Source organism: Somniosus microcephalus, chromosome 3 (genome assembly GCF_052327205.1).
Source record: "Somniosus microcephalus isolate GS21.2 chromosome 3, FLI_Smic_1.0, whole genome shotgun sequence".
Taxonomy (NCBI): domain Eukaryota; kingdom Metazoa; phylum Chordata; class Chondrichthyes; order Squaliformes; family Somniosidae; genus Somniosus; species Somniosus microcephalus.
Genome location: NC_140989.1, coordinates 121584521 through 121655081, shown reverse-complemented (window position 1 = coordinate 121655081; position 70561 = coordinate 121584521). Strand labels below are relative to the sequence as shown.

Below are 70561 nucleotides of genomic sequence, written 5' to 3'. Positions count from 1 at the left end.
GTTCCGCAAAGCGGTCACCCAATCTGCGTTTGGCCTCCCCAATGTAGAGGAGACCGCATCGTGAGCAGCGAATACAGTATACTAGATTGCGAGAAGTACAAGTAAATCGCTGTTTCACCTGGAAGGGGTGTTTGGGGCCCTGGACAGTGGGAAGGGGGGAGGTATAGGGGCAGGTGTTACATCTCCTCCGCTTGCACGGGAAGGTGCCAGATGAAGGGGAAGGGCTGTTTGGGGTGATAGAGGAGTGGACTAGGGTGTCTTGGAGGGAGCGGTCCCTACGGAATGCTGAAAGGGGAGGGGAGGGGAAGATACATTTGGTGGTGGGATCACTTTGGAGGTGGCGGAAATGCCGGAGGATGATCCATTGAATGTAGCTTCAGGGTAAGGGGTAGGCCATTTAAGACCGAGATGAGGAGTAATTTCTTCACTCAAAGGGTTGTGAATCTTAGGAATTCACATGGCTGTGAATGCTAAGTCTTTGAGTATATTCAAGGCTGAGGTAGATAGATTTTTGGACTCTCGGGGAATCAAGGGATATGGAGATCAGGCAGGAAAGTGGAGTTGATGCCAATGATCAGCCATGATCTTATTGAATGGCAGAGCAGGCTCGAGGGGCCATGTTGCCTACTCCTGCTCCTACTTCTTATGTTCTTAAGTTAGAAAGAAGTTTCTGAGCCGCACTCCCACTTCTGATTTCTAATTGAGTGCCGGTTCTGAGCTGTTGAGGCCGTCAGACTGAGGATTGCTGTGCAACAAAACGCTCACAGGCCAGGTACGGGACTGTAGTGGTTCTTGGACTGGACTGGAACCCAGGGTACAAATATGGCAATTTTAATGATAGACTTAAATATATATTTAAACAAGAACGGGCAAGAACAGCAGAGGGAAAAGCTTCAAAATATCATTGAATATCAATGCACCCGGGTAATGCACTCAAGATACACTGTACAAATCAGGTTAAAAACGAATTATCAATAGAAAGGGACAAAAATCACACATCAAGGTAATCACATGTGTGGGAATCACCAGAGGACTCGGGCCCTTCTCACCGACGAACAGGTGACATTTCCCGGGGGATCTTAACACAGTGAGCGGCAATGTCAATATAAACTGGGGCTGGAGAGTCTTTTGAAAATGTATTCCCTGATTGCAGTGAGGGAGCTTGTGACTGGTGGCAGGTACTAAATCTAATTGGATATCCAAGGAAACCAATGAAAATGTTTCTGGGAAGAAGTATTGTAACATCAATACAAACTAACCAATCACAATCATTGCCTTCACCCATCCTTTATTGGCATAGCGCTCTGGGGCTGCCTATTTAATACACTCCCGGAATTAATTTGCGCTATTGGTGTAACTGAAGTTTAGTTTGAAGATGCCTGAGGAGGTGAAGAAACTAGCTCCAAAGAAGGGGGCCAAGAAAACCTTGAATAAAGCGCCAAGTAAGAGCGGTAAGAAGAGGAGAAAGTCAAGGAAGGAGAGTTATTCCATCTACATCTACAAAGTGATGAAGCAGGTTCACCCCGACACCGGCATCTCCTCCAAGGCCATGAGCATCATGAACACCTTTGTGAACGATATTTTTGAGCACATCACGGGTGAGGCTTCCCGCCTGGCCCATTACAACAAGCGGCACACCATCAGTTCCCGGGAGATCCAGACCGCCGTGCGCTTGCTGTTGCCCCGGGGAGCTGGCCAAGCACGCCGTGTCTGAAGGGACAAAGGCGGTGACCAAATACACCAGCTCCAAGTAAAACAACACAACGGACCAACAAGACAAACACAACGGCTCTTTTAAGAGCCCCCCACAGTTTCTCTGAAAAAGCTGCACCAACATCCCTCTGGAATTGTTTTATTGTAGTGACTTTTTAATACTAAATGTCTGATTTTTGTTTTAATCTGGTAGGGAGATTCTCCGACCCTTTGTAAGCTGTTCTCAACCCCTTTCATATTTCCCACAATATGGTCAATTAGAGCTGATTTAAGGGGAATAGGTCAGTTTTCAATCACTACTTTCACTCTTACTCAACTTATTTATTATCGGTGCTGGGTCCTTTGCTGTTTGTAGTGCACATTAATGATTTAGATATGAATGTAGGCGGTATGAACAGTAAGTTCGCAGATGACACGAAAATTGGTGGAGTGGTAAAGAGCGAGGAGGGAAGCCTTAGGCTACAGGACGATATAGACGTGTTGGTCAGATGGGCGGAACCGTGGCAAATGGAATTTAACCCTGAAAAGTGTGCGGTGATGCATTTTGGGAGGACTAAAAAGGCAAGGGAATACACAATGAATGGTAGGACCCTAGGAAGGACAGAGGATCAGAGGGACCTTGGTGTGCATGTATATAGATCCCTGAAGGCAGCAGGACAGGTAGATAAGGTGGTTAAAAAGGCATATGGGATACTTGCCTTCATTGGCCAAGGCATAGAATATAAGAGCAGGGAGGTTATGATGGAGCTGTACAAAACGCTAGTTAGGCCACAGCTGGAATACTGTGTGCAGTTCTGGTCGCCACACTATAGGAGGGATGTGATTGCATTGGAGAGGGTGCAGAGGAGATTCACCAGGATGTTATCTGGGCTGGAGCGCTTCAGCTATGAAGAGTGACTGGACAGGCTGGGGTTGTTTTCCTTGGAGCAGAGAAGGCTGAGGGGGGACCTGATTGTGGTGTACAAAATTATGAGGGGCATAGATAGGGTAGATAGAAAGGAACTTTTCCCCTTAGTAGAGGGGTCAATAACCAGGGGGCATAGTTTCAAGGTAAGGGGCAGAAGGTTTAGAGGGGATTTGAGGAGAAACTTTTTCACCCAGAGGGTGGTTGGAATCTGGAACTCACTGCCTGAAAGGGTGGTAGAGACAAGAACCCTCATAACATTCAAGAAGCATTTGGATGAGCACTTGAAACACCATAGCATACAAGGCTATGAACCAAGTGCTGGAAAATGGGATTAGAATAGACAGGGCTTGGCTGGCGCGGACACGATGGGCCGAAGGACCTCTTTCTGTGCTGTATAACTCTATGACTCTATTATCAGGGAATATCAGTTCATTCAGCATAAATCCTGGTAGCAACCCTTCATGTCACCGTTAGACGACTTTCACCAGGCGTCTCGGCTCTGGTTTAGCTGCCGCTGTAGCTTCTGTGTATCGAAATCAATCCACACTCTGATGATTGTTTTAGAAAGATTGAGCTGGAATACTTTCAAAGTGAACAGAATAAACCCCGAAATTTAGACCGGAGTGTAAAATTCTGTCTGAAAGTTGTGACGGGAAATGTGGAATTGAGATATTGTAATTTTGTCTCAAGATCGTATTATTTACGAAAGCCGCATTGTTGGTCTTACAAATACATTGGCGGGCTTTTCAAATTTGAAAAATCGTTTCGTATTTCACAATTTGGCGCCGTTACCATCGCCCTTTTCTCATTGCCGTCTGCTGATTGGTGAATGAAGCTGCTCTCTGATTGGGCTATTGATGTGACCACTGAGAGTCAGTACAGAGTGACCAATCACAAGTGCCTCCACTGCATTCCTCCTAAAGGTATAAGGGCGAGTGCGGGAGAAATTTCTCATTTTTTGTGGAAATATTTCTGAGTCTGTGGAAATGTCTGGAAGAGGAAAAAGTGCCGGTAAAGCTCGGGCCAAGACCAAGTCTCGCTCATCCCGGGCCGGACTGCAGTTTCCGGTGGCCATGTTCACAGACTCCTGCGAAAGGGGAACTATGCTGAGTGTGTGGGAGCTGGAGCCTCAGTCTATCTGGCTGCTGTGCTCGAGTACCTGACCGCTGAAATCCTGGAATTGGCCGGCAACGCGGCCCGCGACAACAAGAAGACCCGCATTATTCCCAGACACCTACAGCTGGCCATCCGCAACGACGAGGAGCTCAACAAGCTGCTGGGTGGAGTGACCATCGCTCAGGGTGGGGTGTTGCCTAATAGCCAGGCTGTGCTGCTGCCCAAGGGTGACTGCTATCAAAACTGGGGTGTTTATTATTAATCTCAGGTAATGCATCGTGGAGGGCAGAATGAGTGCTGAGCGGCAATGACTGGCACTGGTTTATGAATTTTAGATCAGGTATCAGTGCTGCACCCTTTGAGTAAACTTGTGGCATGACATAAAACATGTATTCTCACCACCAAGTTACTGGGCTAATGACTTATCACCCAGGCTGTGACTTTCCGTCTTCGGACCCTGCAGAGAGATACCTGTACGTCGAGGCTCTGCCTAGATAGTGTACGCTGCTGAGTTATTTCTTCCGCCCGCTGCACGGCCTCAATTACGACACGCAGCTCCTGTTTGTAAAACTGGGGGGTACCCGTGCCTCCTTGCGGGAGCTGCCTGTCTTCCACCAGGAACTGCTCAGGATCTGGAACAAGGATGCCTGCAGATGGAATTCTCCCCTGTCAGGAGTGGCGGCTGTCCTACGGGAGCCGCTGCTCAGGAAGCCGCACCTCCATGAATGTGGATTCATGTGGCTGGTGGAGGGCAGAGTTGTGTCTGGCATGGTGACCAGAGTCGGGGACCTACTTGCTGGCAGAAGAGCGGGTTGTATGGCACCAGAGGTGTTGGCGCAGCGCCTGTCCTGGGCCAATGCCCAGCTCGCGCCAAAGCCATCAAGTCGCTGAAAGTGGCACTGGGCCCTGACTCCACTAGGTGTATCGAGGAGGCTCAGGCATGTGGGGCGATCCCATCCGAACTGATCCCCGTCCAGACGGAATTCCTCATCGGTGCCCGGCCCCGAAATCCTTCTCAGGAGCCGGTGCCTCAACTTGAGCCATCTCCGGGAAATCCCTTCCGTGCCTTTCCATTCTGCACGGGGGGGATTCCTGTACGGGCTGCTCTTGAAGACCCTCCTTTTTGCCATCCTCGGCTGCCGTTCGGAGACACCTTGGCACACCATCTTGCTGTCCAGAGGAGGCGGGTGTCCCCAATGGAGGGCTCTCTACGCGGGAGCCCTCCCTTTATCTATTGGGGACTTGGCCTGGAGGGTGTTGCATGGGGCAGTCTGGTGCAATAAGGTTTTAAGTAGGTTCACGGACCCAGGCCGCCTGCCTTTTCTGCGGTCTGGAGGAGTCCGTGTTCCACATTTATGTAGAGTGTAAGAGGTTGCAGCCCCTCTTCCATTATTTGAAGGGGCTGCTCCTCGATCTTTGGCTGCACTTCAGTCCCACACTCCTGATCTTTGTTCACCCGGTGCGGAGGGGAGCGGGCAGGTCGGGGGTCTTCTTGTAGGACTGCTCCTGGGTCTGGCCAAAGTGGCCATCAACTGCTCAAGGTAGCGGGCGGTCAACAGGGTCGATCGGTCGTACTGCCTGCTTCTCTTCTGCGGCCACGTTCGTGCCCGGGTGGCCCTGGAGGTGGAACAGGTGGTATCCGTCGGCATGCTCGAGGCCTTCCGTGACCAGTGGACGCCGCAGGGACTGAAGTGCATCATCACCCCTGGAAAACAAATTTTAATTTACTTTGTTACATTTCATTTGATGTATTTTTGTTAAGTTACATTTTTTTATTGATTGATCGAAGCACAATAGCGACACATTGAGCAGCTATTTCAATAAAAACTGGGGTTGGAGAGGCTCTTTTGGAAATGTGCTTCCTGATTGCAGTGAGAAAGCTTTTGATTGGTGACAGGTACTAAATCTAATTGGATATCCAAGGAAACCAATCAGAGAGTTCCTCGAAAAAGTTTGTGACATCATTACAAACGGACCAATCAAAATCATTGCCTTCACCCATCCTATATTAGCATAGCGCTGTGGGGCTGCCTATTTAATCCGCTCCCAGAACGCATTCGAGTTATTTCTTTGTCTGAAATTGAGTTTGAAGATGCCTGAAGAGAAGAAGAAACCAGCTCCTAAAAAAGGGGCCAAGAAAACCTTGAATAAAGCACCAACAAAGAGCGGTAAGAAGAGGAGAAAGTCAAGGAAGGAGAGTTATTCCATCTACGTCTACAAAGTGATGAAGCAGGTTCACCCCGACACCGGCATCTCCTCCAAGGCCATGAGCATCATGAACTCCTTTGTGAATGATATTTTTGAGCACATCGCGGGTGAGGCTTCCCGCCTGGCCCATTACAACAAGCGGCACACCATCAGTTCCCGGGAGATCCAGACCGCCGTGCGCTTGCTGTTGCCCGGGGAGCTGGCCAAGCACGCCGTGTCTGAAGGGACAAAGGCGGTGACCAAATACACCAGCTCCAAGTAAAACTCAACGGACCAACAAGACAAACACAACGGCTCTTTTAAGAGCCACCCACAGTTTCTCTGAAAAAGCTGCACCAACGTCTCTCTGGAATTGTTTTATTGTAGTGTTTTTTCGATATATTAAATGTCTTTCTGGAGTTTGGTAAATGTTTGTTTTTTGTTTTAATCAAGTGAGTTTCTTCGAAATGCAGTTTTCGGTAGGATTTAACACTGATCCTTTTTACTCTGTTCTCAGCCCCATTCATATTTCCCAGGATATTATCGGTTAGAGCGATTTAAGGGGATTGGGTCAGTTTTCAGTCGTTCGTTTCACTCTTCCTGAAGTTGGTTCATTTATTATCAGGAATATCAGTTCATTAACCAAATATCCTTGGTCGAATCGCAACTCTTAATATCACTGTTCGATTAATTGCACCAGGAGTCTCGGCTCGGGGTTAATTCCCGCTGCAACTCCTGTGAATGGAAATGTTACATTGTTATAGTATCACATCGTTAAATGGAACTACTTTGGTATGGAACTACTTTGGTATGGTACTACTTTGGTATGGTGTAGTTATATTGCTATGTGGCACACTGTGCATGGGCAGTGCACAGTGCAGCGTCGGACATCTTGTATCACTCCGCACCTTGCGGCAGCACTGAAACAAAGCAAATACAGCAAATAAAAAGCACTAACTAAAAATGAACTAAAAGTGTCTGTAATATATATAGTAAATAAGAACACAAGGAGACACAACATGGTGGCAGCGGTATAAGTGAGTACAAAATTGTGCTATACGAACTACGAATAAGATGAAAAGTGATTTTATGAGCTGATTGAGAGTGAATCGTACGGGAAACTAAAATGACTGTGCAAATGCAACCCCTCATGAACTGGGAAGCCGACGATATAGTAGAAGCATTCCGCAAGTTCAAACAGAAATGTGAGCTTACATTCAAAAGCTTCCTGATGGATACTACCAACGAGGAAAAGGTTAGTTACAGTCTGTTGTGGACAGGAGAAAAAGGTCTAGATTTGTATAATAGCTGGAGTTTGACTGAAGAGGAAAAGGGAAACCCTGCGACAACTTTTGATAAATTCAGCAACCATCTAGAGCCTAAATCCAATCACCGTATACACAGATACAAATTCCAGAGTCTAAGACAGGAACCCGGTGAAACAGCTGACAATTTCCTGACAAGGCTGAGAAATGAAGCCAGCAAGTGTAAATTTAAGGAAATGGAGGAACGGCTTGTGGACCAGCTAATATGGGGGTCAGCACATGTAGAGGTACAAAAAGCCCTGTTAGGAAAAGAAAAGCTCAGAATAACAGAGGCTATAGATACTGCGAGAGCTCATGAAGCCATGAAGCAGCAAATGAAAACGCTGATTTCTCAAACGGCTGACATGCTGACGGCTTCTGAGACGGACAACAGAGTGGATGCAGTGAGAGAAAAGTACAACACACAAAGACATGCACATGACAATGGGGGAAACGTGCAGAAATTGTGGAAGACCGCATGATTATACAGACAAGAGGAAATGTCCAGCATATGGAACAAGCTGCAATGCATGTGGCAAACTAAACCACTGGGAAAAGAGGTGTAGAATGAAGAAAGACGGAACATACATCCAAAACAAAGGCGGACAGCAGAACCAGAGAAAGAAACACAATATCTATGCCATGGATGAGCAGGATGATGATGATGATCACAACAATGCACTAAACATCGAAACCATAAAGATACAGCTTCACGAGATGGCCAGAGTGGAAAATACTCCGAGGAGAGAATTGCACACCATCATCCAAATCAAAAAAAAGGTCACAGGTCGGCCCACAACCATCAACTTAAAGTTGAAGCTGGACACAGGGGCTCAGAGCAACATTCTCCCATTGAGACTGTACCAGCAGATCTTTCCCGAAAACCGGAGAGAAGATGGCTACCCGAAAAATGGTTGTTTAAAGGCAAGTAATGTCACGCTGACAGCATACGGGGGGGGGGGGCGGGGGGGGGAGTGAGATTAAACAACTCGGAATAACCGTTATCAAAGGGACACATAAAAGAAAGAACATCAACTGCATGTTCTATGTCACCGACACTGAGGGGCCAGCGATCCTGCGATTAAACAGCTGCGAGAAGTTGAGATTGATCTCAGTGCATCACAAGCTGACGGAAACGCCACTGAAGATAGACAGCAACACCCCACTGGAGAACCGCCCACAAATCAAGAGTAAAAAAGACTTGATAGACATGTATCCGGAATGTTTCGATGATACAGTGGGATGTTTCGGAGATTTCCAATACCACATCACCATCGATCCAGAGGTAAAGCCCATTATCCACGCTCCACAAAAAGTACCCATCGAGCTGAAGACAAAGCTTGAAAGAGAGCTAAAGGAGATGGAAGAAAAGGGAGTGATCGTAAAGGCCACTGAACCCACAGACTGGGTAAACTCAATTGTGGTATGAGAAAAGCCAAACGGGCGTCTCAGAATATGTTTGGACCCCAAAGATCTAAACCAGGTGATAAAGAAGGACCACTATCCCACCCAAACGCTAGAGGAGATTACGCCATCACTGGCAGGAGCCAAGGTTTTCTCTAAACTAGATGCCAGAAATGGATATTGGAATGTGAAGTTGAATGAAGAATCAACAACACTGACAACATTCAACACACCATTTGGGCATTACAAATTCCTGCGGCTACCATTCGGGTTAAAGGTCAATCAAGATATCTTTCAACAGAAAATAGACGAGACATACAGAGGCTGTGAAGGAGCTATAGGAATAGCTGATGATATTCAGATCTATGGAGCAGATGAAAGAGACCATGACATGCACCTACATGAGGCCATGGAGAGTACCAGGAAGGCTAGCATCAAGTTAAATGCAGATAAGTGCATAGTTAAAGTCAAGGAATGCCAATTCTTTGGTATGATTTATACACCAGAGGGAGTCAAGCCAAATCCAGAGAAGATTGCGGCGATTGCTGAAATGAAACCACCCAAAGACAAGAAAGAACTGAGGAGTTACCTCGGCTTGGCCCAATACATGAGTTCTTTCAGCCCACACATGTCGGAACATACAACAAATCTCAGAGAGCTATTGAAAGAAGACGCCGAATACCAGTGGTCTGAATCACACGAAAGGAATTTCAAACAACTTAAAGAACTGTTGTGCAAAGAAACAAGTCTGTCATATTATGACAGAAGAAAACCAGTCACTCTGCAAGTAGACGCTTCTACCAGAGGACTAGGGGCAGCTCTGGTGCAGGAAGGAAAGCCGATAGCTTTCGCATCAAAGGCCTTGACGTCAGCCGAGACGAGATATGCCAACATAGAAAGAGAACTATTAGCAGTAGTGTATGGATGCGAGAAATTCCATACATACCTATATGGCAGGTGATTTACAATAGAGAGTGACCATCGTCCACTAGAACAGATCTATAAGAAGAATCTGTGCAAAGCGCCTGCAAGACTGCAAAGACTACTTCTAAGGATCCAAAGCTATGACTTCACACTTAAATATAAGCCAGGAAAGGAAATGGTGCTAGCAGATGCGTTGTCTCGATTGTCACCATATGAGAAACACGAGGTGGAGGGCCTAACAGTAAAAATCCACCACCTAGTGAATGTTACCCCTACAAAGCTCAGTCAAATCAGAGATGAGACTAGCAAAGATGAGGAGTTGCAACTACTCACACAACAAGTAATACAGGGGTGGCCGGAAAGAATCCAGCAGGTACAGGCGACAATTCGTCAATACTGGATGATTAAAGACGATATTGCAGTAGAAGACGGTATTCTCCTTGCTGGATCGAGGATCATCGTGCCAAAGACGATGCAGACACAACTTCTCCATCTCATACATGAAGGCCACATGGGAATGGAGAAATGCAAGCTGAGAGCCAGATCAGCTGTATACTGGATAGGCATGTACAAAAATATCGAACAGATGGTCTCTGCATGTGGTATATGCCAGAAATGCACAACAGAAAGAGGAGATGATACCTAGTGAAATACCGTCAAGACCATGGCACACTGTTGGGGCAGATCTCTTCATGTGCAATCAAGAATGGTATCTCATAGTGGCAGATTACTATTCCAAGTTTCCTTTTGTGAGAAGGATGAAAGACTTGAGAGCCACAACTACCACCAGGATTGCAAAAAGCTTGTTTGCTGAACAAGGAATCCCAGAAAAGGTAATCTGTGACAATGGAACCCAGTTCACATCGAGTGAATTCAGAGCACTGGCAGAAAAGTATGGGTTCAAAATAGTAACCTCATCCCCCACATTTCTCAAGGGGACACAGGTTCATCGAAAGACAGATCCAGACTGTCAAGAGAACTCCCATCAAAAGTAGTGAGATGGGGGAAGACCAAGACCTTGCCCTCCTATCACTCAGATCAACACCACTGAAAGCAGGCATGAAATCACCTGCGGAATTGCTGAATGGGAGGAAGTTTAAGACTACACTACCAGCAAAAATACATCCTCCCCAGGACCAGGAGGACTTCAGACAAAAGCTGGCAGAAGCACAAATCGTAGGAAGCAAACATTACGATAAACATGCAAAGACGCTACCAGAATTGCTGAATGGACAATCAGTGCATGTGCAAGACCCGGTGTTGAAAACTTGGAATCCAGCCAAGGTCATTGGAAAAGCTGATACTCCAAGATCCTTCTTCGTAGAGACTGAACCTGGTAACCAATACAGACGGAACAGACTCCACATCAGACCTTCACCTGAACTGGATAAGCAGCAGACAACACCAGCAACATTGACAACACCAGCTACCACAAGCAGTACAACACCAGAAACAAGCGCTACAAATCAAACAACCACGAGCATGCACACTCCAACTCCAAAGGCGACAGCAACAACAACGACGAGAGCGGAACACACCAAAACACCACAGAGAGGAATGGTCACCACCAAACCCACAAGATGGAGGGACAACATCCAACCACCTGAGCAATATCGCGAATAAAAAACTCACGATTCTTTGTAGTTGATGATAGTTTAGATATATTTGTTAATTTAATGTTAAATTTCATATTTTAGTTTTTTGAAAGAGGGATGTTACATTGTTATAGTATCACATCGTTAAATGGAACTACAGTGCAGCGTAGGACATCTTGTATCACTCCGCACCATGAGGCAGCACTGAAACAAAGCAAATACAGCTGAGTAAAAGCACTAACTAAAAATGAACTAAAAGTGTCTGTAATATATATAGTATAAGAACACAAGGAGACACAACAGAAATCAATCCATAATCTGTGATGTTTGTTTAGAAAGATTCCGCTGGAACGTGTCTAGTTAAATAATGCTGTGCTCGGGTCTTTCGTCCCGCCCGTTACAGACAATTTGAAAGCGAGCAGAATAAACACTATTTCTCTCCACGGATGTTGCCTGACCTGCTGAGTTTTTCCAGCTTTTTCTGTTGTTATTTCAGGATAAACACTAATTTAGACCAAACTGAAAGTGTCTGAAATTTGTGAAGGGAAACGTGGAACTGAGACTAATTTTTTGACAAGGTAGTTTTATTTACTAAAGCCGTTCCTGGTCTTCGGAACATATTGGCGGACTTTTCAAATTTGAAATTTTCTGCTGCTTTCTCATTGCCGCCTGCTGATTGGTGAATCAAGCGGCTCTGATTGGTGACATGAACAACCCAATGAGAATCAGCACAGAGTGACCAATCACAACTGCCTTCACTGCATTCCTCCTGAAGGTATAAGGGCGAGAGCGGGAGGAATTCCTTGTTGTGTGAAAGTATGAGTTTGTGGAAATGTCTAGAAGAGGAAAAAGCGCCGGTAAACTCGAGCCAAGGTCAAGTGTCGCTCACCTGTCTCAGCGCTGTGAGCTCCAAGAGCAAATGAAGCGGCCAGAATTGAATCTAATAATCGGCACCGACTCGATGGGCCGAATGGCCTCCTACTGTGCCGTGAAAGGATCAGAGTTTTCTGAACAGCTTCGGAGCTGATGAATTCATTTAATAGCAGGGCTGGATTCGATTCTGCTCTTTTACGATTAGATAATTTGAATGCTTGTTCCTTTCTGCCTCCCCTTGCCCCACCTGCATTCTCTGGTCACTAAGCTGCCTGTTACCCCGCCCGATTCTCGCCCCGCGAGTTAAAGGCGACTGTTCCAGGGAACGCGGTTAAGTCAGCGATGGAGATGTGTTGCGTGTTCTCTGCACCGATTTCAGTTTATTAAAGTAAGATCACATCTGATATTTATGAACAACAATCATGAGAATGGAGATGGTTCCATAGCTACTTCCAACCAAAACGGATTTTTATCATTAGGCCCTAATAATGCATCATACAGGGGAGTTTACGAGCTCTCCATCCTAAATGCATGCTCACCCGCAAGTTACTGGGCTAATGACCAACAGATATCACTGGTTCAGGAGATCACAGCTCTTTCCTTTGCCGATTTGGTGGCTCTGAAAAGAGCCGTTGTTGTACTTGGTGCTGAAGCCGGGTTTAGGCGCGCTCTCCGCGGATGCGGCGGGCCAGCTGGATGTCTTTGGGCATGATGGTGACTCGCTTGGCGTGAATGGCGCAGAGGTTGGTGTCCTCAAAGAGCCCCACCAGGTAAGCCTCGGTGGCCTCCTGCAGGGCCATGACAGCCGAGCTCTGGAAGCGCAGGTCTGTCTTGAAGTCCTGAGCAATCTCTCGCACCAGGCGCTGGAAGGGCAGTTTGCGGATGAGCAGCTCGGTGGATTTCTGGTAGCGGCGGATCTCCCTCAGAGCCACAGTGCCGGGTCTGTACCGATGAGGCTTCTTCACTCCGCCTGTAGCTGGAGCGCTCTTCCGGGCCGCTTTGGTCGCCAGCTGTTTGCGAGGAGCTTTCCCTCCAGTCGATTTGCGCGCTGTCTGCTTGGTCCTGGCCATTTTCTCACAGATCTCAGCACAATCTGGAACACAGAGCCTGTTAAGGCAGAGCCGGCTCTGCGGCCGCCTTTTAAAGGGTGTGTGAGGGCCCGCCCCGCCCCGGGGCTGTGACTGGCTCCAGCCCGACCCCCAGTCCGGGGCCGAGCTCTGACAGGCAGAAGGAAACGCCGGCAATTACCGGGCCCCGATTGGCTGAGTTGAAATTATTCATCATTTTCAAAACACCCGCCACTTTCAATGTGACGGACTTTGAGAGAAAGCTTGTTTGTGACAAGAAGTAATAATCTCTCTTTTATAGTGGCAGACTTGCGGTCAGAGATTCTCGGCGCTGTTTTACAATCGGGCTTTAAATCGACTCCTTCCTCGGCTCTGTCCGATGGGGAATGGTCTTCACTTTGTGCGCTAGTGTAAAACGGGTGAGAGGGAATCGGCAGCCCGTTTTAGTCTCTCCCGATGAATATTCCCATTGACTTCAATGGTGCCGACGGGCTATCACCCGATTTACACTATTGCAGATACCGGTATTTAAACAATAAATGTGAGGAGACTCGTGTTCATGTGAGGGTGACCTCGCTGTCTTTACACCCAGGGCGGAAATACTTTCCCACTACAACATATCCCCGCCCCCGTTAGTGAGTCTTAGCGAAATCTCCCCCTATTCATCAACTCTCTTAAACCAATTACCATCACAATATATCCCCACTCTCGTTTCCAGGTGACTGCTCTCTCGGTGAGTTGTTGGGTGGCTCTTAAAAGAGCCTTTGTTTTATGCGGAGTAGAAAGGGTCGAGTGGTTTAGCCACCGAATCCATAGAGAGTGCGGCCCTGCCGTTTCAGAGCGTACACCACATCCATGGCAGTGACCGTCTTACGCTTGGCGTGCTCAGTGTAGGTGACCGCATCCCTGATCACATTCTCCAGGAAAACCTTCAGCACCCCGCGAGTCTCCTCATAGATCAGGCCCGAGATCCGCTTGACACCGCCACGGCGAGCCAGGCGGCGGATGGCTGGTTTGGTGATGCCCTGGATGTTATCACGAAGCACTTTACGATGTCGCTTGGCTCCGCCTTTACCCAATCCTTTTCCTCCTTTACCTCTGCCAGACATGGTCGTTGTTCATTCAAATCGCTGCTGAGTGAGACACGAACTGCTGCTGGTTTCTTTTTATAGAGCTGGCTCCGACCCGACTGATAAAGCGTCAGAGTAAAGGAGACGGCAGGGGAGGAGACAGACTGAGTCACAGAGAGAGAGAGACCGGGAGGGGAGGAGACAGAGTGAGAGTCACAGACAGAGACAGAGAGAGAGCTGGAGGGGAGGAGACAGACTGAGAGTCACAGACAGAGAGAGAGACCGGGAGGGGAGGAGACAGAGTGAGAGTCACAGACAGAGCAGAGAGCGACCTCTGATCTTCCAGCTCCACCTCCAATTTTCTGCAACCTCCAATTTCAAAACATTTATCGCCAACAGAACCGGAACAGCTGTTTAAATAAGGTCCTGTTACAATTAAGAATCAGTAATATTCCCGCCTATGTACAGTCCCTCTGTAACAAGTCGACCCGCCTCCTTCCATTTCAGTGCCAGCCCCTATTCCATCTCCCCACACCTGCCTTCCCAGCCCGGTTCAGCAGTTTACAAACACCTTATTCCAGTTTTGAAGAAGGGTCAAACCCGAAACGTCAACTCAAATTTCTCTCCACGGATGTTGCCTGACCTGCTGAGTTTTTCCAGCATTTTCTGTTGTTATTTCGGATTTCCAACATCTGCAGTATTTTGCTACCGCACAAATCCTTACAGACTCGGGCTTTATATTCAAGGATTTCCAGAAACTCGGACTGTTTAAATAAGGTCCTGTTACAATTAAGAATCAGTAATATACCCGCCTATGTACAGTCCCTGTAACAAGTCGACCCGCCTCCTTCCATTTCAGTGCCAGCCCCTATTCCATCTCCCCACACCTGCCTTCCCAGCCCGGTTCAGCAGTTTACAAACACCTTATTCCAGCTGATTTGGACAATCTCATGTGTTGCGATTTGAGTTGTGACGCGGGGTTTCTCCGCCAGTGTTACCGACTCACTGAGACTCTCAACCTGAATCTGAAATGAAAATGACCATGCACTGAGACTGGACCCGAACACATCCCCAGTTAGTGAGGCCCGGCCCGGACATCCCATTCTGTTTTATTGCAGACAGCGGGGGGAGGGAGCGAATGTCAGCCAGTCACCAGGGATCCTGGGTTTACTTGAAATGATTTCTATCTGAAATCTGAGCCCGGCGCAGGGACAGGAATCATTTGATTCCGGGATCAGCTCTTTTCTGAGAGATGTGGGTGGCTCTGAGAAGAGCCGTTGGGTTCAGATGTTTACAAGTTACACTTGATATTTTACTTCTTTTTGGGCGCTGCTCTCTTAGCCTTTGCTGATTTCGACTTGGGCTTGGCCTTCGATTTTTCCACCCTCTTGGCCGCCTTCACCTTTGCCACTATGGCCCTCTTGGGGGTTTGGGGCTTCTTCGCAGGAGCCTTTTTCTTAAGAGTCGCCGTCTTATTTGGCGTTGGCGCCTTCTTGGTGCCCGTTTTCTTGGCTGCTGGTTTCTTGGCTGCTGATTTCTTAGCTGCCGGTTTCTTTGTTGCGACTTTCTTGGCTGCTGCTTTCTTCGCTGGAGATTTCTTGGCTGCTGGTTTCGTCACCTTTACCTCTTTTCCCTGGCTTTGCTGCTTTGCCATTTTGACAGAGCCGGAGGCGCCCTTGCCCGTGGTGTGCACCAAGCTTTACCTTAAATTCCCACTTCGGGGCTGAGCAGGGGAGCAGGGCGATTCTATGACTGGCAAATATTTTTATTTTACACAAGAGGGACTCGGCAATCCGGCGATGAGTCCGGACACACAAACACAGTGACATTAGACTTGGCCGCCCGCCCCTTTAACACACTTTCTCTGACACAATGTTCACATCTGCACAGTCACAGGACAAACTGTTCCCCAGATTTACAGTTCCCAGGACAGGCTTTCCTCTCTGCTCGGCCTGTGCTGCGGATTCACGGGGGGTTAGTTGTCGTTTCCCAGCTCAGTAACTGTTAAACACTCTGAGGCCGGCGCTCCTCGCAGAGTCTGTTCCCCAGATTCAGGGGCAAGAGCCAATCACAGCTGTGGCTGTGTTAACCCATATCTGCTTTTAAATTACTATATTGTGCGCACGCAGAAACATGGTTGCTTTATATGAAAATAGAAATTATACGTTCGCCGCCCTCAGGTCTGTCTGCGTTTCCCTCTTCTAAACTGAGGGCCATATAACAGTAACTGGTGTCCTATCGGTCCCATCCTCAATACCCAGAGACGGCGACCAGAGAGACAGACAGAGAGACACTGTATCAGTCTTCAACTTCGGATCAGTCTCCATATTTCGCTCAATAACAGTATCCAACATTCATATGCAGTACAAAGAGAGAGCCGATAGCGACAGAGAGAGGGCGGAGGGAGAGTCAGAGACAGAGTGAGGAGGGCGGCGAGAGACAGAGATAGTATCAGTTCCAGACTGACCTGTAAATTCCCGTTTTATCCAGAAAGAACCCAATGGAGAGACAGAAGATGCAGTCTCATTGCACACTGATCTTTTACCAGACAGGCATATTATTAATCCCGCACTCCGGGAAAGTGCCAGAGAGTGAGAAAAACAATGTCCAATATTTAACCATCTCTTGCCTGTTGTACTCGCTGCAGTCCTGCAGCTCAGGGCCGTTCGGTATTACTCTCATTGACCGAGTCTTTCACGCTTATTCAATTAATCTGGAACGGAGGCTGTCAGATATTATGGAAGGGAGGCAGAATGTGAAGAACCTGCTACTTACAACCATTGCAGTTTCCTCTCCCCGAACCCGCAGTGAATGTTCCTGGTTTAGTTCCAGTCTCACCCTCTTTGCTGTTATTGGACAGTGAGCAGTGGAAACCGATCCGGACAGTAATGGTGTGAGGAGTTATACAAAAAGCATCTATTGCAGGCGGTAGCTGAGTAGTGTGAAGGATACATTTTAAACAGCGGCTGTTGGTTTCGGTTGAACGGTTAGTCCCATGGGAGTGGGCAATATAAATCAGACCGGTGCAAAAGTCCCTACTCCATGTGGTAGTCCCATTCATGGAGCAGTGCAGAGGTTGTTTTGTGTCTGGAAATCATTAAATTGCTGCAAGTCTGCCCAACACACCTGGTATGCAGAGGCTCAGTGCTGCAGTGGAATCAGACTCGGACACTGGCTTTCCTTTACATTTGTCCATAATGAGGGTGAGAGAGAGAGAGGACAGGGAGAGCGAGATAGAGCCAGACAGAGAACGGGTGAAGAACCAGGCTTCACCAATAACCAGGGAAACAATTATGTATTCGGGAATAACCACTTTGACATCCCTTCCCTTCCATACAGGCATAACTGCGACAAGCAGTCAAATACCAACGGAAAACAGCTACTACAGCTCTGTCGAAACCTGGGTCTGTACATTGTCAATGGTAGGTTCATAGGAGACCTCCTAGGAAGATCGACCTATTGCTCACCTCTTGGCTGCAGCACAGTAGACTATATGATTACAGATTTAGACCCATCCTCTTTCAGAGCATTCACAGTCAAACCACAAACAACACTGTCAGATCACAGTCAAATTACTATGTATCTCAAAAAGACAGAAGCAAACAACATAGAAACACAACCCAGTAAACTGTACAACACCAAAAAATCGTACAGATGGGCCAAAAACGACACGGAAAAATACCAGAAAACAATTAGCAATGCATCAACTCAAGCTCTCTTAGACACCTTTCTGGATAACATATACACTCACAATAAAGAAGGCGTAAACCGGGCAGTTATTAACCTAAACAATATTTTTGATAATTTGGCAACAAGTGCAAACTTGAAAGCTCGCAAGAACAAACCCAAAACAAAAAACTATGAAAAATGGTTTGACCCAGATTGCCATAACATGAGGAAAAAACTTAGAAAAATATCAAACCAAAAACACAGACATCCAGAAAACGAGGAATTATGCCTTACTTATTGTCAGACACTAACACAATACAGAAACACACTCAGAACCAAAAAAGAGCAATATATTAAGAATACACTCAGCTCCATGGAGGAATCCATTGATTCCAATTGTTTCTGGGACAACTTGAATACACTACACAAAAAACACGACGATTTGGCCATTCAAAATGGGGACACATGCGTAAACCACTTTGAAAAATTATACCAGAAAAACACACTAAGACCAGAGCAACACCAAATATGCAAAAAACTGGAAAAGCTAGAAATGGCCATAAAAGATAACCAAAACCCGCTAGACGCCATAATAGCAGAAAAAGAACTTCTTGAAAAACTCAAGGACCTGCGACCAGGAAAAGCTTGCGGGACAGACGGCATACTAAACGAGATGATTAAACACACAGATGACAAAATGAAACTGGCTATCCTAAAACTCTTCAACTTGGTTCTGAGTGTCGGTTATTTCCCTGATATCTGGAACAAAGGACTCATAACGCCCATATACAAAAGTGGGGACAAAATCGACCCAAACAACTATCGAGGCATCTGTGTAAACAGTAACCTGGGGAAGGTATTCTGTAGCATCATAAACAAAAGACTTATAAACTTCCTTGAGGAGCACAATGTCTTGAGTAAAAGCCAAATTGGATTCCTGCCAAACTATAGAACATCCGATCATATCTTCACCCTACAGACCCTAATTGACAAGCACGTTCACCATAACAAAAGCAAAATCTACGCATGCTTTGTAGATTTCCAGAAGGCTTTCGACTCCATCTGGCATGACGGTTTATTCCTGAAACTTATCGAAAGCGGGGTAGGAGGGAAAACATATGATGTAATTAAATCAATGTATACAAACAACAAATGTGCAGTTAAAATTGGAGACAAACAAACAAAATACTTCCCACAGGGGCGGGGGGTGACGCAGGGCTTGCCAATCTCACCGACACTCTTTAATATTTACATAAATGGATTGGCAAAACTACTTGAACAATCTACAGCACCCGGCCTCACCCTATATGAATCCAAGGTTAAATTCCTCCTCCATGCAGACGACCTGGTTCTGCTGTCACCAACTAAGGAGGGTCTACAGCAGAACCTGGACCTGCTGGAGTCGTACTGCCAGACTTGGGCCCTGACAATAAATCCCCAAAAAACCAAAGTCCTTGTGTTCCAGCAAAGATCCAAACATCAGGGACCCAAAATAAATTTCACAGTAGGAACAACCAAAATTGAACAAACCGCTAACTACACATACTTGGGCTTAAAAATCAGTTCTACGGGAAACTTCAAACTGGCTGAATGAACTGAAAGAGAAAGCAAGAAGGGCTTTCTATGCCATCAAAAAATCAATCCAAATAGAAATCCCAATTAGCATTTGGCTCAAAATTTTCAAATCAGTAATTGAACCAATTGCACTCTATGGGGACCGCTAACACAACAAGAATTTGCAAAATGGGACAAACACCCAATTGAGATCCTACATGCAGAATTCTGTAAAAGTATCCTCCGGACTCAAAGGAAAACAGTAAACAATGCATGCAGGGCGGAACTAGGCCAATATCCATTAATAATCACTATCCAAAAAAGAGCCACCAAATTTTGGAATCACCTACAAATGAGCAACCCCCAATGCTATCACTATGACGCCCTGAAATGCCAAGAGCTGACCTTAAAGAAGAATACCCTCAGTCAACTAGTCCTGGGACTCAGTGAAGTAACTACTAACAATACTAACAATAACCAGCCCCAGGACAGTGACAGGGTAACACAAAGAATTCGACCCAACACAATCGTCGCTAAGCAAAAGGAAAAATATCTGACATATTGGGCAGAAACAACAAAAACCCAAAGCAAACTCAATTGCTACTTGGCCCTAAACAGACAATACAACATAGCTGATTACCTGACCATGGTAAAGGATAACAAACTGAGAAGAACCTTGACAAGGTACAGACTTAGCGAACATAGCCTAGTGATCGAAAAAGGCAGACACAGGCAGACCAGGCTGCCAAGAGAAGACAGGATATGCTCTCACTGCAGTCAGGGAGTAGTGGAGACAGAGATGCACTTCCTCACAGCCTGTGGAAAATATCAGGGCATCAGGGAGAATTTCTACCAAAAATTCTCACAAATATGCCCTGAATTCAGAAATCTGAATGACAACCAAAAACTCCCATTCCTACTGGGGGAGGAGAGAAGCTGTGTAACACTGGCGGCACACTATGTTACAGCTTGCCATGAACAGAGGGACAACCAGTAAACTAAGAAAAGAGTATATATAAACAAGGCAAATGTATATTTATACACTCAGGGATATACCTGTTTATACACTGTATGAATAGAACTGCGTTTATGTGTTCAACCATAAATGTATTTTGATGCTTTGGCAACATAAGATGTACCTTATCATGCCAATAAAGCGATTTGAATTGAATTGAATTGAATTGAGAGCAAGAGAGACAGACAGAGAGATAAAGAGAGAGAGGGGAGTCAGAGAGAGAGAGGACAGAGAGGGAGATGGAGCTGGACAGAGAGAGTGAGGGTGCGGGACAATGAGAGAAAGGGACAGAGAGAGATAGGCGACTGAGTGAGAGAAAGACAGATAAAGGGAGAAAGACAGAGACAGAGAGAGGGAGGGAAAGAGGAGGGCAGAGAAGGACAGGGAGAGAGGGACTTTGGTTGATAGTGCGAAAGAAAGAGAAAGTCAGAGAGAGGAATAGAGAGGGCAGAGAGAGTGAGATAGATACAGAAAGAAATAGAGATACAGAGAGAGTGTCAGAGAAGGAGGGAGACGGAGAGAGAGAGGTAAAGAAACAAAGACCGAGCGAAGGACAGAGAGAGTGAGGTACAGCTGGAAAAAGGGAGAGAGGACGTGGGACAATGAGAGAGAGAGGGACCGAGAGAGAGAGAGCGGCCAGAGAGCGAGGGGAATGAGAGAGATAGGTGACAGAGAGAGAGAATGACCGAGAGAGGGAGAATGACCAAGAGAGAGGTGGAGAGAGAAGGTGACAGAGATGGACAGAGAGGGGCAGAGACAGAGATTAAGAAATGGACAGTGAGTGATAGTGTGAAAGAGAGTGATAGAAGGAAAGAGAAAGACAAAGAGAGAGAGGGAGATAGAGACAGATAGAAAGAGAGATACAGAGAGGGCCAGAGAAGGAGAGAGAGACGAGAGAGAGGACAGAGAGATGGAGATAAAGACAGATAGAGAGAGAGACCAGGAGAGACAGAGAGTGAAAAAGAGAGAGAGAGAGAGAGACACACACACAGAAAGGGAGGGTCACTGAGAGAGACAAAGAGATACGGGGGTGATGCCAGAGGATTGGAGAATTGCAAATGTTACACCCTTGTTCAAAAAAGGGTGTAGGATAAACCCAGCAACTACAGGCCAACCAGTTCAACCTCGGTAGTGGGGAAGCTTTTAGAAATGATAATCAGGGACAAAATTAACAGTCAGTGGGACAATTGTGGATTAATTAAGGAAAACCAGCACGGATTTGATAAAGGCGAATCGTGTTTAACTAACTTGATTGAGTTTTTTGATGAGGTAACAGAGTGGGTTGATGAGGGCAATGCGATTGGTGTGGGATACATGGACTTCCATAAGGCGTTTGATAAAGTGCCACATAATAGGCTTGCCAGCAAAGTTGAAACCCATGGAATAAAAGGGACAGTGGCAGCATGGATACAAAATTGGCTACGGATTTTAAAAATTCATTTATGGGATATGGGCATCGCTGGCAAGGCCAGCATTTAGTACCCATCCCTAATTGCCCTTGAGAAGGGGGTAGTGAGCCACCTTCTTGAACCGCTGCAGTCTGCGTGGTGAAGGTACTCCCACAGCGCCGTTAGGTAGGGAGTTCCAGGATTTTGACCCAGCGACGATGGAGGATCGACGATATACTTCTAAGTCAGGATGGTGTGTGACTTGGAGGGGAACTTGGAGGTGGTGGTGTTCCCATGCGCCTGCTGCCTTTGTCCTTCCAGTTGGAAGACGTCACAGGTTTGGGAGGTGCTGCCGAAGAAGTCTTGGCGAGTTGCTGCAGTGCATCTTGTAGAGGGTACACACTGCAGCCACGGTACACCGGTGGTGGAGGGAGTGAATGTGTAAGGTGGTGGATGGGGTGCCAATGAAGCGGGCTGCTTTGTCCTGGATGGTGTCGAGCTAATTGAGTGTTGATGGAGTTGCACTCATCCAGGCAAGTGGAGAGTATTCCATCACACTCCTTACTTGTGCCTTGTAGATGGTGGAGAGGCTTTGGGGAGTCAGGAGGTGAGACACTTGCCGCAGATTACCTAGCCTCTGACCTGCTCTTGTTACCACAGTATTTATGTGCCTGGTCCAGTTAAGTTTCTGGTCAATGGTGATCCCCAGGATGTTGATAGTGGGGGATTCGGTGATGGTAATGCCGTTGAATGTCAAGGGGAGGTGGTTAGACTCTCGCTTGTTGGAGATAGTCATTGCCTGGCACTTCTCTGGTGCAAATGTTACTTGCCACTTATCAGCCCAAGCCTGAACGTCGTCCAGGTCTTGTTGCATGCGGGCATGGACTGCTTCATTATCTGAGAAGTTGTGAATGGCGCTGAACACTGTGTAGTCATCAGCGAACATCCCCATTTCTGATCGTATTTTGGAGGGAAGGTCACTGATGAAGCAGCTGAAGATGGTTGGGCCTAGGACACTGCCCTGAGGAACTCCTGCAGCGATGTCCTGGGGCTGTGATGATTGACCTTCAACCACCACAACTATCTTCCTTTGTGATAGGTATGACTCCAGCCAGTGGAACGTTTTCCCCCCCCGATTCCCATTGACTTCAGTTTTACTAGGGCTCCTTGATGCCACACTCGGTCAAATGATGTCTTGATGTCAAGGGCAGTCACTCTCACCTCACCTCTGGAATTCAGCTCCTTTGTCCATGTTTGGACCAAGGCTGTAATGAGGTCAGGAGCCGAGTGGTCTTGGCGGAACCCAAACTGGGCATCAGTGAGCAGGTTATTTGTGAGTAAGTGCTGCTTGATAGCACTGTCGATGACACCTTCCATCACTTTGCTGATGATTGAGAGTAGACTGATGGGGCGGTAATTGGCCGGGTTGGATTTGTCCTGCTTTTTGTGGGCAGGACGTACCTGGGCAGTGTTCCACATTGTCGGATAGATGCCAGTGTTGTAGCTGTACTGGAACAGCTTGGCTAGAGGCACGGCTAGTTATGGAGCATTAGTCTTCAGCATGATGTTGTCGGGAACTGCAGCCTTTCCTGTATCCAGTGCGCTGAGCCCTTTCTTGATATCACGTGGAGTGAATCGAATTGGCTGAAGACTGGCTTCCGTAATGGTAGGGACCTCAGGAGTAGGCCAATATGGATCATCCACTCGACACTTCTGGCTGAAGATGGTTGCAAACGCTTCAGCCTTGTCTTTTGCACTCATGTGCTGGGCTCCACCATCATTGAGGATGGGGATAATCATGGAGCCTCCTCCTGTTAGTTGTTTAATGGTCCAACACCATTCACGACTGGATGTGGCAGGACTGCAGAGCTTTGATCTGGTCTGTTGATTGTGGGATCTCTTAGCCCTATCTATAGCTTGCTGCTTCAGCTTTTTAGCATGCATGTAGTACTGTGGCACCTCAAAAAATGGCACCTCATTTTTTGGGTACGCCTGGTGCTGCTCCTGGCATGCTCTTCTACACTCCTTATTGAACCAGGGTTGGTCCCCTGGCTTGATGGTAATGGTAGAGTGAGGGATATGCCGGGCCATGAGGTTACAGATCGTGGTGGATTACAACTCTGCTGATGCTGATGGCCTCATGCATGCCCAGTTTTGAGCTGCTAGATCTGTTTTGAATCTATCCCATTTAGCATGGTGGTAGTGCCACACAACATGATGGAGGGTGTCCTCAGTGTGAAGATGGGACTTCGTCTCCACAATGACTGTGCGGTGGTCACTGCTACCAATACTGTCATGGACAGATGCATCTGCGACAGGTAGGTTGGTGAGGATCAGGTCAAGTAGGTTTTTCCATTGTATTGTAGAAATATAGAAACATAGGAGCAGGAGTAGGCCATTCGGCCCCTCGAGCCTGCTCCGCCATTCAATGCGATAATGGCTGATCATCCAAATTCAGTACCCAGTCCCTGCTTTCTCCCCATACCCCTTGATCCCTTTAGCCTTAAAAAATATATCCAAATCCTTCTTGAGTATATTTAATGTATTGGCCTCTACTGCCTTCTGTGGTAGAGAATTCCACAGGTTCACCACTCTCTGGGTGAAGAAATTCCTCCTCATTTCTGTCCTAAATGGCCTACCCCTTATCCTTAGACTGTGACCCCCTGGTTCTGGACTCCCTGACCATCGGGAACATCCTTCCTGCATCTAGTCTGTCCAGTCCTGTCAGAATTTTCTAAGTTTCCATGAGATCCCCTCTCATTCTTCTAAACTCCAGCGAGTACAAGCCCAATTGACCTAATCTCTCCTCATACGTCATTCCTGCCATCCCAGGTATCAGCCTGGTGAATCTTCGCTGAACTCCTTCCATGGCAAGAACATCCTTCCTCAGATAAGGCGACCATAACTGCACACAATACTCAAGATGTGGTCTCACCAAGACCCTGTACAACTGCAGCAAGACATCCTTGTTCCTGTACTCGAACCCTCTTGCTACGAAGGCCAACATACCATTTGCCTTCTTAACCGCCTGCTGCACCTGCATTCTTACCTTCAGCGACTGGTGCGCAAGGACACCCAGGTCTCGTTGCACTTCCCCTTCTCCCAATCTATTGCCATTCAGATAATAATCTGCCTTCCTGTTTTTGCCACCAAAGTGGATAACCTCACATTTATCCACGTTATATTGCATCTGCCATGCTTCTGTCCAATCACCCAACCTGTCCAAACCATCCTGGAGTTTCTCAGCATCCTCCTCACAGCACACACGCCCAGCCAGCTTTGTGTCGTCTGCAAATTTGGAGATATTACATCTAGTTCCCTTGTCTAGGATCATTAATATATATTGTGAATAGCTGAGGTCCATGGATCGATCCCAGCGGTACCCCACTAGTCACTGCCTGCCACTCAGAAAAAGACCCGTTTATTCCAACTCTTTGCTTTCTGTCTGCCAACCAGTTCTCTATCCAAGTCAATACCTTGCCCCCAATCCCATGTGCCTTAACTTTACACGCTAATTTCTTCTGCGGGACCTTATCGAAAGCCTTCTGAAAGTCCAAATACACTACATCCACTGGTTCTCCCTTATCTATTTTACCAGTTACATCCTCAAAAAATTCCAGTAGATTAGTCAAGCACAATTTACGTTTTGTAAATCCATGTTGACTTTGTCCGATCCTGTCACTGTTTTCCAAGTGCTCTGCTATTACATCTTTTATAATGGACTCTAGCATTTTCCCCACTACCGATGTCAGGCTTACTGGTCTGTAATTCCCCGTTTTCTCTCTACCACCTTTTTTGAATAGTGGGGTAACATTAGCTACCCTCCAATCCATGGGTACTGTTCCAGATTCAACCGAATATTGGAAGATGATCAGCAATGCATCTACTATTTCTAGGGCCACTTCCTTAAGTACCCTAGGATGTAGATTATCAGGCCCTGGGGATTTATCAGCCTTCAATCCCATCAGTTTCCCTAACACCATTTCCCTACAAATACTGATTTCTTTCAGTTCCTCCCTTTCATCAGACCCTATGTTCCCCGACATCTCTGGTAGGTTATTTGTGTCCTCCTTTCTGAAGACAGAACCAAAATATGTATTTAGTTGGTCTGCCATTTCTTTGTTCCCCATTATAAATTCCCCTGATTCTGACTGCAAGGGACCTACGCTTGACTTCACCAATCTTTTTCTCTTCACAATATCTATAAAAGCTTTTACAGTCAGTTTTTATGTTCCCTGCAAGCTTACTCTCATATTCTATTTTCCCTTAATAACAGAAAATGCTGGAAAAACTCAGCAGGCCAGGCAACATCCGTGGAGAGAAATTAGAGTCGACGTTTCGGGTCTAACCCTTTTTCAAAACCCGAAACGTCGACTCTATTTTCTCTCCACGGATGTTGCCTGGCCTGCTGAGTTTTTCCAGCATTTTCTGTTGTTATTTTGGATTTCCAGCATCTGCAGTATTTTGCTATCGTTCTATTTCCCCTTTCTTAATTAATCCCTTTGTCAGCCTTTGTTGAATCCTAAACTGCTCCCAATCCACAGGTTTACTGCTTTTTCTGGCCAATTTATATGTCCTCTCCTTGGATCTTATGCTATCCCTAATTTCCCTTGTTAGCCACGGTTGAGTCACCTTTTTTGTTTTATTTTTATGCCAAACTGGGAGGACAAATTCTGTAGTTCATCCATGCGGTCTTTGAATGTTTGCCATTGCCTATCCACCGTCAACCCTTTGAGTGACATTCCCCAATCAATCCTACCCAACTCGCACCACAGACCATCGTAGTTTCCTTTATTTAAATTTAGGACCCTAGACTCTGAGTCGACTACTTCATTCTCCATCTTAATGAAGAATTCGATCATATTATGATCGCTCCGACCCAAAGGGCCTCGTATAACAAGATTGCTAATTAATCCTTACTCGTTACATAATACCCAGTCTAAGATGGCCTGATCTCTGGTTGGTTCCTCGACATATTGGTCCAGGAAACCATCCCGTAAACACTCCAGGAATTCCTCCTCCACAGTATTGTTAGTAATTTGGTTAGCCCAATCTATATGTAGATTAAAGTCACCCATGATGACTGCTGTGCCCTTATTGCACGCTTCTCTAATTTCCCTTTTAATGCCATCCCCAACCTCCGCATTACTGTTTGGAGGTCTATATACCACTCCCACTAACGTTTTCTGCCCCTTGGTACTTCTCAGTTCTACCCATACAGATTCCAGATCATCAGAGCTAATATCCTTCCTTACAATTGTGTTAATCCCTTCTTTAACCAGCAATGCTACCCCACCTCCCTTTCCTTTTTGCCTATCTATCCTGAATATTTAATACCCCTGGATGTTGAGTTCCCAGCCTTGGCCACCCTGGAGCCATGTTTACATAATCCCAATCAAATCATATTTGTTTACCTCTATTTGTGCAGCTAATTCATCCACATTATTACAAATGCTCCTCGCATTAAGACACAAAGCCTTCAGGCTTGTTTTTTTAACGCTCTTAGATCTATTAGAATTATTATTTACTGTGGCCATGTTTGATTTAAACCGTTGATTTTGTTTTTCTCCTTCCTATCTTTTGCTTTTATCCTGGTTTCCCTTTCCTCTGTCCCCCTGCTCAGGTTCCCAACCCCCTGCCATTTTCGTTTAAACCCTCCCCCAGAGCACTAGCAAACACTCCCCCGAGGACATCGGTCCCGGCCCTGCCCAGGTGCAAACCGTCCGGTTTGAACTGGTCCCACCTCCCCCAGAACCGGTTCCAATGTCCCAGGAATTTGAATCCCTCCCCCTTGCACCATTCCTCTAGACACGTATTCATCTGAAATATCCTTCTATTTCTACTCTGACTAGCACGTGGCACTGGTAGCAATCCTGAGATTACTACCTTTGAGGTCCTATTTTTTAATTTACCTCCTAACTCCCTATATTCAGCTTTTAGGACCTCATCCCGCTTTTTACCTATATCGTTGGTACCTATATGCACCATGACAGCTGGCTGTTCACCCTCCCCTTCCAAGATGTTCTGCAGCCACTCTGAGATATCCTTGACCCTTGCACCAGGGAGGCAACACACCATCCTGGAGTCTCGTTTGCGGCCGCCTGTGCCTAGTACTCTGTCGGTTGGTCACCCATTTGGCAGTAGAGGCCAATACATTAAATATATTCAAGAAGGAGTTGGATATATTCCTTAAGGCTAAAGGGATCAAGGGGTATGGGGAGAAAGCAGGGACCGGGTACTAAATTTGGATGATCAGCCATGATCGCATTGAATGACAGAGCAGGCTCGAGGGGCCGAATGGCCTACTCCTGCTCCTATCTTCTATGTTTCTATGTTTTGTTCCAATGAGGTGGCACTGATTATACAGTTGGCTCTAAACACTTGCAAGCTAAAGAAATCTCTAAATGTCTTACAAATGCAGTAACCAAGTTTCTGAGCTCTGAAACTGACCATCTGCAACATGGCCTCCTTTACACCACTTCTGCAGCTGTCAGCTTATCAGATACATCAAAGCAGACTCAACTCACGACAGGGTGAGCTGGCGTGTTCCTCAAGCAGTGGGTAACCAGTGGGAGAGCAAGTAAAATTGCAAGGTAGCCTCAAAATAGCATTAAATTGGCTGTTAACAAGCCATTTAATGATCTAAATTGTCTCCCCCGCCACTTGGTGTCAGGTCAGTTCTGCGCAGACAGACCAGACACCTGGGAGGCTCGCGTGGAGGCAGGTTGAGAGCGGGTTTCCTACCCGTTGTCAATCTTTGCTACTTTGTCAGTGGACCCGCCTCCAAACCCGCCCTTTGAGCGCCGGTAAAATCCAGCCCTTAGTGTGTGAGTGTGGGATTCATTCTATATCTGACTGTCTCCGGTACGGTATGTGAGTGTGGCACCTGTCAGTGTTTGGTACTGTGTACATGTGTGGGATTCATTCTGTATCCGTCAGTCTCTGGTACTGTGTGTTAGTGTGAGTATCATTCTTAACTCTGTCAGTCTCAGGTACTGTATGTGAGTGTGTAACTTATTCTGTAGCTATCCTCTGGTACTGTATGTGAGTGTGTGCATCATTATGTAACTGTCGTTCTCTGAGACAGTTTGCCAGGCTAGATTAATTCTACATAGATTTACATAGATAGTACGTGAGTTGTGGGTGGGTATAGAATTTATTGTTGAGGTAGGAAATCGGGATTCATTGTGAACCTGTCACTCGGGTACTATGTGTCAGGTCTATCTGGTACTTAATTTGTAGCTAAGGCTGCATTATTGTGGGATTGTGCCTTTCAATATGATAGTGGGTGTGATTTTGGACTGGGATTTATATATCTACCTGTCAGTGGTACTGAGTTGGGGTGAAATGGAAACAGCGTTTGTCTCTCCTGCTCTGTTTGTCTGTTGGATTGAAAATATGTCTCTGGAATTTGAAATCAGTGACTGAATACTTCTGCTGTCGGAGAGTGGGGAACTGATGAGCTGTCTGTGTCTCTGCACTCTGAGTGATAATGTACCGACTGTATGTGAGAAGGACCTGCCTGCACTGTTCCATGTGCCTCAGGTGAAGGAAACATCACGTTCATTCCAATTCCTTCAAGTATTTAACTGTAAGAAGAATAAGTATCTCTTATAACAGATGAAATAGAGGGGTAGAAAATGCATAAAGTATCAATTTATTCCCTGTTAATAATCATTATGAACACTGGCAAAGGAAAGCCAGTGATACAAACAGCGTCAGTGTATGACTCCACTGCAGTACAGCATTCAGCTTCTGTATACCAGGAGTGTAATGTGGTTTTACAACAATTTAGTGACATCCAGACACAACCCAGCCCCTGCACTGGGCAACGAATGGCACCTTTGCACAGACCAGATTGCTACTTCCCTCTCTCTTGTGATTAACCGTTCAACCAAAGTCAAACAGCCGCTTTTTAAAATGTTTGCTTCACACTTCTCACTTGGTACCTGCAATAGATGCTCCTTCTATAACTCCCCACATCTTTATTGTCTGGATCTGTTTCCACTGTTCACTGTCCAATAACAAACAGGGTGAGACTGGAACTAAACCCAAACATTCATTCCTGGTTTGGGTGGAGAAAGTAACAATGATTTACAACAACAGATGTTTCACATTCTGTCTCCCTTACCCTGTCCACACCGCCTATAACAGATTCTTCACATTCTGTCTCCCTTACCCTGTCCACACCGCCTATAACAGATGTTTCACATTCTGTCTCCCTTACCCTGTCCACACCGCCTATAACAGATTCTTCACATTCTGTCTCCCATACCCTGTCCACACCGCCTATAACAGATGTTTCACATTCTGTCTCCCTTACCCTGTCCACACTGCCTATAACAGATTCTTCACATTCTGTCTCCCTTACCCTGTCCACACCGCCTATAACAGATTCTTCACATTCTGTCTCCCTTACCCTGTCCACACCGCCTATAACAGATTCTTCACATTCTGTCTCCCTTACCCTGTCCACACCGCCTATAACAGATTCTTCACATTCTGTCTCCCTTACCCTGTCCACACCGCCTATAACAGATTCTTCACATTCTGTCTCCCTTACCCTGTCCACACCGCCTATAACAGACTCTTCACATTCTGTCTCCCTTACCCTGTCCACACCACCTATAACAGATGTTTCACATTCTGTCTCCCTTACCCTGTCCACACCGCCTATAACAGATGTTTCACATTCTGTCTCCCTTACCCTGTCCACACCGCCTATAACAGAGTCTTCACATTCTGTCTCCCTTACCCTGTCCACACCGCCTATAACAGATGTTTCACATTCTGTCTCCCTTACCCTGTCCACACCGCCTATAACAGATTCTTCACATTCTGTCTCCCTTACCCTGTCCACACCGCCTATAACAGATGTTTCACATTCTGTCTCCCTTACCCTGTCCACACCGCCTATAACAGATTCTTCACATTCTGTCTCCCTTACCCTGTCCACACCGCCTATAACAGATGTTTCACATTCTGTCTCCCTTACCCTGTCCACACCGCCTATAACAGATTCTTCACATTCTGTCTCCCTTACCCTGTCCACACCGCCTATAACAGATTCTTCACATTCTGTCTCCCTTACCCTGTCCACACCGCCTATAACAGATTCTTCACATTCTGTCTCCCTTACCCTGTCCACACCGCCTATAACAGATTCTTCACATTCTGTCTCCCTTACCCTGTCCACACCGCCTATAACAGATTCTTCACATTCTGTCTCCCTTACCCTGTCCACACCGCCTATAACAGATGTTTCACATTCTGTCTCCCTTACCCTGTCCACACCGCCTATAACAGACTCTTCACATTCTGTCTCCCTTACCCTGTCCACACCGCCTATAACAGATGTTTCACATTCTGTCTCCCTTACCCTGTCCACACCGCCTATAACAGATTCTTCACATTCTGTCTCCCTTACCCTGTCCACACCGCCTATAACAGATTCTTCACATTCTGTCTCCCTTACCCTGTCCACACCGCCTATAACAGATGTTTCACATTCTGTCTCCCTTACCCTGTCCACACCGCCTATAACAGACTCTTCACATTCTGTCTCCCTTACCCTGTCCACACCGCCTATAACAGATGTTTCACATTCTGTCTCCCTTACCCTGTCCACACCACCTATAACAGATGTTTCACATTCTGTCTCCCTTACCCTGTCCACACCGCCTATAACAGACTCTTCACATTCTGTCTCCCTTACCCTGTCCACACCGCCTATAACAGATGTTTCACATTCTGTCTCCCTTACCCTGTCCACACCACCTATAACAGATTCTTCACATTCTGTCTCCCTTACCCTGTCCACACCACCTATAACAGATGTTTCACATTCTGTCTCCCTTACCCTGTCCACACCGCCTATAACAGATGTTTCACATTCTGTCTCCCTTACCCTGTCCACACCGCCTATAACAGATGTTTCACATTCTGTCTCCCTTACCCTGTCCACACCACCTATAACAGATGTTTCACATTCTGTCTCCCTTACCCTGTCCACACCGCCTATAACAGATTCTTCACATTCTGTCTCCCTTACCCTGTCCACACCGCCTATAACAGATTCTTCACATTCTGTCTCCCTTACCCTGTCCACACCGCCTATAACAGATTCTTCACATTCTGTCTCCCTTACCCTGTCCACACCGCCTATAACAGATGTTTCACATTCTGTCTCCCTTACCCTGTCCACACCGCCTATAACAGATGTTTCACATTCTGTCTCCCTTACCCTGTCCACACCGCCTATAACAGATTCTTCACATTCTGTCTCCCTTACCCTGTCCACACCGCCTATAACAGATGTTTCACATTCTGTCTCCCTTACCCTGTCCACACCGCCTATAACAGACTCTTCACATTCTGTCTCCCTTACCCTGTCCACACCGCCTATAACAGATGTTTCACATTCTGTCTCCCTTACCCTGTCCACACCGCCTATAACAGATTCTTCACATTCTGTCTCCCTTACCCTGTCCACACCGCCTATAACAGATTCTTCACATTCTGTCTCCCTTACCCTGTCCACACCGCCTATAACAGATTCTTCACATTCTGTCTCCCTTACCCTGTCCACACCGCCTATAACAGATTCTTCACATTCTGTCTCCCTTACCCTGTCCACACCGCCTATAACAGATGTTTCACATTCTGTCTCCCTTACCCTGTCCACACCGCCTATAACAGATGTTTCACATTCTGTCTCCCTTACCCTGTCCACACCGCCTATAACAGATTCTTCACATTCTGTCTCCCTTACCCTGTCCACACCGCCTATAACAGATGTTTCACATTCTGTCTCCCTTACCCTGTCCACACCGCCTATAACAGATGTTTCACATTCTGTCTCCCTTACCCTGTCCACACCACCTATAACAGATGTTTCACATTCTGTCTCCCTTACCCTGTCCACACCGCCTATAACAGATGTTTCACATTCTGTCTCCCTTACCCTGTCCACACCACCTATAACAGATTCTTCACATTCTGTCTCCCTTACCCTGTCCACACCGCCTATAACAGATGTTTCACATTCTGTCTCCCTTACCCTGTCCACACCGCCTATAACAGATGTTTCACATTCTGTCTCCCTTACCCTGTCCACACCGCCTATAACAGATGTTTCACATTCTGTCTCCCTTACCCTGTCCACACCGCCTATAACAGATGTTTCACATTCTGTCTCCCTTACCCTGTCCACACCGCCTATAACAGATGTTTCACATTCTGTCTCCCTTACCCTGTCCACACCGCCTATAACAGATTCTTCACATTCTGTCTCCCTTACCCTGTCCACACCGCCTATAACAGATTCTTCACATTCTGTCTCCCTTACCCTGTCCACACCGCCTATAACAGATTCTTCACATTCTGTCTCCCTTACCCTGTCCACACCGCCTATAACAGATTCTTCACATTCTGTCTCCCTTACCCTGTCCACACCGCCTATAACAGATTCTTCACATTCTGTCTCCCTTACCCTGTCCACACCGCCTATAACAGATGTTTCACATTCTGTCTCCCTTACCCTGTCCACACCGCCTATAACAGATTCTTCACATTCTGTCTCCCTTACCCTGTCCACACCGCCTATAACAGATGTTTCACATTCTGTCTCCCTTACCCTGTCCACACCGCCTATAACAGATGTTTCACATTCTGTCTCCCTTACCCTGTCCACACCGCCTATAACAGATGTTTCACATTCTGTCTCCCTTACCCTGTCCACACCGCCTATAACAGATTCTTCACATTCTGTCTCCCTTACCCTGTCCACACCGCCTATAACAGATTCTTCACATTCTGTCTCCCTTACCCTGTCCACACCGCCTATAACAGATTCTTCACATTCTGTCTCCCTTACCCTGTCCACACCGCCTATAACAGATTCTTCACATTCTGTCTCCCTTACCCTGTCCACACCGCCTATAACAGATGTTTCACATTCTGTCTCCCATACCCTGTCCACACCGCCTATAACAGATTCTTCACATTCTGTCTCCCTTACCCTGTCCACACCGCCCAAGAGTGGCCTCTCCCTTCCGCCGCTCAGTCCATGTACTGGGACCAATTTGTGCTCCACTACGCCTCTTACAAACAGCCCGCGACACCCCCTGAACTTGCCCCGGACTCACTGCCCTTCTGAGATCCCAAAGCGATTTGCTGCTATTTGCTCGCTTACCCCGGGCCGTGAAATCTCCAATCCCAACTGTTTCAAACCATCTTCTTCCGCTCACTGAGTGAACGGCACGCACAGGCAGCGGTGGGGGAGGGGAGCCCGCATGCGTACTTCTGCTCACTGTGAAACGACGCAGGGGGCGGGGCTTACCGCGCATGCGTTGCTCTCTGCAATATTTCAGAATTTAACAAAGGGAGCTTTCCCTAACTCGCTTTCATCAGAGTGTGAGCAAAGAAAGTGGGCCTGGGGGGAAGGACAGAGAAGGTTTAAAGCTGCGGGCTTGTCCCTTTAAGATGCTCAATTTGGGATCATTCCTTGCAGGGTGTTGTTTTTCATGAGCCCCTCTTCAGAAAGCAATGCTGCAGAAACATGGGAGGAACGAGGGAGTCGGAGTGTTTGCTGGGACCGCGCAGGAGTTAATGTCTGACAGCCACCGTCCCAGATTAATTTAATAAAAGTGAAAGACTCGGTCAATGAGAGTAATACCGAAAGGCCCTGAGCTGCAAGACTGCAGCGAGTACAACAGGCAAGAGTTGGTTAAATATTGGACATTGTTTTTCTCACTCTCTGGCACTTTCCCGGAGTGCGCGATTAATAATATGCCTGTCTGGTAAAAGATCAGTGTACAATTAGACTGCATCTTCTGTCTTTCCATTGGGTTTTTTCTGCATAAAACGGGAATTTACAGGTCAGTCTGGAACTGATACTATCTCTGTCTCTCATCGCCCGCCTCACTCTGTCTCTGACTCTCCCTCCGCCCTCTGTCACTATCAGCTCTCTCTTTGTACTTGTAGTAACCTGGGAGGTTATGAGTAACCTGATCCACCAGGTGGTGCTGTGGCAATTGGTCTCCTGAGTTAAGTCTGATCTGTACTGGTTGTACTCTTTGTTTTTGCTGCCTCATGGCAGCAGCTTTTATGTGCAAGTGTTGATTAAACCATGTTATGGAGTTAACCTGTGTCCGTCTCCATCTATGGCCACCTCAAGATACCACATATGGCGATGAGAATAAAGGACGGAAAGGTTTTGGTGGATCAGTCATAGTTAAGGAGTATTCGGAAGAGGTGCTCGGGTTGGTTAGCAAACTAGTCGGAAAAGCACGAGGCTAGGCCACGGGAGTCGAAACGGAGTTTGATTTTTTGGCTGAAGTGACCGGACTCCAAGGATGGCAGGAACGGTAGGCTCCGTGGCACCTTTTGACATCAAGTCGCTGTCTTGGGAGGAGTATTGTGAAATACTGAGCCATTTCTTTATGGCAAACGAGGTGGACAGTGCTGAAAAGAAAAGGGCCATTTTACTGAGTTGTGTGGGAGTGCAAACCTATACACGGATGAGGAATCTGCTGAGCCCGGAGCAGCCAGGAGAAAAATCTTTTGACGAGTTGGTGAGTCTACTAAAGAATCATTTCGATCCGAAACCTAGTGAAATAGTGCAGAGATGGAAATTCAATTCAAGGATTAGGAGGCCGGAAGAAAGCGTTACTGAGTATGTGGAGGAGCTTCGGAAGCTCGCACAGGACTGTAATTTTGGAAATGCGCTCACAGTCATGTTAAGGGACAGACTAGTATGCGGAGTTAACGACGACAGTATACAGCAAAGGTTGCTGTCAGAAGAAGGATTAATGTTTGAGACGGCACTTAAAAAAACACAAGCCATGGAGACGGCTAACAAGGACATTAAGGACTTAAACAGTATGAGCAAGGAGAAATGGAGTAAACCAGTGGGAGGAGCTGTTTTCAAGATGGAAGCTGGTGCGAAAAGTTCACCAGTCGGGGTTGGGGATTGCTACCGATGTGGCGGGACGAGCCATTATGCAAAGGACTGCAGGTTTGCAAAGGCAAAGTGCCACAATTGTGGAAAAATAGGGCACTTAAAGAAAGTCTGTAAAAGGGCAGTGAGTGAGAGAAGCAGTGCTAAAGGGGCAAAGCATGCTAAAGGGGGGAGGGAGAAGTACACAAAGTGGGCAAATTACATAAGAGGAGGAAGAGTCTAGTGAGGAGGTTTTCACTATATACAGTATAGACACTTCAAGGCCCAACGTACCCCCTCTCACTCAGTATTTGATAGTGAACGGAGGTCAAGTAAAGTTTGAGATTGACACCGGATGTAGTGTAACCATAATGTTGCAGACTGAGTACGCCAAGCTATGGGGGGAAGCAAAAGTACCAGAGCTAGGTACATGCCCCATTAGTCTCAAAACCTACACAGGACAGAAGGTGGACATTTTGGGGGCGGCCGAAGTACAAGTGGAACACAAAGGAGTCACCAAAGAGCTTATGGTGGTAGTGGTAGCAGGGTCAGGGCCAAACCTGTTAGGGCGAGGGTGGATCAGTGAGTTGAGTGTGGACTGGCAGGCAATGAATAAAATGGAGGACAGTACAGAGGCACTGCAAGAAGTGCTGATGAAGCATGAGTTAGTGTTCAAGGATGAACTGGGCACCTTAAGGGGAGCCACAGCCAAGATTCATGTAGCCAGTGATGCCACGCCTCGTTTCTTTAAACCAAGGTCGGTACCTTTTGCAATGAAAACCAAGGTTGAGGCGGAACTAGATCGCCTGCTAAAGGACAAAGTAATAGAACCAGTGAAATTTTCAGACTGGGCGGCACCAATAGTCCCGGTATTGAAGCCCGACGGTAACGTAAGGGTGTGTGGTGACTATAAGTTAACAGTGAACAGAGTATCATCACTGGAACAGTACCCCATTCCGAGAATGGAGGACATGTTAACATCGTTCGCTGGGGGAGAAAGATTCAGCAAACTGGACATGAGTCATGCGTATCAGCAGATATTGCTAGATGAAGAATCAAAAAAGTTTGTCACGGTGAACACGTACAAGGGGCTGTTCACGTATGCCAGGTTACCATTTGGTGTCAGTTCTAGCCCAGCAATATTCCAACGGATTATGGAGGGCATTCTGCAGGGCATTCCAAAGGTGGCCGTGTACTTAGATGATATTCTGCTAACAGGAAGTGACGATCAGGATCACTTAAAAACACTGGACAAAGTGCTACAGCAGCTGGAAGAGGCAGGGCTACACCTGAAACGGAGTAAGTGTAGTTTCATGGAGAAGGAAGTTACATTCCTGGGACATTGGGTGGATGCCACAGGCCTCCATCCATTACAAGGGAAAGTGCGGGCAGTGCAGGATGCACCTGCACCCACCTCAGTGACTGAACTGAAAGCCTATCTAGGGCTCCTGAATTATTATAACCGGTTTCTTCCAAACTTATCGATGCTGCTGGCACCCCTGCACAAACTGCTGAGAAAGGAGGAGCCATGGCGTTGGGGGTCAGAGCAAGCAAAAGCATTTCAGCAGTCAAAGGAGCTACTTCAGTCCAGCAGGGTGTTAGTGCATTACGACGAGAAGAAGGAGCTGATAATGTCCTGCGACGCATCACCCTATGGAGTGGGGGCAGTGTTGGCCCACCGCATGCAAGGTGGAGCGGAAAGGCCCATCGGGTTTGTTTCATGCACGCTCACAGCTGTGGAAAAGAACTATTCACAGCTTGATAAAGAGGGGTTAGCCATTATATTTGGAGTAAAGAAATTCCATAAGTACATATATGGGAGGAAGTTTGTAATCAGTACTGACCACAAGCCTCTTATTAGCTTACTGAATGAGATGAAAGCGGTGCCTCAAATGGCATCACAGAGAATAATGAGATGGGCAGTAATACTAAGAGCCTATGAATATGTGATCATGTACAGAGCCGGCAAGGAAAACGGGAACGCGGATGCTCTCAGCCACCTGCCCCTCTCAAAATCTCCTCACAGTACTTCCCCTGAGGAGCACGTCCTGATGCTGGATCAGGAGATCAGTCCCCTGATGACTTCAGCGCAAATCCAGGGCTGGACAGCCAAGGACCCCGTTCTGTCAAGGGTCCGTGAGTATGTGTTGAAAGGCTGGCCAGATCACCGTGAGGGACCGGAGTTCGCGCCGTACAGAGACAGCACGAGCTCAGTGTCCAAGATGGATGTGTGCTATGGGGAGCACGCATCATAGTCCCAGAGCGGGGACGCTCTACTTTGATGGAACAGTTGCATCAATCGCACCCAGGAATGACTAGAATGAAAGGACTGGCTAGGAGCTACCTGTGGTGGCCTAACTTGGATGCTGAAATTGAGTCAAAGGTAAAGTCATGCACTATATGTCAGGAACAGAGGAAAGCACCTGCCGGGGCACCACTCCATCCCTGGGAGTGGCCCAGCAAACCCTGGAGGAGAATTCACATAGACTATGCGGGACCTTTTAGGGGCAAAATGTTTTTGGTGCTGGTACACGCTCACTCAAAGTGGATCGAGGTTTATCCAGTGAGCTCTGCAACGACTGATGCCACACTGAATTGTCTCAGGAACAGCTTCAGCATGCATGGTATTCCAGAAATGATTGTATCCGACAATGCACAGTGTTTTGTTAGTGAAGGGAGCAAAGAATTCATGGTAAGGAATGGAATCACACATGTCACCTCGGCTCCATATCACCCAGCCTCAAATGGGTTAGCCGAGCGAGCCTTGCAGACTTTTAAGGAGCTCATGAGGAAGAGCTCAGGTGACACCCTGGAGACCAAGCTCAATAGAGCCTTGTTTAGTTATCGTATAACACCCCAAGCTACCACGGGACTTTTTCCGGCTGAGTTGATGATGGGGAGAAAGTTGCGGTGCACGTTAGACTTGATACACCCAGATCGCAAAAGCAAGGTTGAGACAAAACAAACAAACCAAAAAGCGTACCATGACAAACATACTAAAGCTCACCATTTCGCCATAGGGGACTCTGTGTACACCTGGAACTTCGGCTATGGACCTAAATGGATACCAGGACTAATCCAGGACATTACAGGACCTGTGTCGTACTCCGTGTTACTAGGGGATGGCCGAGGGGTTTGTCGGCATGTGGATCAGCTTTTCAGCCGGCAGCAGGGGGAACTGCCTCAGATGGAACAAAGGGCAGTAGAGGAGGCTGTTCCAGGACCCAGCACGGCTTATAAGGTGCCAGTGGACACTGGTACTGCCAGGTCACAGCGGGTCAGAGTAAAACCAACATCAGAGACTACTCCAATCTCAAGGGCGAATGAATCTGAGAATCCACCACAAGTGGAATTAAGACGTTCACAAAGGATTCGCAAGCAACCAGAAAGACTTATACAAACCTGTTAAATTAGTCAGGGGTTAACCATGGTTAGAGCATACTGGTTAATTAAAACGTAGTACCTAGTAAGGGTTATTGTTTAAGAATTGCATACGGCAATCTTAAGGGGGGAGTGTAGTAACCTGGGAGGTTATGAGTAACCTGATCCACCAGGTGGTGCTGTGGCAGTTGGTCTCCTGAGTTAAGTCTGATCTGTACTGTTTGTACTCTTTGTTTTTGCTGCCTCATGGCAGAAGCTTTTATGTGCAAGTGTTGATTAAACCATGTTACGGAGTTAACCTGTGTCCGTCTCCATCTATGGCCACCTCAAGATAGCACAGTACTGTATATGAATCAACTGTTATTGAGCGTAATATGAAGACTCTGATACGAAGTTGAAGACTGATAGTGTCTCTCTCTGTCTGTGTCTCTCTGGTCGCCGTCTCTGGGTATTGAGGATGGGACGGATAGGACACCAGTTACTGTTATATGTCCCTCAGTTTAGAAAAGGGAAACGCAGACAGACCTGAGGGCGGTGAACATATAATTTATTATATTTATATATAAAGCAAAAACATGTTTCTGCGTGCGCACAATATTAGTAATTTAAAAGCAGATATGGGTTAACACAGCCACAGCTGTGATTGGCTCTTGCCCCTGAATCTGGGGAACAGACTCTGCGAGGAGCGCCGGCCTCAGAGTGTTTAACAGTTACTGAGCTGGGAAACGACAACTAACCCCCCGTGAATCCGCAGCACAGGCCGAGCGGAGAGGAAAACCTGTCCTGGGAACTGTAAATCTGGGGAACAGTTTGTCCTGTGACTGTGCAGATGTGAACATTGTGTCAGAGAAAGTGTGTTAAAGGGGCGGGCGGCCAAGTCTAATGTCACTGTGTTTGTGTGTCCGGACTCATCGCCGGATTGCCGAGTCCCTCTTGTGTAAAATAAAAATATTTGCCAGTCATAGAATCGCCCTGCTCCCCTGCTCAGCCCCGAAGTGGGAATTTAAGGTAAAGCTTGAGTTGATAATCAAGATTTCAGTCGAAAACCAGAGACCATGTCAGCGATCGGGTGAGAGAGCGCGATGAGTGCAGCATTGAAAGGGGCTTAAATCGAGACTGGAGCCTTGAATTCGGTTGAAACTTTTTCGACAGCAAACGTTCTGGTCTTAGAATCAGGAAGGATCTCGACTGGGATTCTGGAGTGCCGGATTTTCAATGGTATCGGAGAGTTTATGAGGAGAGAGAAACACAGAAATGCTGCAGGGGCCGGGAGCTGACAGCAGGATGTCTCCGCCCCGTCCGCTCGCTGCCTTTAAATTGCTCTGTGCCGCCACCTCTGGATCTCTCAGAAAAGAGCTGATCCCGGAATCAAATGATTCCTGTCCCTGCGCCGGGCTCAGATTTCAGATAGAAATCATTTCAAGTAAACCCAGGATCCCTGGTGACTCGCTGACATTCGCTCCCTCCCCCCACTGTCTGCAATAAAACAGAATGGGATGTCCGGGCCGGGCCTCACTAACTGGGGATGTGTTCGGGTCCAGTCTCAGTTCATGGTCATTTTCATTTCAGATTCAGGTTGAGAGTCTCAGTGAGACGGTAACACTGGCGGAGAAACCCCGCGTCACAACTCAAATCGCAACACATGAGATTGTCCAAATCAGCTGGAATAAGGTGTTTGTAAACTGCTGAACTGGGCTGGGAAGGCAGGTGTGGGGAGATGGAATAGAAATGAGCAACCCCCAATGCTATCATTAGGAAGCCCTGAAATGCCAAGAGAGGACTATAAAGAAGAATACCCTCAGTCAACTAGTCCTGGGACTCAGTGAAGTAACTACTAACAACACGAACAATAACCAGCCCCAGGACAGTGACAGCGTAACACAAAGAATTTGACCCAACACAATCGTCGCTAAGCAAAAGGAAAAATATCTGTCATATTGGGCAGAAACAACAAAAACCCAAAGCAAACTCAATTGCTACTTGGCCCTAAACAGACAATACAACATGGCTGATTACCTGACCATGGTAAAGGATAGCAAACTGAGAAAAACTTTGACAATGTACAGACTTAGTGAACATAACCTGGCGATCGAAAAAGGTAGACACAGACAGACCCGCCTACCAAGAGAGGACAGGATATGCTCTCACTGCAGTCAAGGAGTGGTGGAGACAGAGATGCACTTCCTCACAGCTTGTAGAAAATATCAGGGCATAAGGGAGAATTTCTACCCAAAATTCACAAAAATATGCCCGGAATTCAGAAATTTGAATGACGACCAAAGACTCCCATACCTACTAGGGGAAGAGAGAAATTGCATAACACTAGCGGCACACTATGTTACAGCTTGCCATAAACAGAGGGACAACCAGTAAATATAAGAGTATATATAAATTATATGAAAGTATATATTTATACTCAGGGATATATCTGTTTATACACTGTATGGATAGATCTGTATTTTTGTGAACAAACATGAATGTTTTCCGATGCTTTGGCAACATAAGATGTAACTTGTCATGCCAATAAAGCGATTTGAATTGAATTGAATTGAAATGGAAGGAGGCGGGTCGACTTGTTACAGAGGGACTGTACATAGGCGGGAATATTACTGATTCTTAATTGTAACAGGACCTTATTTAAACACTCCGAGTTTCTGGAAATCCTTGAATATGAAGCCCGAGTCTGTAAGGATTTGTGCGGAGCTGTGTTCCGGTTCTGTTGCCGATAAATGTTTTGAAATTGGAGGTTGCAGAAAATTGGAGGTGGAGCTGGAAGATCAGAGGTCGCTCTCTGCTCTGTCTGTGACTCTCACTCTGTCTCCTCCCCTCCAGCTCTCTCTGTCTGTGACTCTCAGTCTGTTTCCTCCCCTCCCGGTCTCTCTCTGTCTCTGAGTCTGTCTCCTCCCCTCCAACTCTCGCTGTCTCTCTCTGTGGCTCTCAGTCTGTCTCCTCCCCTCCCGGTCTCTCTCTCTCTCTATCTGTGACTCTCAGTCTGTCTCCTCCCCTCCAACTCTCGCTGTCTCTCTCTCTGTGACTCTCACTCTCTCTCTCTCTGTCACTCTCAGTCTGTCTCCTCCCCTCCCGGTCTCTCTCTCTGTCTGTCACTCTCAGTCTGTCTCCTCCCCTCCCGCTCTCTCTCTCTGTCTGTGACTCAGTATGTCTCCTCCCCTGCCGGTCTCTCTGTCTCTGACTCTCACTCTGTCTCCTCCCCTCCCGCTCTCTCTCTCTCTGTGACTCAATCTGTCTCCTCCCCTCCCGGTCTCTCTGTCTCTGACTCTGTCTCCTCCCCTCCCGGTCTCTCTCTCTCTGTGTGACTCAGTCTGTCTCCTCCCCTGCCGTCTCCTTTACTCTGACGCTTTCTCAGCCAGGTCGGAGCCAGCTCTATAAAAAGAAACCAGCAGCAGTTCGTGTCTCACTCAGCAGCGATTTGAATGAACAACGACCATGTCTGGCAGAGGTAAAGGAGGAAAAGGATTGGGTAAAGGCGGAGCCAAGCGACATCGTAAAGTGCTTCGTGATAACATCCAGGGCATCACCAAACCAGCCATCCGCCGCCTGGCTCGCCGTGGCGGTGTCAAGCGGATCTCGGGCCTGATCTATGAGGAGACTCGCGGGGTGCTGAAGGTTTTCCTGGAGAATGTGATCAGGGATGCGGTCACCTACACTGAGCACGCCAAGCGTAAGACGGTCACTGCCATGGATGTGGTGTACGCTCTGAAACGGCAGGGCCGCACTCTCTATGGATTCGGCGGCTAAACCACTCGACCCTTTCTACTCCGCATAAAACAAAGGCTCTTTTAAGAGCCACCCAACAACTCACCGAGAGAGCAGTCACCTGGGAACTAGAGTGGGGAGATATTGTGATGGTAATTGGTTTAAGAGAGTTGATGAATAGGGGGAGATTTCGCTAAGACTCACTAACGGGGGCGGGGATATGTTGCAGTGGGAAAGTATTTCTGTTCTATCTGGGACATTATTTCCGCCCTGGGTGTAAAGACAGCGAGGTCACCCACACATGAACACGAGTCTCCTCACATTTATTGTTTAAATACCGGTATCTGCAATAGTGTAAATCGGGTGATAGCCCGTCGGCACCATTGAAGTCAATGGGAATATTCATCGGGAGAGAATGAAACGGGCTGCCGATTCCCTCTCACCCGTTTTACACTGGCGCACAAAGTGAAGACCATTCCCCATCGGACAGAGCCGAGGAAGGAGTTGATTTAAAGCCCGATTGTAAAACAGCGCCGGGAATCTCTGACCGCAAGTCTGCCACTATAAAAGAGAGATTATTACTTCTTGTCACAAACAAGCTTTCTCTCAAATTCCGTTACATTGAAAGTGGCGGGTGTTTTGAAAATGATGAATAATTTCAACTCAGCCAATCGGGGCCCGGTAATTGCCGGCGTTTCCTTCTGCCTGTCAGAGCTCGGCCCCGGACTGGGGGTCGGGCTGGAGCCAGTCACAGCCCCGGGGCGGGGCGGGCCCTCACACACCCTTTAAAAGGCGGCCGCAGAGCCGGCTCTGCCTTAACAGGCTGTGTTCCAGATTGTGCTGAGATCCGTGAGAAAATGGCCAGGACCAAGCAGACAGCGCGCAAATCGACTGGAGGGAAAGCTCCTCGCAAACAGCTGGCTACCAAAGCGGCCCGGAAGAGCGCTCCAGCCACGGGCGGAGTGAAGAAGCCTCATCGGTACAGACCCGGCACTGTGGCTCTGAGGGAGATCCGCCGCTACCAGAAATCCACCGAGCTGCTCATCCGCAAACTGCCCTTCCAGCGCCTGGTGCGAGAGATCGCTCAGGACTTCAAGACAGACCTGCGCTTCCAGAGCTCGGCTATCATGGCCCTGCAGGAGGCCAGCGAGGCTTACCTGGTGGGGCTCTTTGAGGACACCAACCTGTGCGCCATCCACGCCAAGCGAGTCACCATCATGCCCAAAGACATCCAGCTGGCCCGCCGCATCCGCGGAGAGCGCGCCTAAACCCGGCTTCAGCACCAAGTACAACAACGGCTCTTTTCAGAGCCACCAAATCGGCAAAGGAAAGAGCTGCGATCTCCTGAACCAGTGATATCTGTTGCTCATTAGCCCAGTAACTTGCGGGTGAGCATGCATTTAGGATGGAGAGCTCGTAAACTCCCCTCTACGATGCATTATTAGGGCTTTAATGATAAAAATCCGTTTTGGTTGGAAGTAGCTATGGAACCATCTCCATTCTCATGATTTGTTCATAAATATTAGATGTGATCTTACTTTAATAAACTGAAATCGGTGCAGAGAACACGCAACACATCTCCATCGCGGACTTTAACCGCGTTCCCTGGAACAGTCGCCTTTAACCCACGGGGCGAGAATCGGGCGGGGTAACAGGCAGCTTAGTGACCAGAGAATGCAGGTGGGGCAAGGAGGCAGAAAGGAACCAGCATTCAAATTATCTAATCGTAAAAGAGCAGAATCGAATCCAGCCCTGCTATTAAATGAATTCATCAGCTCCGAAGCTGTTCAGAAAACTCTGATCCTTTCACGGCACAGTAGGAGGCCATTCGGCCCATCGAGTCGGTGCCGATTATTAGATTCAATTCTGGCCGCTTCATTTGCTCTTGGAGCTCACAGCGCTGAGATAGATGAGCGACACTTGACCTTGGCTCGAGTTTACCGGCGCTTTTTCCTCTTCCAGACATTTCCACCAACTCATACTTTCACAAAGAACAAGGAATTGCTCCCGCTCTCGCCCTTATACCTTCAGGAGGAATGCAGTGAAGGCAGTTGTGATTGGTCACTCTGTACTGATTCTCATTGGGCTGTTCATGTCACCAATCAGAGCCGCTTGATTCACCAATCAGCAGGCGGCAATGAGAAAGCAGCAGAAAATTTCAAATTTGAAAAGCCCGCCAATATGTTCGGAAGACCAGCAACGGCTTTAGTAAATAAAACTACCTCGTCAAAAAATTAGTCTCAGTTCCACGTTTCCCTTCACAAATTTCAGACACTTTCAGTTTGGTCTAAATTAGTGTTTATTCTGCTCGCTTTCAAATTGTCTGTAACGGGTGGGACGAAACACCCGAGCACAGCATTGTTTAACAAGACACGTTCCAGCGGAATCTTTCTAAACAAACATCACAGATTATGGATTGATTTCTGTTGTGTCTCCTTGTGTTCTTATATACTATATATATTACAGACACTTTTAGTTCATTTTTAGTTAGTGCTTTTACTCAGCTGTATTTGCTTTGTTTCAGTGCTGCCTCATGGGGCGGAGTGATACAAGATGTCCTACGCTGCACTGTGCACTGCCCGTGCACAGTGTGTTAGTGCACAGTGTGCCACATAGCAATATAACTACACCATACCAAAGTAGTTCCATTTAACGATGTGATACTATAACAATGTAACATCCCTCTTTCTCAAAAAACTAAAACATGAAATTTAACAATTTAAATTAACAAATATTATATCTAAACTATTATAAACTACAAAGAATCGTGAGTTTTTTTTTATTCGCGATATCGCTCAGCTGGTTGGATGTTGTCCCTCCATCTTGTGGGTTTGGTGGTGACCATTCCTCTCTGTGGTGTTTTGGTGTGTTCCGCTCTCGTCGTTGTTGTTGCTGTCGCCTTTGGAGTTGGAGTGTGCATGCTCGTGGTTGTTTGATTTGTAGCGCTTGTTTCTGGTGTTGTACTGCTTGTGGTAGCTGGTGTTGTCAATGTTGCTGGTGTTGTCTGCTGCTTATCCAGTTCAGGTGAAGGTCTGATGTGGAGTCTGTTCCGTCTGTATTGGTTACCAGGTTCAGTCTCTACGAAGTAGGATCTTGGAGTATCAGCTTTTCCAATGACCTTGGCTGGATTCCAGGTTTTCAACACCGGGTCTTGCACATGCACTGATTGCCCATTCAGCAATTCTGGTAGCGTCTTTGCATGTTTATCGTAATGTTTGCTTCCTATGATTTGTGCTTCTGCCAGCTTTTGTCTGAAGTCCTCCTGGTCCTGGGGAGGATGTATTTTTGCTGGTAGTATAGTCTTAAACTTCCTCCCATTCAGCAATTCCGCAGGTGATTTCATGTCTGCTTTAAGTGGTGTTGATCTGAGTGATAGGAGGGCAAGGTCTTGGTCTTCCCCCATCTCACTACTTTTGATGAGAGTTCTCTTGACAGTCTGGATCTGTCTTTCGATGAACCCGTGTCCCCTTGAGAAATGTGGGGATGAGGTTACTATTGTGAACCCATACTTTTCTGCCAGAGCTCTGAATTCACTCGATGTGAACTGGGTTCCATTGTCACAGATTACCTTTTCCGGGATTCCTTGTTCAGCAAACAAGCTTTTTGCAATCCTGGTGGTAGTTGTGGCTCTCAAGTCTTTCATCCTTCTCACAAAAGGAAACTTGGAATAGTAATCTGCCACTATGAGATACCATTCTTGATTGCACATGAAGAGATCTGCCCCAACAGTGTGCCATGGTCTTGACGGTATTTCACGAGGTATCATCTCCTCTTTCTGTTGTGCATTTCTGTATTTCTGGCATATACCACATGCAGAGACCATCTGTTCGATATTTTTGTACATGCCTATCCAGTATACAGCTGATTTGGCTCTCAGCTTGCATTTCTCCATTCCCATGTGGCCTTCATGTATGAGATGGAGAAGTTGTGTCTGCATCGTCTTTGGCACGATGATCCTCAATCCAGCAAGGAGAATACCGTCTTCTACTGCAATATCGTCTTTAATCGTCCAGTATTGACGAATTGTCGCCTGTACCTGCTGGATTCTCTCCGGCCACTCCTGTATTACTTGTTGTGTGAGTAGTTGCAACTCCTCATCTTTGCTAGTCTCATCTCTGATTTGACTGAGCTTTGTAGGGGTAACATTCACTAGGTGGTGGATTTTTACTGTTAGGCCCTCCACCTCGTGTTTCTCATATGGTGACAATCGAGATAACGCATCTACTAACACCATTTCCTTTCCTGGCTTATATTTAAGCGTGAAGTCATAGCTTTGGATCCTTAGAAGTAGTCTTTGCAGTCTTGCAGGCGCTTTGCACAGATTCTTCTTATAGATCTGTTCTAGTGGACGATGGTCACTCTCTATTGTAAATCGCCTGCCATATAGGTATGTATGGAATTTTCTCGCATCCGTACACTACTGCTAATAGTTATCTTTCTATGTTGGCGTATCTCGTCTCGGCTGACGTCAAGGCCTTTGATGCAAAAGCTATCGGCTTTCCTTCCTGCACCAGAGCTGCCCCTAGTCCTCTGGTAGAAGCATCTACTTGCAGAGTGATTGGTTTTCTTCTGTCATAATATGACAGACTTGTTTCTTTGCACAACAGTTCTTTAAGTTGTTTGAAATTCCTTTCGTGTGATTCAGACCACTGGTATTCGGCGTCTTCTTTCAATAGCCCTCTGAGATTTGTTGTATGATCCGACATGTGTGGGATGAAAGAACTCATGTATTGGACCAAGCTGAGGTAACTCCTCAGCTCTTTCTTGTCTTTGGGTGGTTTCGTTTCAGCAATCGCCGCAATCTTCTCTGGGTTTGGCTTGACTCCCTCTGGTGTATAAATCATACCGAAGAATTGGCATTCATTGACTTTAACTATGCACTTATCTGCATTTAACTAGATGCCAGCCTTCCTGGTAGTCCCCATGGCCTCATGTAGGTGCATGTCATGGTTTCCTTCATCTGCTCCATAGATCTGAATATCGTCAGCTATTCCTATAGCTGCTTCACAGCCTCTGTATGTCTCATCTATTTTCTGTTGAACGATATCTTGACTGACCTTTAACCCGAATGGTAGCCGCAGGAATTTGTAACGCCCAAATGGTGTGTTGAATGTTGTCAGTGTTGTTGATTCCTCATCCAACTTCACATTCCAATATCCATTTCTGGCATCTAGTTTTGAGAAAACCTTGGCTCCTGCCAGTGATGGCATAATCTCCTCTAGCGTTGGGGTGGGATAGTGGTCCTTCTTTATCGCCTGGTTTAGATCTTTGGGGTCCAAACATATTCTGAGACGCCTGTTTGGCTTTTCTCGTACCACAATTGAGTTTACCCAGTCTGTGGGTTCAGTGACCTTTACGATCACTCTCTTTTCTTCCATCTCCTTTAGCTCTCTTTCAAGCTTTGTCTTCAGCTCGATGGGTACTTTTTGTGGAGCATGGATAATGGGCTTTACCTCTGGATCGATGGTGATGTGGTATTGGAAATCTCCGAAACATCCCACTGTATCATCGAAACATTCCGGATACATGTCTATCAAGTCTTTTTTACTCTTGATTTGTGGGTGGTTCTCCAGTGGGGTTTTGCTGTCTATCTTCAGTGGCGTTTCCGTCAGCTCGTGATGCACTGAGATCAATCTCAACTTCTCGCAGCTGTTTAATCCCAGGATCGCTGACCCCTCAGTGTCGGTGACATAGAACATGCAGTTGATGTTCTTTCTTTTATGTGTCCCTTTGATAACGGTTATTCCGAGTTGTTTAATCTCACTCCCCCCGTATGCTGTCAGCGTGACATTACTTGCCTTTAAACAACCATTTTTCAGGTAGCCATCTTCTCTCAGGTTTTCGGGAAAGATCTGCTGGTACAGTCTCAATGGGAGAATGTAGCTCTGAGCCCCTGTGTCCAGCTTCAACTTTAAGTTGATGGTTGTGGGCCGACCTGTGACCTTTTTTTGGATTTTGGATGATGGTGTGCAATTCTCTCCTCGGAGTATTTTCTGCTCTGGACAGCTCGTGAAGCTGTATCGTTATGGTTTCGATGTTTAGTGCATTGTCGTGATCATCATCATCATCCTGCTCATCCATGTCATGGATATTGTGTTTCTTTCTCTGGTTCTGCTGTCCGCCTTTGTTTTGGATGTATGTTCCGTCTTTCTTCGTTCTACACCTCTTTTCCCAGTGGTTTATTTTGCCACATGCATTGCAGCTTGTTCCATATGCTGGACATTTCCTCTTGTCTGTGTAATCGTGTGGTCTTCCACAATTTCTGCACATGTTTCCCCCATTGTCATGTGCATGTCTTTGTGTGTTGTACTTTTCTCTCACTGCATCCACTCTGTTGTCCGTCTCAGAAGCCGTCCGCATGTCAGCCGTTTGAGAAATCAGCGTTTTCATTTGCTGCTTCATGGCTTCATGAGCTCTTGCAGTATCTATAGCCTCTGTAATTCCGAGCTTTTCTTTTCCTATCAGGGCTTTTTGTACCTCTACATGCACTGACCCCCATATTAGCTGGTCCACAAGCCTTTCCTCCATTTCCTTAAATTTACACTTGCTGGCTTCATTTCTCAGCCTTGTCAGGAAATTGTTTGCTGTTTCACCGGGTTCCTGTCTTAGACTCTGGAATTTGTATCTGTGTATACGGTGATTGGATTTAGGCTCTAGATGGTTGCTGAATTTATCAAAAATTGTCGCAGGGTTTTCCTTTTCCTCTTCAGTCAAACTCCAGCTATTATACAAATCTAGACCTTTTTCTCCTGTCCACAACAGAATGTAACTAACCTTTTCCTCGTTCTTAGTATCCTTCAGGAAGCTTTTGAATGTAAGCTCACATTTCTGTTTGAACTTGCGGAATGCTTCTAATATATCGTCGGCTTCCCAGTTCATGAGGGGTTGCATTTGCACAGTCATTTTAGTTTCCCGTACGATTCACTCTCAATCAGCTCATAAAATCACTTTTCTTCTTATTCGTAGTTCATATAGCTCAATTTTGTACTCACTTATACCGCTGCTACCATGTTGTGTCTCCTTGTGTTCTTATATATACTATATATATTACAGACACTTTTAGTTCATTTTTAGTTAGTGCTTTTTACTTAGCTGTATTTGCTTTGTTTCAGTGCTGCCGCAAGGTGCGGAGTGATACAAGATGTCCGACGCTGCACTGTGCACTGCCCGTGCACACTGTGCCACATAGCAATATAACTACACCATACCAAAGTAGTTCCATACCAAAGTTGTTCCATTTAACGATGTGATACTATAACAATGTAACATTTTCATTCACAGGAGTTGCAGCGGGAATTAACCCCAAGCCGAGACTCCTGGTGCAATTAATCAAACAGTGATATTAAGAGTTGCTATTCGACCAAGGATTTATGGTTAATGAACTGATATTCCTGATAATAAATTAACCAACTTCAGGAAGAGTAAAATGAACGACTGAAAACTGACCCAATCCCCTTAAATCGCTCTAACCAATAATATCCTGGGAAATATGAACGGGGCTGAGAACAGAGTAAAAAGGATCAGTGTTAAATCCTACCGAAAATTGCATTTCGAAGAAACTCCCTACTAGATTAAAACAAAAAACAAACATTTACCAAACTCCAGAAAGACATGTAATATATAGAAAAAACAGGACAATAAAACAATTCCAGAGAGACGTTGGTGTAGCTTTTTCAGAGAAACTGTGGGTGGCTCTTAAAAGAGCCGTTATGTTTGTCTTGTTGGTCTGTTGTGTTGTTTTACTTGGAGCTGGTGTATTTGGTCACCGACTTTGTCCCTTCAGACGTGGCATGCTTGGCCAGCTCCCCAGGCAACAGCAAGCGCACGGCGGTCTGGATCTCCCGGGAACTGATGGTGTGCTGCTTGCTGTAATGGGCCAGGCGGGAAGCCTCACCCGCGATGCGCTCGAAAATATCATTCACAAAGGAGTTCATGATGCTCATGGCCTTGGAGGAGATGCCGGTGTCGGGGTGAACCTGCTTCATCACTTTGTAGATGTAAATGGAATAACTCTCCTTCCTTGACTTTCTCCTCTTCTTACCGCTCTTTGTTAGCGCTTTATTCAAGGTTTTCTTGGCCCCCTTTTTAGGAGCTGGTTTCTTCTTCTCTTCAGGCATCTTCAAACTCAATTTCAGACAAAGAAATAAATCGAATGCGTTCTGGGAGCGGATTAAATAGGCAGCCCCACAGCGCTATGCTAATAAAGGATGGGTGAAGGCAATGATTGTGATTGGTCCGTTTGTAATGATGTCACAAACTTTTTCGAGGAACTCTCTGATTGGTTTCCTTGGATATCCAATTAGATTTAGTACCTGTCACCAATCAAAAGCTTTCTCACTGCAACCAGGAAGTACATTTCCAAAAGAGTCTCTCCAACCCCAGTTTTTATTGAAATAGCCGCTCACTGTGTCGCTATTGTGCTTCGATCAATCAACAAAAAACTGTAACTTAAAAAAATACATCAAATGAAATGTAACAAATTAAATTAAAATTTGTTTTCCATGGGTGATGATGCACTCCAGTCCCTGCGGCGTCCACCGGTCACGGAAGGCCTCGAGCATGTCGGCGGATACAACCTGCTCCATCTCCAGGGCTACCTGGGCACGAACGTGGCCGCAGAAGAGAAGCAGGTAGGCGGACCGACCGACCCTGTTGACCGCCCGCTGCCTTGAGCAGTTGATGGCCACTTTGGCCAGGCCCAGGAGCAGTCCTACAAGGAGGCCCCCCGACCTGCCCGCTCCCCTCCGCACCGGGTGAACAAAGATTCAGGAGTGTGGGACTGAAGTGCAGCCAAAGATCGAGGAGCAGCCACTTCAAATAATGGAAGAGGGGCTGCAACCTCTTACACGCTACATAAATGTGGAACACGGACTCGTCCAGACCGCAGAAAAGGCAGGCGGCCTGGGTCCGTGAACCTACTTAAAACCTTATTGCACCAGACTGCCCCATGCAACACCCTCCAGGCCAAGTCCCCAATAGATAAAGGGAGGGTTCCTGCGTAGAGAGCCCTCCACTGGGGACACCCGCCTCCTCTGGACGGCAAGATGGTGTGCCAAGGTGTCTCTGGACGGCAGCCGAGGATGGCAAAAAGGAGGGTCTTCAAGAGCAGTCCATACAGGAATCCCCTCCGTGCAGAATGGAAAGGCACGGAAGGGATTTCCCGGAGACGGCTCAAGTTGTGAGGCGCCGGCTCCCGAGAAGGATTTCGGGGCCGGGCACCGATTAGGAATTCCGTCTGGACGGGGATCAGTTCGGACGGGATCACCCCACGTGCCTGAGCCTCCTCGATACATCTAGTGGAGTCAGGGCCCAGTGCCACTTTCAGCGACTCGATGGCTTTGGCCGCGAGCTGGGCATTGGCCCAGGACAGGCGCTGCGCCAACACCTCTGGTGCCATACAACCCGCTCTTCCGCCAGCAAGTAGGTCCCCGACTCTGGTCACCGTGACAGACACAACTCTGCCCTCCGCCAGCCACATGAATCCACATTCATGGAGGTGCGGATTCCTGAGCAGCGGCTCCCGTAGGACAGCCGCCACTCCTGACGGGGGAGAATTCCATCTGCAGGCATCCTTGTTCCAGATCCTGAGCAGTTCCTGGTAGAAGACAGGCAGCTCCTGCAAGGAGGCACGGGTACCCCACAGTTTTACAAACAGGAGCTGCGTGTCGTAATTGAGGCCGTGCAGCTGGCGGAAGAAATAACTCGGCAGCGCACACTATCTAGGCGGAGCCTCGACGTACAGGTATCTCTCTGCAGGGTCCGAAGACGGAAAGTCACAGCCTGGGTGATAAGTCATTAGGCCAGTAACTTGGGGGTGAGAATACATGTTTTATGTCGTGCCACAAGTTTACTCAAAGGGTGCAGCACTGATACCTGATCTAAAATTCATAAGCCAGTGCCAGTCATTGCCGCTCAGCACTCATTCTGCCCTCTACGACGCATTACCTGAGATTAATAATAAACATCCCAGTTTTGATAGCAGTCACCCTTACGCTGCGGGGAGAGAATCCCCGATCTGATATGGGCGGGGTAACAGGCAACTTTGTAGGTGGGATAGCGGAAAGAAGCCAGCATCTAAACCCAGAAGAGACCAGACTCGAAAGAAGCCCTTCTATTACTAAACGAATTCTTCAGCTCCAAAGCTGTTCAGATAACTCAGACCCCTTCAAACAGTAACCACCCCTTTCACTGATTGTGCGGGTGGCTCTGAAAAGAGCCGTTGGGTTATTTGATTAAATTTTGGCCGCTTCACTTGCTCTTGGAGCTCACAGCGCTGGTTTTCTTGGGCAGCAGCACAGCCTGGCTATTAGGCAACACCCCACCCTGAGCGATGGTCACCCCACCCTGAGCGATGGTCACCCCACCCTGAGCGATGGTCACCCCACCCTGAGTGATGGTCACTCCACTCAGCAGCTTGTTGAGCTCCTCGTCGTTGCGGATGGCCAGCTGTAGGTGTCTGGGAATAATGTGGGTGGTCTTGTTGTCACGGGCCGCGTTGCCAGCCAATTCCAGGATTTCAGCGGTCAGGTACTCGAGCACAGCAGCCAGATAGACTGGGGCTCCGGCTCCCACACACTCAACATAGTTCCCCTTTCGCAGGAGTCTGTGAACATGGCCCACCGGAAACTGCAGTCCGGCCCGGGATGAGCGAGACTTGGTCTTGGCCCGAGCTTTACCGGCGCTTTTTCCTCTTCCAGACATTTCCACAGACTCAGAAATATTTCCACAAAAAATGAGAAATTTCTCCCGCACTCGCCCTTATACCTTCAGGAGGAATGCAGTGGAGGCACTTGTGATTGGTCACTCTGTACTGATTCTCAGTGGTCACATCAACAGCCCAATCAGAGAGCAGCTTCATTCACCACTCAGCAGACGGCAATGAGAAAAGGGCGATGGTAACAGCGCCAAATTGTGAAATACGAAACGATTTTTCAAATTTGAAAAGCCCGCCAATGTATTTATAAGACCAACAATGCGGCTTTCGTAAATAATACGATCTTGAGACAAAAAATTACATTATCTCAATTCCACATTTCCCGTCACAACTTTCAGACAGGATTTTACACTCCGGTCTAAATTTCGGGGTTTATTCTGTTCACTTTGAAAGTATTCCAGCTCAATCTTTCTAAAACAATCATCAGAGTGTGGATTGATTTCGATTCACAGAAGCTACAGCGGGAGCTAAACCAGAGCCGAGACGCCTGGTGAAAGTCGTCTAAAGGTGACATGAAGGGTTGCTACCAGGAGTTTATGCTGAATGAACTGATATTCCCTGATAATAGAGTCATAGAGTTATACAGCACAGAAAGAGGTCCTTCGGCCCATCGTGTCCGCGCCGGCCAAGCCCTGTCTATTCTAATCCCATTTTCCAGCACTTGGTCCGTAGCCTTGTATGCTATGGCGTTTCTGTAGTGTCCGTGTGTTGATAAAGACACCGAAGACAGGAGTTGGTTCATAGGTGTTTACTAAGCAAAGTCTGGGGGGGGTTCTAACGGATATACACAATATACAGGCTTATATAGCCCGAGTGGCCATTACCGGCATTACAGCACACCTGGGGCTCTTAAAGGCACATACACTACAATTCCTCCCCTTTTAGCTAACCAGTACATCATATTTTAAGTAATTATTAATTACATGTTATAAGAAAAATAATATACACATTGCTGTAGTTAATTAATTATAAGTCAGTCTCTCAGGAGGCTTCCTGACTCGGTCCGGATAACGCCTCGGGGGTGTAGTAGTTTCTGGTGGTGTAGTAGGTTCTTTTGGCAAGGCTGATTCGGCTTGAATGCCAGTGTCGGGTTCATCGAGTTCCAGTGTCACCGAATCGGAGGTAGATATGGGTATCTCTACTTCATCGTTAGACGTATAGAGTTGTGGTGTAGGTTGTCCCTTTTCGGATGACTTTATGATTTGGTCAGCATGGCGCCTTATTATGCTTTCTCCGATGTCCATGGTATACATCAGTGGTCCTAGTCGTGTGCAGATAGTTCCAGGCTGCCATTTCTCGGTACGGTAGTCCCGGGTCAAAACTTGTTGACCTATCTGGAAGGTTCTAGTTGGCCTTTCATTCATGCCTTGAAACTGCCGGTTCTCCACGTCCCTTCTGATGTTGGGCTTGACCAAATCCAGCCGGCATCTTAGGTTTCTATTGAAGAACATCATGGCGGGAGTTTGGTTGGTAACCATATGTGTTGCATTCCTGTATGCGAATAAGAAGTTATCCACCTTGTGCTGAAGTTTTATGTCTTCATTACCCATGGCCTTTATGGCCTTCTTGAAGGTCTGGACAAACCTTTCAGCCAATCCATTGGTGGCGGGATGGTATGGGGCGGACGTGTAGTGCTTAACCCCATTGTTTTTTAAGAACTTTCTGAATTCTTCGGACACAAATTGCGGTCCATTATCAGAACATATCTGTTCCGGCAGCCCATTCCTGGCAAATATGGTCCTTAATACTGTGATGGTTTTTTCCGTGGTGGTGGAGGACATCTTTATTACCTCTGGCCACTTGGAGCGTGCATCAACTGCGATTAAGAACATTGAGTCCATAAATGGACCAGCAAAGTCGATGTGCACCCCTTGCCAGAGAGATGAGGGCCACTCCCATGGATGTAGAGGGGCTTGTGGTGGAGCGTTTTGGGCCTTCTGGCATCCTAGGCAGCTCTTGGTCATTTCTTCGATGTCTCCATCGATACCTGGCCACCATACAAACGCCCTAGCTAGGTTCTTCATTTTCACTTCACCCAGATGCCCCTCGTGAAGCTCCTTTAGCACTTTATTCTGGAGTTTGGGTGGAATCACCACTCTGGATCCACACATCAAGGTTCCGCGGCACACTGACAGCTGTTCTCTTCTTTGCGAGAATGCTGGCAACAGTGGTTCGCCATGTGCTGGCCATCCCTTCACTGTTAAATCGTAGACCTGTGAGAGAGTCGGGTCATTTCTCGTCTCCCTTTCAATGGCAGAATTTGTTACTGGTAGACATTCCATTATGGTAGAGTGGAACATCTCTACTGGGTCTACTGTAGGTGCCTCTTCTACCGTTGGCAACGGTAGGCGCGATAAACTGTCAGCATTCCCATGCTGTTTTGATCCTTTGTATTCTATGTTGTATTGGTGTGCCCCTAGAAAAAGGGACCACCTCTGTAGCCTTTGCGCTGTCATAATGGGAACAGCCTTTTTAGGGTTGAATATGGAGATGAGGGGTTGATGGTCAGTCAACAAGGTCAATTTTTGTCCGTGTCGGTAATGGTTGAATTTCTTCACTCCCCATACCAGGCTGAGTGCTTCCCTGTCGATTTGGGCATAGTTACGCTCAGCTGAGTTCAATGAGCGTGACGCAAAAGCTATCGGCCGTTCTGAGCCATCAGGGAATTTATGGGATAATACTGCTCCTATTCCGTAAGGGGATGCATCGCACGCCAGTCTGATTGGCAGTGATGGGTTGTAATGAGCCAAAACTTCTTCGGATGTGATTAAGTCTTTGCATTTATGGAAGGCACGTTTACAGTCTTCGTTCCATTTCCAAATCACTCCTGTTTGTAGAAGTTCATTAAGATGGTGTAGAAGAGTTGATAAGTTCGGTAAAAATTTATGATAGTAATTTATTAATCCCAGGAGCGACCTGAATTGTGAAACATTTTCAGGTGCTGGGGCTTTTATGACCACTTCAATTTTTTCAGGTGACTTATGCAACACTTCATTATTAATTATGTGGCCACAATATGATATCTGATTTTAGAAAAATTCGCACTAGGGGCGATTTGCTCGTAGGCCCCGTTCTTTCAGCCTAGCGAGCACCTGCTCCAAATTGGCAAGGTGCTCGTTGTCGTTTTCTCCTGTTACAAGGATGTCGTCTAGGTAGCATTGAGTCCCCGGAATCCCTTGCAGGACTTGCTCCATAGCTCTTTGCCAGATAGCTGGAGCTGATGCTACTCCAAAAACCAGTCGATTGTACTGGTACAGGCCTTTGTGTGTGTTTATCGTGAGATACTTTTTAGAGGCCTCCTCAACCTCCATCTGTAGATATGCTTGTGCCAAGTCAATTTTGGTGAAACGTTTCCCTCTGGATACTGAGGCGAAAATATCTTCTATCCTCGGAAGAGGACACTGTACTGTGTGAAGGACTGGGTTTACAGTCACCTTGAAGTCTCCACAGATGCGAATTTTTCTCTGTTCTTCAGATTTATCATTATTCAATGCTTTTTTCATGACTGGAACGATGGGTGTTGCCCACTCGCTCCAATCTATTTTGGATAATACGCCTGCCTTTTCCAAATTCTCCAGCTCTGCCTCGACTGCTGGACGAATTGCGTATGGCACCGGTCTTGCCTTAAAAGATTTGGGAATTGCTGCATCTTCCACTTTTATTGAGGCGGTGATGCCTTTCAAGGTTCCTAGTTTCTCTTGAAGCACTTCTTTGGCGTTGGCCAAGATGCCTTTTAATCGTTCAGGTATGATGTCATCATTGTTTTTTTTCTTACTGGTCACCGTCAGTGCCTGAATGGAGTGCCAGTCTAAGCGTATCTTTCTGATCCATTCACGTCCCAACAACGGTGGACCACCATGTTGTAGAATGTATAAATACAACTTTTGTATTTCTTTGCCGTTGTATACAACAGGCACCCTTATTTTTCCTTTGGGGTATACTTTCTGCCCCATATATGTTTTTAAGTTAATGGATGTGTCTTTTAGAGGTATATGCGAAAATAGCCTCTCGTAATCCCGTCGATTTATTACGGTTAGAGCTGATCCTGTATCTAGCTCCATTTTAACTGGGGACCCTGCTATCGTGAGGGTAACCCAAATGGTTTGGTAATCATCTTTGGCAAGTACATTATGTAATTTGAGACAGCTTAGTCTCTTGTTTTCGGAGTTGCTATTGCTCTTCTGGTCTTCGGAGCTACTGTCCGTCATCATTTGTACCTTCCTGTACTTTCCTTTATTGATTTTTTTTTTTCTGTCCGTGGATTTATTTTGTCCAGATCGGCATACCCGTGCAAAGTGTCCAATTTTTCCGCATTGCCTGCATGCTTTGTGCTTGAACCAGCAGTCCTTCTGGTTATGGGTGGATCTGCCGCAGCGATAACATCTTTCGAAACCCTGTGTCATTTCATGGGTGCCGAAGTCCTGTGTCTTTTGTTGTATCTCTGCAGCTCCTCTTGCTGCTGCTTCGTATGATACAGCCATACTGAAAGCTTTGTCCAATGTTAAATCTTTTTCAGAAAGCAGCCTTTTTTGTGTTCCTTCACTTAAGAGACCGCAAACGAATTTGTCTCGAAGATAATCTGCTAGTCCTGCCCCGAATTGGCAGTACTTTGACAGCTTTCTTAGTTCGGTTAGGTAATCAGCGTTACTTTCATTCTTGTGTTGATTTCTCTTGAAGAATTTGAATCGTTCCGCTATCAGCAGCAGTGTTGGGTTTAAGTGCTCCTGCAGGGTATCAACAATTTCTTTAAAATTCTTGTCCTTTGGTTTGGCTGGAGTGATTAAATTTTGTAACAGCCCGTATGCCTTTGCGCCCATTAGGTTCAGCAGTACTGAAGCTTTTTTTTCATCTTCTATTCCATTTGCAGTGCAATATACCTCTACTCTTTCCACGTATGTGGTCCAATCCTCTATTTCGCTATCAAAAGCATCAATATTGCCAGACTTAGGCATTTCAGAAAAGATATGGTGCTTCCCGCGCTTTTCTTCCTTTTCTGCAGCAAAGATATGGCGCTTCCCGCGCTTTCCCGCCGCTGCTGCCGATGACAACGCTGTTTCCCGCGGTTCCCGTTCTTTTTAAAAAATGTATTTACAGTTGGAGACTCGTTCCCGCGGGACTTTCTCTCCAGGTCTGAATGCTGACCTGCTTGCCGCGCCGGCCGTCTCCCGAGTGCTCCCTCCCAGTCCGTTATTGCTTGCCTCTGATTTCGCTGCCTGTCTCAGCTATAGAGCCAGCCGCTGGAGCCCCAGCCTGACGCCCAGGAAGGATTAGCGTAGTACCTGACACCAGCTTGGCACGCTGGTGAAACCACAGCTTCTCTCACTTTCTTGAGTCTTCTGGACGCCCGAGGAATCGATGTCCTTGAGGTGCTGCCGAATTGCAGGTAAGTCCGTTTCCACTTCGTCGCCACTGTAGTGTCTGTGTGTTGATAAAGACACTGAAGACAGGAGTTGGTTCATAGGTGTTTATTAAGCAAAGTCTGGGGGGGGTTCTAACGGATATACACAATATACAGCCTTATATAGCCCGAGTGGCCATTACCGGCATTACAGCACACCTGGGGCTCTTAAAGGCACATACACTACAATTTCAAGTGCTCACCCAAATGCTTCTTGAATGTTGTGAGGGTTCTTGTCTCTACCACCCTTTCAGACAGTGAGTTCCAGATTCCAACCACCCTCTGGGTGAAAAAGTTTCTCCTCAAATCCCCTCTAAACCTCCTGCCCCTTACCTTGAAACTATGCCCCCTGGTTATTGACCCCTCTACTAAGGGGAAAAGTTCCTTTCTATCTACCCTATCTATGCCCCTCATAATTTTGTACACCACAATCAGGTCCCCCCTCAGCCTTCTCTGCTCCAAGGAAAACAACCCCAGCCTGTCCAGTCACTCTTCATAGCTGAAGCGCTCCAGCCCAGATAACATCCTGGTGAATCTCCTCTGCACCCTCTCCAATGCAATCACATCCCTCCTATAGTGTGGCGACCAGAACTGCACACAGTATTCCAGCTGTGGCCTAACTAGCGTTTTGTACAGCTCCATCATAACCTCCCTGCTCTTATATTCTATGCCTTGGCCAATGAAGGCAAGTATCCCATATGCCTTTTTAACCACCTTATCTACCTGTCCTGCTGCCTTCAGGGATCTATATACATGCACACCAAGGTTCCTCTGATCCTCTGTCCTTCCTAGGGTCCTACCATTCATTGTGTATTCCCTTGCCTTTTTAGTCCTCCCAAAATGCATTACCTCACACTTTTCAGGGTTAAATTCCATTTGCCACTGTTCTGCCCATCTGACCAACACGTCTATATCATCCTGTAGCCTGAGGCTTCCCTCCTCGCTCTTTACCACTCCACCAATTTTCGTGTCATCTGCGAACTTACTGTTCATACCGCCTACATTCATATCTAAATCATTAATGTGCACTACAAACAGGAAAGGACCCAGCACCGACAATAAATAAGTTGAGTAAGAGTGAAAGTAATGATTGAAAACTGACCTATTCCCCTTAAATCAGCTCTAACTGACCATATTGTGGGAAATCTGAAAGGGGTTGAGAACAGCTTACAAAGGGTCGGAGAATCTCCCTACCAGATTAAAACAGAAATCAGACATTTAGTATTAAAAAGTCACTACAATAAAACAATTCCAGAGGGATGTTGGTGCAGCTTTTTCAGAGAAACTGTGGGTGGCTCTTAAAAGAGCCGTTGTGTTTGTCTTGTTGGTCCGTTGAGGAGTTTTACTTGGAGCTGGTGTATTTGGTCACCGCCTTTGTCCCTTCAGACACGGCGTGCTTGGCCAGCTCCCCGGGCAACAGCAAGTGCACGGCGGTCTGGATCTCCCGGGAACTGATGGTGTGCCGCTTGTTGTAATGGGCCAGGCGGGAAGCCTCACCCGCGATGTGCTCAAAAATATCATTCACAAAGGAGTTCATGATGCTCATGGCCTTGGAGGAGATGCCGGTGTCGGGGTGAACCTGCTTCATCACTTTGTAGATGTAGATGGAATAACTCTCCTTCCTTGACTTTCTCCTCTTCTTACTGCTCTTTCTTGGCGCTTTATTTAGGGATTTCTTGGCCCCCTTCTTTGGAGCTAGTTTCTTCACCTCCTCAGGCATCTTCAAACTAAACTTCAGTTACACCAATAGCGCAAATTCATTCCGGGAGTGTATTAAATAGGCAGCCCCAGAGCGCTATGCCAATAAAGGATGGGTGAAGGCAATGATTGTGATTGGTTAGTTTGTATTGATGTTACAATACTTTTTCCCAGAAACATTCTCATTGGTTTCCTTGGATATCCAATTAAATTTAGTACCTGCCACCAGTCACAAGCTCCCTCACTGCAATCAGGGAATACATTTTCAAAAGACTCTCCAGCCCCAGTTTATATTGACATTGCCGCTCACTGTGTTAAGATCCCCCGGGAAATGTCACCTGTTCGTCGGTGAGAAGGGCCCGAGTCCTCTGGTGATTCCCACACATGTGATTACCTTGATGTGTGATTTTTGTCCCTTTCTATTGATAATTCGTTTTTAACCTGATTTGTACAGAGTATCTTGAGTGCATTACCTGGGTGCATCGACATTCAATGATATTTTGAAGCTTTTCCCTCTGCTGTTCTTGCCCGTTCTTGTTTAAATATATATTTAAGTCTATCATTAAAATTGCCATATTTGTACCCTGGGTTCCAGTCCAGTCCAAGAACCACTACAGTCCCGTACCTGGCCTGTGAGCGTTTTGTTGCACAGCAATCCTCAGTCTGACGGCCTCAACAGCTCAGAACCGGCACTCAATTAGAAATCAGAAGTGGGAGTGCGGCTCAGAAACTTCTTTCTAACTTAAGGACATAAGAAGTAGGAGCAGGAGTACCAACACGGCTCCTCGAGCCTGCTCTGCCATTCAATAAGATCATGGCTGATCATTGGCATCAACTCCACTTTCCTGCCTGATCTCCATATCCCTTGATTCCCCGAGAGTCCAAAAATCTATCTACCTCAGCCTTGAATATACTCAAAGACTTAGCATTCACAGCCATGTGAATTCCTAAGATTCACAACCCTTTGAGTGAAGAAATTACTCCTCATCTCGGTCTTAAATGGCCTACCCCTTACCCTGAAACTATGCCCCCTAGTTCTAGACACTCCAGCTGGGGAAACAGCCTCTCAGCATCTACCCTGTCAATGCTCTTCAGAACTTTGTATGTTTCAATGAGATCACCTCTCATTCTTCTAAACTCCAGAGAGTATAGGCCCATTCTACACAATCCCCCATCATAGAATAGCCCGCTCATCCCAGGAATCAATCTAGTGAACCTTCAATGCACCGCCTCCAAGGCAAGTATATCCTTCCTTAGATAAGGAGACCAAAAGAGTGCACAGTACTCCAGGTGTGGTCTCCCCAATGCCCTGTACAATTGTAGCAAGACTTCCTTACTCTTACACTCCAACCCCTTGTAATAAAGGCCAACATTCCATTTGCCTTCCTTATTGCTTGCTGTACCTGCATGCTAGCTTTCTGTGTTTCTTGCACGAGGACACCTAAATCTCTCTGAACACCAACATTTGAAAGTTTCTCACCATTTAAAAAATATTCTGTTTTTCTATTCTTCCTGCCAAAGTGAATAACCTCACATTTCCCTACATTATACTCCATCTGCCACCTTACTGCCCACTTACTTAGTGTATCTAAATCCCATTGCAGCCTCTTTGTGTTCTCCTCACAGCTTACTGTCCCACCTAGCTTTGTATATCAACAAACTTGGATACATTACACTCGGTCCCTTCATCTAAGTCATTAATATAGATTGTAAATAGCTGGGACCCCAACACTGATCCTTGCGGCACTCCACCAGTTACAGCCTGCCAACCTGAAAAAGACCTGTTTATTCCTACTCTCTGTTTTCTGTCCATTAACCAATCCTCAATTCATGCTAATATTACCCCCAATACCATGAGTCCCAATTTTGTGTAATAACCTCTTGTGTGGCACCTTATTGAATGCTTTTTGAAAAACCAAATACACTACATCCACTGGTTCCCCCTCATCCATCCTGCTAGTTACATCTTTGACAAATTTGTCAAACACAATTTCCCTTTCATAAAACCATGTTGACTCTGCCTAATCATATTATGATTTTCTAAGTGCCCCTTTACCATGTCCCTAATAATAGATTCTAGCATTTTGCCTACAACTGATGTCAGGCTAACTGGCATATCGTTCCCCGTTTGCTCTCTTCCTCCTTTCTTAAATAGCGGGGTTATGTTTTCTACCTTCCAGTCCTTGGGGACTGTTCTAGAATCTAGAGAATTCTGGAAGATTAATACCAATGCAACCACTATCTCTGCAGCTACCTCTTTTAAAACCCTAGGATGCAGGTCATCAGGTCCAGGGGATTTGTCACCACTTAGTCCCATTAATTTCTCCAGTACTATGTCTTTCCTTATACTAACTTCTTTAAGTTTCTCATTCTCTCTAGACCCTTGGGTCCCCATTATTTCCGGAATGTTTTTTGTGTCCTCTACTGTGAAGACAGATACAAACTACTTCTGTAATAACTCTGCCATTTCCTTATTGCTCATTATAATTTCTCCTGTCTCTGCCTCTAATAGACCCACGTTTACTTTCACTAATCTCTTCCTATTTAAATAACTATAGAGACGTTTACAATCTGTTTTTATGTCTCTTGCTAATTTACTCTCGTATTCTTTTTTCTCTTTCCTTATCAATCTCTTGGTCCTCCTTTGCTGAATTCTAAAATCCTCCCAATCCTCAGGCTTACTACTTTTTTGGCAACATTATGAAGTGGGGAAAGAGTTAAAATAACATCGCTGGCAGCTCACAGAATGGTGTAAGGGAGACAGTTGCTAACATGAAAGACCACATCCATAAGGTGTGGTCAAGATAACTGGCATTTGAGACTAAAAACAACTCAGTTGAGACATGATGTCTAGCATTTCAGCTGCCCTTAGGGTTTTGTTATCTGGGTCACAATACATCCAAATTATCTTTTAATCAGCGTTCAACAGTTTGAGCTAATAATTGGGTATGCAGCTTACACATGTTTACCTTAGGACATGAAACCCAATCCGTGAAGATGCATGCAGGCCAAGATCCAATCAGGTTGTGGGAATGAATTGTGCATCAGGCCGACATGCTTATTTGCATGTATAACAATTTGGAGTAGTCTGGCTAAGACAGAGCAGATTGTCTCCCCAGCGGTGTAATAAAGGCAACTTGACTATCGATCGGAAAACCTTGTGTCGAGTGTTGGTTTAAAATACACCACATCAATTGGTGTCATGAACAGGATTCCACGCGGACGGGAGGCACGGGTAAGTGAAGCCGAGCCAAAAAACATGAGTACTTTGTAGGATTCGCAAAATTGTACTTTATATTATAAATGGTCGAATGGCAGAAGAGGCCATGATTTTAAAGGCTATTTTAAAAGAAGCCCAGAAAAAGGGGCATTCAAAATGGCTGCCAGACCCCATGATCAACTTATTGGGACACTTTAAAATGGTTCCTGCAAATCCTCAGACAGCTTTGTGGATTCAGCCCAAAGTAAGTTCTGGAAGCCGTTTCTGAGAGAACGAAACCAGACACCCACATATATATATAGATTGGATGCAGATCCAGTCAAGATTGGCCTGTAGATAAAGGCCATCTACAGCACGGTGGCATAGTGGTTAGCACTGTTGCCTCACAGAGCCAGAGACCCGGGTTCGAATCCGGCCTCGGGCGACTCTCTGTGTGGAGTTTGCACATTCTCCCCGTGTTTGTGTGGGTTTTCTCTGGGTGCTCCGGTTTCCTCCCACAGTCCAAAGATGTGCGGGTTAGGTTGATTGGCTATGATAAATTGACCCTTAGTGTTAGGGGGTTAAATACGTGGGGTTACAGGGATAGGGTGGGATATGTGTTGGTGTAGGGGTTACGGGGATCGGGTGGGATATGTGTCGGTGCAGGCTCGATGGGCCGAAATGGCCTCTATCTGCACTGTGGGGTTTCTGTGATTCTGTGAAATGGTGACCCAGACAAAAGGGAACAGTTTCATATTCATGAGAAGAGTATCAAGGGCCCGTTAAGGACATCACCAGGACATTAAAAACAATGAAGGTCATTCCAGACCAGAGATGGGCCGTTACCGGCCATCCAAGAACAGTTTAAAATATAATAACTACCCCGTTGTGCAACAAGCCCGCCAAAAGTTAAACAAAGACTAACCTGATTTGGCGCGAGATAAGGGCTTCTGGAAAAGAAGTATAATTGGGAGAACACGAGGGTGAATGAAAACGAATGCGGAGGAGACACAGGAGACACGCTCGTCAGTTTGCCAGCTTGCAGGCCTGCCCAGCTTTTGAGCTGGGTAAAGAGGAGTCGCTTCGGGAGAAGATCAGCGGGACTCCTCTCCATCGACGGAGAGGAAGGAGAAGAAGACCAAACCGCCATCAAGAAGACCGTTCGAGCTGGCGTCCTGCCCCGGGGTCAAACATCGGGAGATCATCGACCAACCCCGGGCCGTTGACGAAAACGAGAGGCCCTCTCTCCAGGCTCGGGTGAAGAGACAAAATAAAACTACAGAAAGAACCTGACCGGGGTCGAGCCGACGATCCCCGACCCCGCCGACATCCAGGCCAGCTGGTGTCCAGCCGCCCCCGACCCCCACCTCAGGAGAGAGGTGAGGCACAGCTCGCTGGGGCTCTATGATCCACGTGGAGACGGGATGCCTGAAAGGACCAAACACAGACTGGTTCAAAACCTTGCACTTCCTAGTTGGATTGGTGAGCATGTTTCTGGCCCTCCATAATCAGATCTAGATAGGTTTAAGGGGGTGGATATTTAAGGGTATAATTAACATGAGTTGTTATCCCTCGATGTTCTGTGTGTTTCCCTATTTCATGATGATTTTTGTAGAGTATAATATGCCTGTATTTGCCTTAGTTAGTATTGTGTCATTATGATTTGTTTGTGTTTTTCCCTCCCATGTACCCTCTTATTTGCTTGCATTTGATTTGTGTTTCCATTTGCAATAAAATTTCATTTCGTTTCATCAAACTTAGTCTATAAGAGTTTTCTCTACATTGTAGTTCCTGCCCCAAAGTCCAGAGTATAGAATCTAAGGGGTGAGTGGGTCGAACCACTCAAGGTTTTACTGTGCAAGAGAGAGAGGCCTCTAGAGAGAGAAACCTCTGCGATCTAAAACCCCTTACAGAAAATGGCGACCGCAGCAGGACTCTGGCAGCAGGATTGCAATGTAATAGATCAAAGTTTGAATGGTCGAAATGCAATGAATGAGAGGATAGCGGATTATGTCTTTGGCAAGGTAAATCTCACTAAGCAGTGGATTTCCGATCTCTTACTGGATGGGCGTCCGGTGGACGCAGCCATCAAGTGGGCAGAGAGCAAAGAGCATAAGAAGTCAGTGGAGAAGGCAGTGTGGCTGATGTGTTACAAGAAGCAGGTCCAGATCTTGGACCGGGTCGTTGCAGCACAGGCAGCCAGGATCACAACCCAGGCAGCAGAGATAGAGGAAAAGGCCATGGGTGGGGAAAAACTCATCACAGCGCTTCAAGCGCTAAATCAGGAATGCCAAGTGGTAGCTAGTCAACATCAGGCCAGGATAGAGTACCTGGAGTGCCAGGTTACTGAGGCAAAGATCAATGAAACGAGGATCCGGGAGAAAAACACCCGCTTCGCACAACAGCTAAGAGCGCAGGAGGAGAGAGTAGTGGAGGTTAAGGCAGCTTACAAGCTAGCCCTAGAGCACGGGTTTGAGAGCACAGACCACGGCCCCTGCCAAAAGACCATAAAGGACCTAAGAACGGCCCTGGTTAAGGCAAAAGGCATGGTGTGTCTCGTCAGCCCGAAAGCCAGTCACATGGACTTTTTAAAGGAATCAAAACAGCCGATTCCAGCTGAAGTAGTTGTGGTACCAGCCACCGAGCCCTCAGCACCGCCGAGCTATAGTGAGACTTGGCCGGAAAAACAGGGGGTGGTAAAAGAGGAGGTAGCCGAGGTGGAATGTGAGGACGAACAGCCACTGGTAGCGAAGCCGGGACCGGCACCAATGTGTCCCGCTCGGCACCAGAGGTTCGGTCCCAACGCTGCAAATGGCGATGTCGGACCCCACCAGAACCAGCTCGTGGTGCCATACGCTGCCCCGCAATTAAGGTCCATGGTGAGCCACCTCACACGACTCACAGTAAAGGGAGATCCCTCGATTCATTTCAGGGAGATAGAGGAAACAGCAGCCATTAATGACTGTGATGAACAGGAACAGGTGAAACTCTTGCTTTTCTCCCTGGATTGCACAATCCTTCAGTGCCTCTCAGATGAGAGGACAGAAAGGGTATACGGATCTCAAGGAGGAAGTCTTAGAAATAATGGGAGTGGATGACGGTAGTCCATTCGACCATGTGGAAGGGACCGTGCAGCTATCTGGAGAACCCCCACGGGTTTTTGCAGAAAGGCTGTGGCCTGTGTATCGACGCAGCTGTCCGGGCATGCCTGAATGGGTTGCAATGAATGACGAACAGTGGGTTCATTGGCTCCGTTGCTTGGTTACCAACAGCTTGCCGCAGATACGGGCCCTAGCCAGATCTTGGTTTGATCCCCAAGGGCCCGGTGTCACGGAGGAGACGGTGCTCCGCCAGCTCAACGTTGCGTATAAGAATTGTAGAGGTCAGGAAACACCTCCCCAGAAGGGAAAGGTGCATGAGGCAAAACCCGCAGCCCCAAGCAAGAAGGAGTGGCGTCAGGAGGGGAATCGCCCTACCCAAGCCAAGCTCAATTGTTATGGGTGTGGGAAGGATGGACATTGGCGCAAGGACTGTAGAAATCCGTGGAAGGATAATAAGGGAAAATTTCCCACAGCCCAAGCCCAAGCCCAGACCGCCGCCCCAGCACCAGCCCAAACCCAAGCTGTAGCTCCTGCCCCAGCACAAGGAGCTGGTGCAGTTATGGATCCCGCTGCGATTGAATCAATCATAGAGACAATGCGGTCTCTGATGATTTCGCAGGGGAAGATAGCCGTCACCACTGGCCTTGTCGCTCCCGAAACCCCGACCGCTGTGCCCACATGACTAGAGCCGGCGCAGCCCATTTACTTGTGTGTGCTGCGATATGATGTATGGAGATGACCCTTCGTGGAGATGGAGGTGGAAGAGGTGAAAGGGACCTATTTGCTGGATACGGGGGCATCATGCACCGTGATACACGCAGATAACCCCACCGCCTCACCTCTATCCACCGGGATTCCATACCTTCTATCGGGCTTCATGGGCGAGGAACGGACTGGCACGCATTCCCTTCCCCTCTCCATTCATTTAGGACCACTCCGCACCACGTGGAGATGTACACTAATGAAGTGGGAGGCGGGGGATGGAACGGGGGTTCTTGGATCTGATTTCTTGGTAGCCCATGGGATCCACGTGGACCTAAGAAATCATTGTCTCTGGGGAGCGGGTACAAGTGTGAAAGGGATAGAGAGTGTCAAGGAAAACCCAACGAAAGCACAGGTCGGCCGGCGGGAAGTCAAATTCCTGGGTCTGACCCTCCGCGCTGGCGAGAGGGACACAGACCAGGATAGACAGGAATCAGTGCAAAATCCACCGGCCCCCGCCAGTCGCGCAGTAGAGGTGTCCCGCCGCACTAAATGGTTTCACATCAATCAGTGCAAACTGTTTAAACCGTGTGCAAGAGTATCAGCAACCGAAGCCAGGTCTGAGGGTAAAGATCCTCAGCCTGAGGCGTGCGATGAGTCACAGACCACACAAGCTGGCGTTGTAGCCTGCTTGGAAGGAGAAGCTGCCCCGCCCAACTGGGGGGAGGCTTCCCGTATGGCCTGGGACTTGGATGAGGAGGGGCCCGAACAGCAAGGCCCCGCCCTCGACACGATTCTGGAGGAGGTGGAGTCGGAGGACGGAGGTCCCGCCCTCGACTCAAGCGTGGGGGAGGTAGAAATTGGGGGCAGAGATTCTCCACCTGTAGGGACAGGTGAGGAGGAGCCGTCTGCCACAGGCCCAATTCCCGAAGGGGTGGAGCCTGAGGGGAGGGAGCCAAAGCCCACAGTCATGGAAGAGCCACGGGCTGTGAACGCTGAAGTCCCACCTCTTATGTTCATTAATAAATAGACATTCTTATTATGAACACAGCTAGCTTTTGCTAGACACTTTTATTGAGCCCATGTGGGTAGGTACAGTATCTGTAGAGGCTTCCATCTTGACTGCTGCCTTGTGGGTAGCCTAGTGCCTCATGGGTAATATAGTCTTAATATATATACAGCTGGGTAGTGTAGTCTTATATACAGCTCTACACAGCTCTACGGCTCCACCTAGTGCCCACTATAGAATGACATGTTATTGATTATTACATCCCCCTTTCTTTGAGGTTTAACAAAATCAATATCAATCAACTTTCAAGAAAACAATAAAGATAATATCAGGAACACTTTTGTTAGTGCTCTATAAACATAAACATTTTCAAAACAGTCAACACATTTTCAAAGCTTTACATTGTACTCAAAGATTAAGTCTATCAGGCTCTTTTACTTCACGTGTGGATCTTCTCAACACAGGTAAGCCTGATGTGTCTTCATGAGATTGTTCTGGCGGTGAATGACAAGATGCAGTTGCGGCATTGTCATCAATCTGGTCTTGGCTAGTCTCTTGTGTTTTTAGGAGGGAACGGCGGTTCCTCCTGAGAATCTGTCCTTCCTCAGTTCTAACAGTGTATGACCTTGGTCCTACTTCCTCAAGAACTGTAGCTTTCCTGTTCCATGCATCTGGATCCTCAATCCTGACAACATCATCTCTTGTCAATGGTTTTAGAGTTTTGGATGACTTGTCATAGTAAGATTTCTGTTTCAGCTTTAACAGTTGAAGTCTCTGTCTCAGTTCCTCACTTTGCTGTTCTTTTGCACAGCAGGGTAGTGTGGTGCGCAACTTGCGACCCATTAGTAGTTCAGCAGGTGAAGAACCACAGTCTAAAGGTGAGGCTCGGTAGCCCAGCAGGGTGAGATAAGGATCAGACTTGCTTTCTGTTGCTTTCTTCAGTAGCTGCTTGAGAACTTGAACACCTTTCTCTGCCTTACCATTTGACTGAGCATACAAAGGACTGGATGTGATGTGCTGAAAGTCATAATGTGTTGCAAACTGTTGCCACTCCTTACAGTTGAAGCACGGACCATTGTCGTTAACGGCAATCCTGGGAATTCCATGTCTGGCGAAGATGGATTTCACATGCATTATGACACTGCTTGCTGTGGTGCTTGAGAGCAGCGCCATCCCAGGATAGTTAGAATAGTAGTCAATCACTATTAGATAGTCTTTACCATTTAAATAAAAAGGTCCATACCAACCTTTTGCCATGCTGCTGTTGGTATGTCAGCTACTATCATTGGTTCCTTTGCTTGTTTGTTTTGGTGTTTCTGACATGTCTCACATTTGCCTATCATGTTCTCAATGTCCTTATTTATGCCAGGCCAATAAACAGTGTCTCTTGCTCTCCTTTTGCATTTTTCAATTCCGAGGTGTCCCTCATGAATCCTTTTGAGCATGTCTTGATGTAGAGCCTGTGGAATGACTATTCTGTTCTGTTTTAGTAATAGTCCACTTGCGACACTCAATTCTGACCTTATGTGAAAATATTTTGGACAGGAACCTTTTGGCCAACCATGATGAATGTTCTCTATTACTGTTTGTAATACTGTATCTTTTACTGTTTCTTCTGCTATTTGCTTTGATTTTGTGTCTGACATGGGCAGCGCAGCAGTGAGCATACTCACATGAACATCCACGTCTTCTTCAGTAGAGCTCACATGACTCATTGTGGGTGCTCGGGATAGTGCATCTGCTAACACTATGTATTTGCCTGGTGTGTAGATCAGTTCAAAGTCATATCTTTGCAGCTTCATCATGAGTCGTTGAATCCTTGGAGACATCTCATTCAGGTTTTTTTTTATGATGGCAACCAGAGGGCTGTGGTCTGTCTTAACTGTAAAGGTGGGAAGTCCATATATGTAGCCATGAAAC

General features: G+C 46.9%; 8 protein-coding genes and 1 pseudogene across 9 annotated transcripts; 4 read left to right on the top strand and 5 right to left on the bottom strand.

Moving 5' to 3' along the window:
* Positions 1-1375: 1375 nt before the first annotated feature.
* On the top strand, positions 1376-1754 carry LOC147121349 (histone H2B 1.2-like; annotated as a pseudogene).
* A 4074-nt stretch (positions 1755-5828) lies between these two features.
* Positions 5829-6206, top strand: LOC147121348 (histone H2B 1.2-like). Its single transcript, XM_085977678.1, has one exon. It carries the CDS (start codon positions 5829-5831, stop codon positions 6204-6206), a length of 378 nt encoding a protein of 125 aa, XP_085833804.1.
* A 5848-nt stretch (positions 6207-12054) lies between these two features.
* LOC147121347 (histone H3-like) lies at positions 12055-13132 on the bottom strand. The gene has a single exon (XM_085977677.1). The coding sequence runs from the start codon at positions 13091-13093 to the stop codon at positions 12683-12685; it is 411 nt and encodes a 136-aa protein (XP_085833803.1). The 5' UTR covers positions 13094-13132; the 3' UTR covers positions 12055-12682.
* Positions 13133-13887: 755 nt separating this feature from the next.
* LOC147121346 (histone H4) lies at positions 13888-14205 on the bottom strand. Its single transcript, XM_085977676.1, has one exon. It carries the CDS (start codon positions 14197-14199, stop codon positions 13888-13890), a length of 312 nt encoding a protein of 103 aa, XP_085833802.1. The 5' UTR covers positions 14200-14205.
* A 28269-nt stretch (positions 14206-42474) lies between these two features.
* On the top strand, positions 42475-42881 carry LOC147121345 (histone H4). Its single transcript, XM_085977675.1, has one exon. The coding sequence runs from the start codon at positions 42551-42553 to the stop codon at positions 42860-42862; it is 312 nt and encodes a 103-aa protein (XP_085833801.1). The 5' UTR covers positions 42475-42550; the 3' UTR covers positions 42863-42881.
* Positions 42882-43677: 796 nt separating this feature from the next.
* Positions 43678-44878, top strand: LOC147121344 (histone H3-like). The gene has a single exon (XM_085977674.1). It carries the CDS (start codon positions 43678-43680, stop codon positions 44086-44088), a length of 411 nt encoding a protein of 136 aa, XP_085833800.1. The 3' UTR covers positions 44089-44878.
* Positions 44879-50559: 5681 nt separating this feature from the next.
* On the bottom strand, positions 50560-50937 carry LOC147121343 (histone H2B type 1-B-like). Its single transcript, XM_085977673.1, has one exon. The coding sequence runs from the start codon at positions 50935-50937 to the stop codon at positions 50560-50562; it is 378 nt and encodes a 125-aa protein (XP_085833799.1).
* Positions 50938-53068: 2131 nt separating this feature from the next.
* LOC147121342 (histone H2A.J-like) lies at positions 53069-53521 on the bottom strand. 2 transcript variants are annotated; one of them, XM_085977670.1, is made up of 2 exons: positions 53222-53521; positions 53069-53164 (listed from the first exon to the last, which is right to left on the bottom strand). In XM_085977670.1, the coding sequence occupies exons 1-2, from the start codon at positions 53519-53521 to the stop codon at positions 53069-53071; spliced, it is 396 nt and encodes a 131-aa protein (XP_085833796.1). The 2 variants fall into 2 exon arrangements, with proteins under 2 accessions (XP_085833796.1, XP_085833798.1); XM_085977672.1 differs by having other exon boundaries at positions 53069-53185; positions 53264-53521.
* A 6752-nt stretch (positions 53522-60273) lies between these two features.
* On the bottom strand, positions 60274-60652 carry LOC147121341 (histone H2B 1.2-like). The gene has a single exon (XM_085977669.1). It carries the CDS (start codon positions 60650-60652, stop codon positions 60275-60277), a length of 378 nt encoding a protein of 125 aa, XP_085833795.1. The 3' UTR covers position 60274.
* Between the last annotated feature and the right edge of the window lie 9909 nt (positions 60653-70561).

Bases quoted from the DNA above. Each gene is read 5' to 3' on its own strand.
- LOC147121345 (XM_085977675.1), top strand. From the start codon at position 42,551: ATGTCTGGCAGAGGTAAAGGAGGAAAAGGATTGGGTAAAGGCGGAGCC.
- LOC147121346 (XM_085977676.1), bottom strand. From the start codon at position 14,199: ATGTCTGGCAGAGGTAAAGGAGGAAAAGGATTGGGTAAAGGCGGAGCC.
- LOC147121341 (XM_085977669.1), bottom strand. From the start codon at position 60,652: ATGCCTGAGGAGGTGAAGAAACTAGCTCCAAAGAAGGGGGCCAAGAAA.
- LOC147121344 (XM_085977674.1), top strand. From the start codon at position 43,678: ATGGCCAGGACCAAGCAGACAGCGCGCAAATCGACTGGAGGGAAAGCT.
- LOC147121348 (XM_085977678.1), top strand. From the start codon at position 5,829: ATGCCTGAAGAGAAGAAGAAACCAGCTCCTAAAAAAGGGGCCAAGAAA.
- LOC147121343 (XM_085977673.1), bottom strand. From the start codon at position 50,937: ATGCCTGAAGAGAAGAAGAAACCAGCTCCTAAAAAGGGGGCCAAGAAA.
- LOC147121342 (XM_085977670.1), bottom strand. From the start codon at position 53,521: ATGTCTGGAAGAGGAAAAAGCGCCGGTAAAGCTCGGGCCAAGACCAAG. The intron at 53,165-53,221 runs GTGACCATCACT...ACCATCGCTCAG, and splicing joins TCAACAAGCTGCTGAGTGGA to GGTGGGGTGACCATCGCTCA.
- LOC147121347 (XM_085977677.1), bottom strand. From the start codon at position 13,093: ATGGCCAGGACCAAGCAGACAGCGCGCAAATCGACTGGAGGGAAAGCT.